This window comes from Engystomops pustulosus, chromosome 2 (assembly GCF_040894005.1).
Source record: "Engystomops pustulosus chromosome 2, aEngPut4.maternal, whole genome shotgun sequence".
Classification (NCBI taxonomy): Eukaryota; Metazoa; Chordata; class Amphibia; order Anura; family Leptodactylidae; genus Engystomops; species Engystomops pustulosus.
In genome coordinates this window covers 2,301,078-2,373,166 of record NC_092412.1, presented here as the reverse complement: position 1 = coordinate 2,373,166, position 72,089 = coordinate 2,301,078, and the positions used below count along the sequence as shown (strand labels likewise).

Below are 72,089 nucleotides of genomic sequence, written 5' to 3'. Positions count from 1 at the left end.
AGTAACCAATAGTCAAGCAGCCACAAGTAACCAATAGTCAAGCAGACACAAGTAGCCAATAGTCAAGCAGCCACAAGTAACCAGTAGTCAAGCAGCCACAAGTAACCAATAGTCAAGCAGCCACAAGTAACCAATAGTCAAGCAGACACAAGTAGCCAATAGTCAAGCAGCCACAAGTAGCCAATAGTCAAGCAGCCGCCATTAGCCAATAGTCAAGCAGCCACAAGTAACCAATATTCAAGCAGCCACAAGTAACCAATAGTCAAGCAGCCACAAGTAGCCAATAGCCAAGCAACCACAAGTAACCAATAGTCAAGCAGACACAAGTAGCCAATAGTCAAGCAGCCACAAGTAGCCAATAGTCAAGCAGCCCCCAGTAGCCAATATTCAAGCAGCCACAAGTAACCAATAGTCAAGCAGCCACAAGTAGCCAATAGTCAAGCAGACACAAGTAGCCAATAGTCAAGCAGCCACAAGTAACCAGTAGTCAAGCAGCCACAAGTAACCAATAGTCAAGCAGCCACAAGTAACCAATAGTCAAGCAGACACAAGTAGCCAATAGTCAAGCAGCCACAAGTAACCAGTAGTCAAGCAGCCACAAGTAACCAATAGTCAAGCAGCCACAAGTAGCCAATAGTCAAGCAGCCGCCATTAGCCAATAGTCAAGCAGCCACAAGTAACCAATATTCAAGCAGCCACAAGTAACCAATAGTCAAGCAGCCACAAGTAGCCAATAGCCAAGCAACCACAAGTAACCAATAGTCAAGCAGACACAAGTAGCCAATAGTCAAGCAGCCACAAGTAGCCAATAGTCAAGCAGACACAAGTAGCCAATAGTCAAGCAGACACAAGTAACCAATAGTCAAGCAGCCACAAGTAACCAATAGTCAAGCAGCCACAAGTGGCCAATAGTCAAGCAGCCTCAAGTAACCAATAGTTAAGCAGCCACAAGTAACCAATAGTCAAGAATCACAAGTAGCCAATAGTCAAGCAGCCACAAGTAGCCAATAGTTAAGCAGCCACATGTAACCAATAGTCAAGCAGCCACAAGAAGCCAATAGTCAAGAATCACAAGTAGCCGATAGTCAAGCAGCCACAAGTAACCAATAGTCAAGCAGCAACAAGTAGCCAATAGTCAAGCAGCCTCAAGTAACCAATAGTCAAGAATCACAAGTAGCCAATAGTCAAGCAGCCACAAGTAGCCAATAGTCAAGCAGCCACAAGTAACCAATAGTCAAGCAGCAACAAGTAGCCAATAGTCAAGCAGCCTCAAGTAACCAATAGTCAAGAATCACAAGTAGCCAATAGTCAAGCAGCCACAAGTAACCAATAGTCAAGCAGCCACAAGTAGCCAATATTCAAGCAGCCACAAGTAACCAATAGTCAAGCAGCAACAAGTAGCCAATAGTCAAGCAGCCTCAAGTAACCAATAGTCAAGAATCACAAGTAGCCAATAGTCAAGCAGCCACAAGTAGCCAATAGTCAAGCAGCCACAAGTAGCCAATAGTCAAGCAGCCACAAGTAACCAATAGTCAAGCAGCAACAAGTAGCCAATAGTCAAGCAGCCTCAAGTAACCAATAGTCAAGAATCACAAGTAGCCAATAGTCAAGCAGCCACAAGTAACCAATAGTCAAGCAGCCACAAGTAGCCAATATTCAAGCAGCCACAAGTAACCAATAGTCAAGCAGCCACAAGTAACCAATAGTCAAGCAGCCACAAGTAACCAATAGTCAAGCAGCCACAAGTAGCCAATAGTCAAGCCGCCACAAGTAACCAATAGTCAAGCAGCCACAAGTAACCAATAGTCAAGCAGCCCCCAGTAGCCAATAGTCAAGCAGCCACAAGTAACCAATAGTCAAGCAGCCACAAGTAACCAATAGTCAAGCAGCCACAAGTAGCCAATAGTCAAGCCGCCACAAGTAACCAATAGTCAAGCAGACACAAGTAGCCAATAGTCAAGCAGCCCCCAGTAGCCAATAGTCAAGCAGCCCCCAGTAGCCAATATTCAAGCAGCCACAAGTAACCAATAGTCAAGCAGCCACAAGTAGCCAATAGTCAAGCAGCCACAAGTAACCAATAGTCAAGCAGACACAAGTAGCCAATAGTCAAGCAGCCACAAGTAACCAATAGTCAAGCAGCCCCCATTTGCCAATAGTCAAGCAGCCACAAGTAACCAATAGTCAAGCAGCCCCCATTTGCCAATATTCAAGCAGCCACAAGTAACCAATAGTCAAGCAGACACAAGTAACCAATATCTCAGAAAAGAAGAAGTGAAGGGGAATTTGTAGGAGAAAGAAAAAGTTGTGAGTGTAATAAATAATTAACTTTTATTATTATGTTAAAATCTAGAGTCTGTACTCTTATTTTATGTAAATAGCCTAACAAGCGTGGCATGAGTATCGTTGCCCCAGCCACAAGTTGTGCAGAATAACTCCTAGGGATGTAGATACAGGTGGGAGTCCCCTTATAATTTCTTTAATCCCTCCTGTGAAATAACTGTATCCCACTTAAATTCAATAGTGGGGGTCTAGGACAGTGCTGTGTGACTCTCTCTTAATGAGAGATCTTAAAGTACCTATATTGCTGCCCAGCGTGACACCGCTGTGTGCATGTGTCAGCTGTCAGGTATGAGGGGACCGCGTCTCCTCTCTTCTAGCACTGCACAGCTTGTCTTGTCTCAGGTAACGTGCATGCATGATACCGAGGCTGACAATAGGTCCTAGTGTGATCCTGAACAGCGATCTCACTGTATGTACGTATCGCTACCGCATCTGTCCCTCTATTAGTCTTTCCCTAGGTTGTAGCTGCGGGCATAGATTGTGTCCCGACACGTGTTTCGCTGAGTCTCCTCCGCTTCTTCTAGGGGCGGGGGCCGCCGGGTTCGGGCGCCTTTTGTTTCCAAATCCAGGAGTGACAGCTTAATTAGCCAATGCAAGACCACTGTCAATCTAGTGGGATGCAACATTGTATCGAGAGTGTGTTTGTACTGTTAGAACATAGTAATTCATGTGTTTTATTTGTGTTTGCAACAAAACCTGGTCGGTGTTGCTAGAATAATAAACAATAAGGAAAATTTACATCCTACATTTTTAGGAACGACAAAATTGGCCAGTTATTTATCACAAACATATATTGTTTATAAAGTTAGATGTTTCTTTATTTAGAGTATGATGGTTAGTCATTACTACTATTCTTTGTGAGAACGTCAGTAGTTAGAGAATGGATAAATAATTATGCTAGTAATATCAGGTAATCATGAAAAATATTTGAATAGAACAGGTTTTGTTCCGTAAAGATAATTAAGGAAGTAAAGATTCCTCTGTTGCATTATTAATGTCATTCTTACAGGATGGTGGGAGATCCCAGTTAAACTTCATTATAGCATGTGCTAGGATCTGAGTCCCCCGAGGTACCAATTTTGGACATGGGGTGTGTAAAAAAAAAATCTGCGAGAATCGCAGTAAGAATTGCCATGGTAACTTCTATAGAAAGCACCCAGATCCAAAATTGTCATTCAGATCTCTGGGCTTAAGGCTTCCCATTCTATATATCCATAAGCTCTCTTTTTGGAGAAGCATGTTGTCTAGGTCTCCGCCCCTGATTCCCAATGTTATCCGGGTAATCGCCCAGCCTTTCAAACCTTTAGGATTGCAGTTATGACATTGTTTAAAATATTCTGCAATGGGTGTTGGCTGGAATGGTTTGTTTTGTTTTAGAGCTTCTCTCTGCATCCTGTCAAAATTTCTGATTGAATATAGATGTTCTCTCACCCTAGTTCTCATTTCTCGAATAGTTTTCCCCACATACAGTAGGTTACAGGGACATTGGAGAACGTAAATCACTCCTGGGGAGGAACAGGTGATATGTTCCTGGATATTGTGTCTGTGACCATCTTTATCATCAAACGTCGTCTTTCTCACTAGCACTTGGCATGCCATACATAGACCGCAAGGATAAAAGCCTGCGTATTTGTGGCACCCATCCTTCTTCACTTTACAGAAATGACTCTGTACCAGTATATTTCCTATCGAGGAACCCTTCCTATACCCACATGATATTTTGTTGCCTACAATTTCGGCTAAATCTGGATCTAGAGCAAGGATCCCCAAGTGGCGGTTCATGATGTTGTTCATTTCACCCCATTTATCGTGCAGGGTGGTGATGAACCTGATTTGAGAATCTGCCATCTTGGTCTTAACCTGTAATAGAGATGATCTATCAGTATGTAGTGCGGCGTTGTAAGCCCTCTTTATGGAGCGTCCCGAGTACTGTCTCTGTCGTAGGCGCTCTTTTAGGGCTACTGCCCCTTCCTTAAATCTCTCAAGGGTAGAGCAATTCCTTTGCAGCCTGAGGAATTCTCCCTTTGGGATTCCCTTGATGGTACAGGGCAAATGTGCACTTTCAGCATGTAAAAGACTATTAGTGGCCGTCTCTTTACGATATATTCTCGTTTGGACTGACCCGTCTTCTTCAACTTCGATTTTGATGTCGAGGAAGGGAATCGAGACTTTGCTGTGCATGAGGGTAAGTTTGATGTTACAGTCATTTTTGTTAAGATGTAAACTAAAATTTTTCATGGTTTCCTCTGGTCCATTCCAGATGAATACCACATCATCGATGTATCTTTTCCATAATACAACTCATTATAACGTTCCAGGAAATACTTTACAGCATTGCAGCCCACCTGATGTCGTATACTTGTGTATAGACTTTCAACGTCTACTGTCACAAGTATCTCCTCTTGTTCTAGGCGTATCCCATCCAGGTCTTTAAGAATCTGCATAGTGTCCCTTGTGAACGAAGACAGATTGAGAACATAGTGTCTTAGTTCATTATCCAACCATCGACTCAGTTTCTCGGTCAGACACCCAATGCCAGACACAATGGGCCTCCCTGGTGGCACATGAAGGTCCTTGTGAACTTTTGGCAACATATAGAATGTTGCCACTCTTGGGTGCCTGACCGAGAGAAAGTCCCTCTCCTGAGAAGAAATGGCTCTGCTTTCCCACCCTTTAGTCAGTAGGTTTTGGTATTTTATTAAGAAATCCTTTGTGGGATCACTCCATAGATGTTTATAACATTGTTTATTAAGCAGTTGCCTTTTCGCTTCTTTAATGTAGGCTTCCTGTGGCCAAATCACTATGTTACCCCCTTTGTCCGATTGTTTAAATATGACGTCATCCCATTTTTTTAGTTCCTCTAGGGCTTGACGTTCTTTGTTGGTGATATTAGAATCATAACTGCGGTTATCCAGTCGCTCTATGTCCCTAGAGACCATTTCAACAAAGATTTTTATTGGGGGGCATGACTCAAAGGAGGGCATTGTCTTGGATTTGGATTTCAATTTAGGGTTTGGGGTATTCCTAATTTTCTGTAGTTCAACAGAGGGTTCCACCCCAATGGTGGTAATGTCATCCCCTGCCAATTCTTCAAGGATGCAAACAATTTCCTCATCTTGTATAGAGTTAGGGGGGTGGATATGGGTCTCCAAATTATGTTCTGTGTCCTTATTCTCCGTCACAATTATTTTATTTTGATGCCCGCTTCTACCTCCAGACCCAAGGAACGGCGATGGGCACCGCCAACCTTCGCCAATCTGTTCCTTGGGTGGTGGGAGGAGGAGCGGGTGTTCTGTGACGATTTGGAGAACTTTACACATCATAGTATCATAGTATATAAGGCTGGAAGGAGACGCAAGTCCATCAAGTCCAACCTTCAAGAATTAAATAAATGTTTTATCCCCATAACCCGTGATATTTTTTCTCTCCAGAAAGGCATCCAGGCCTCTCTTGAACATGTACATAGAGTCGGCCATAACAACCTCCTGCGGCAGAGAGTTCCATAGTCTCACTGCTCTTACAGTAAAGAACCTTTGTCTATGGTGATGGTAAAATCGCCTCTCCTCTAGGCGTAGAGGATGCCCCCTGTCTATGGTGATGGTAGAACCTCCTCTCCTCTAGGTGTAGAGGATGCCTCCTGTCTATGGTGATGGTAGAACCTCCTCTCCTCTAGGTGTAGAGGATGCCCCCTTGTCCTGGTCACAGGCCGAGGTATAAAAAGATCTTTGGAGAGGTCCTTGTACTGTCCGTTCAGGTATTTGTACATTGTAATGAGGTCTCCCCTCAGTCGTCTTTTTTCTAAACTGAATAATCCCAAATTTTGTAATCTGTCATTGTATTCTAGTCCCCCCATTCCCCTAATAATCCTGGTTGCTCTCCTCTGCACCCGTTCCAGCTCTATTATATCCTTTTTATACACTGGTGCCCAAAACTGTACACAATATTCCATGTGTGGTCTGACCAGGGATTTGTATAAGGGCAGAATTATGTCTTTATCATGAGAATCTATTCCTCTCTTGATACATCCCATTATTTTATTTGCTTTAGCAGCAGCCGCCTGGCTCTGGTCACTAAAATTAAGTTTACCATCCACCAATACGCCCAAGTCCTTTTCAGCTTCAGTTTTACTAAGTAATTGACCGTTTAGAACATAATTATACTTTTTGTTTCCATGGCCCAAGTGCATAACTTTACATTTATCTACATTAAACCTCATCAACCATTTCTCTGCCCATCCCTCAAGCTTCCACAAATCCCTCTGTAATGCTAAACTATCGACCTCAGTATTTATTACTTTACACAGCTTAGTATCATCTGCAAATATTGAAACTTGACTGTGTAAACCCACTACAAGGTCATTAATAAAAATATTAAAAAGAAGTGGCCCCAATACTGACCCCTGTGGCACTCCACTGGTAACATCAACCCAATCTGAGAATGTGCCATTAATGACCACCCTCTGTTTTCTATCACTAAGCCAATTACTTACCCAGATACACAGATTTTCCCCTAGTCCCAGCAGTCTCATTTTATATACCAACCTTTTATGTGGCACGGTGTCAAATGCCTTTGAAAAGTCCAGATATACAACATCCACAGCGTCCCCCAGATCCAGTCTTAAACTTACCTCCTCGTAGAAACCAATCAGATTAGTCTGACAGGACCGATCTCTCATAAACCCATGCTGACGCTGGGGTATAAGGTTGTGCACAGTGAGATACTCCAGGATAGCATCTCTAATAAACCCCTCAAATATTTTCCCCACCACAGCAGTTAGACTTACGGGTCTGTAGTTTCCAGGATCGCTATTTGATCCTTTTTTGTATATTGGTACCACATTTGCTATGCGCCAGTCCTGTGGAACATAACCAGTCCTCAGGGAATCTTCAAATATTAAAAATAACGGTCTGTCTATCACCGTACATAATTCATGCAGAACCCGGGGGTGTATGCCATCTGGCCCAGGTGATTTATCTATCTTAGTGGTTGCGAGGCGGCGCCGTACCTCTTCCTGGGTTAAACTGTTGACATTATAAAAAGAATTTACATTATTCCTCATTGTGTCTTCCACCAGGGGATTTTCCTGGGTAAAGACAGTTGAGAAGGCGACATTCAGTAGATTGGCCCTTTCCTCATCTCCTTCCACCATGACCCCCATGTTATTTCTAAGGGGACCCACACTCTCTGTTTTTAGTTTCTTATCATTTATATACTTGAAAAATAATTTGGGATTATTTTTGCTCTCCCTGGCAATATTTCTTGCCATTGTATTATGGAAAAGATACATCGATGATGTGGTATTCATCTGGAATGGACCAGAGGAAACCATGAAAAATTTTAGTTTACATCTTAACAAAAATGACTGTAACATCAAACTTACCCTCATGCACAGCAAAGTCTCGATTCCCTTCCTCGACATCAAAATCGAAGTTGAAGAAGACGGGTCAGTCCAAACGAGAATATATCGTAAAGAGACGGCCACTAATAGTCTTTTACATGCTGAAAGTGCACATTTGCCCTGTACCATCAAGGGAATCCCAAAGGGAGAATTCCTCAGGCTGCAAAGGAATTGCTCTACCCTTGAGAGATTTAAGGAAGGGGCAGTAGCCCTAAAAGAGCGCCTACGACAGAGACAGTACTCGGGACGCTCCATAAAGAGGGCTTACAACGCCGCACTACATACTGATAGATCATCTCTATTACAGGTTAAGACCAAGATGGCAGATTCTCAAATCAGGTTCATCACCACCCTGCACGATAAATGGGGTGAAATGAACAACATCATGAACCGCCACTTGGGGATCCTTGCTCTAGATCCAGATTTAGCCGAAATTGTAGGCAACAAAATATCATGTGGGTATAGGAAGGGTTCCTCGATAGGAAATATACTGGTACAGAGTCATTTCTGTAAAGTGAAGAAGGATGGGTGCCACAAATACGCAGGCTTTTATCCTTGCGGTCTATGTATGGCATGCCAAGTGCTAGTGAGAAAGACGACGTTTGATGATAAAGATGGTCACAGACACAATATCCAGGAACATATCACCTGTTCCTCCCCAGGAGTGATTTACGTTCTCCAATGTCCCTGTAACCTACTGTATGTGGGGAAAACTATTCGAGAAATGAGAACTAGGGTGAGAGAACATCTATATTCAATCAGAAATTTTGACAGGATGCAGAGAGAAGCTCTAAAACAAAACAAACCATTCCAGCCAACACCCATTGCAGAATATTTTAAACAATGTCATAACTGCAATCCTAAAGGTTTGAAAGGCTGGGCGATTACCCGGATAACATTGGGAATCAGGGGCGGAGACCTAGACAACATGCTTCTCCAAAAAGAGAGCTTATGGATATATAGAATGGGAAGCCTTAAGCCCAGAGATCTGAATGACAATTTTGGATCTGGGTGCTTTCTATAGAAGTTACCATGGCAATTCTTACTGCGATTCTCGCAGATTTTTTTTTTTTTCACACCCCATGTCCAAAATTGGTACCTCGGGGGACTCAGATCCTAGCACATGCTATAATGAAGTTTAACTGGGATCTCCCACCATCCTGTAAGAATGACATTAATAATGCAACAGAGGAATCTTTACTTCCTTAATTATCTTTACGGAACAAAACCTGTTCTATTCAAATATTTTTCATGATTACCTGATATTACTAGCATAATTATTTATCCATTCTCTAACTACTGACGTTCTCACAAAGAATAGTAGTAATGACTAACCATCATACTCTAAATAAAGAAACATCTAACTTTATAAACAATATATGTTTGTGATAAATAACTGGCCAATTTTGTCGTTCCTAAAAATGTAGGATGTAAATTTTCCTTATTGTTTATTATTCTAGCAACACCGACCAGGTTTTGTTGCAAACACAAATAAAACACATGAATTACTATGTTCTAACAGTACAAACACACTCTCGATACAATGTTGCATCCCACTAGATTGACAGTGGTCTTGCATTGGCTAATTAAGCTGTCACTCCTGGATTTGGAAACAAAAGGCGCCCGAACCCGGCGGCCCCCGCCCCTAGAAGAAGCCGAGGAGACTCAGCGAAACACGTGTCGGGACACAATCTATGCCCGCAGCTACAACCTAGGGAAAGACTAATAGAGGGACAGATGCGGTAGCGATACGTACATACAGTGAGATCGCTGTTCAGGATCACACTAGGACCTACTGTCAGCCTCGGTATCATGCATGCACGTTACCTGAGACAAGACAAGCTGTGCAGTGCTAGAAGAGAGGAGACGCGGTCCCCTCATACCTGACAGCTGACACATGCACACAGCGGTGTCACGCTGGGCAGCAATATAGGTACTTTAAGATCTCTCATTAAGAGAGAGTCACACAGCACTGTCCTAGACCCCCACTATTGAATTTAAGTGGGATACAGTTATTTCACAGGAGGGATTAAAGAAATTATAAGGGGACTCCCACCTGTATCTACATCCCTAGGAGTTATTCTGCACAACTTGTGGCTGGGGCAACGATACTCATGCCACGCTTGTTAGGCTATTTACATAAAATAAGAGTACAGACTCTAGATTTTAACATAATAATAAAAGTTAATTATTTATTACACTCACAACTTTTTCTTTCTCCTACAAATTCCCCTTCCCTTCTTCTTTTCTATGGTCATAGGTGGTGCACACCGTGAGTGTTTTATCATTTGAACACACCACGTGTATTCCCATGTAGCCAATAGTGAAGCAGCCACAAGTAGCCAATAGTCAAGCAGCCCCAAGTAACCAATAGTCAAGCAGCCCCAAGTAGCCAATAGTCAAGCAGCCACAAGTAGCCAATAGTCAAGCAGCCCCAAGTAGCCAATAGTCAAGCAGCCCCCAGTAGCCAATAGTGAAGCAGCCACAAGTAACCAATAGTCAAGCAGCCCCAAGTAACCAATAGTCAAGCAGCCCCAAGTAGCCAATAGTCAAGCAGCCACAAGTAGCCAATAGTCAAGCAGCCACAAGTAGCCAATAGTCAAGCAGCCACAAGTAGCCAATAGTCAAGCAACCCCCAGTAGCCAATAGTCAAGCGGCCACAAGTAGCCAATAGTCAAGCAGCCACAAGTAGCCAATAGTCAAGCAGCCACAAGTAGCCAATAGTCAAGCAGCCACAAGTAGCCAATAGTCACATAGCCACCTCTTTTTTAATGAGCAGAATCGTTATTTTGGTTCATTTTTAGATATTTTAGTAAATATTTAGTAAATAAGAAGTGTCTAATAGCAGAATTGTTCTAGCTGCTTGTGGCAAACAAGCCAAGTTCCACTTTTTTTCCCACAGCAGTTTATAGAATAAAAGCTGATCTCTGATTGATTGTCATGGTCAACGTGAACGTTTTGCTCTCAGACACTTCTGGGGTTGTGCTGCATTTCGACCTCTCCTTTGCACCATATATATTCAATCTTCTGCTCATTCCAGTCTTATTCATCTCAGAAACATCTCCAGATACCTGCTGGAGGTGTCGGAAAGAGGTCAGATCTCTGCTCTACATTTGGTGGTTCTGCCCACAGCCTGGGGAGTTCTGGAAGACAATACTGCACTGGAAATAATTGACCATCTGGGTAATAATGTTATACTATTGGGAAAGCCCAGCCCAAATTTCTCCCATCAGAAAGATGATCTGCGCTAATCACTAATCACTAAGCTGTTAGTACCTGGAAGGTGAACTTGGTCCCTACCCTCTCCCAGTGAGAAGATAAGGTACAGGAGATATATAGATGGGAAGAAATGGCTCATTGGGAGATCAAGATCTAAGTTCTAAGAATATGGAGGTCTTGGTTGTAATATAAACTGTACAATGTTACGTTTCTGTACAGATGATGCACGATATTGGTCATAAAGTTTAGCAAGTTAATTAATAAGGAAGGGGGGGCGCTGTGTATTTATAAAGGTCATCAGGTTCCTATATTAATGAATATCCTATCCATAAGCCCTCAAATTAAAGAGAAGACAAGTTTCTGAAATATACTCAGGATAATATCACATTCTCTAGTTCACTGTTCACTACAAACACATCATATCATGAGGAGAGCTGCAAGCTACAGGCAGATAAGTTCTTTATCTGGGAGGGAGGCACAGCAGATCTGATAGTATGTTGTGGCAGAGCAGAGATGTAACAGTGCTGACACTGTGTCATTGTGTGTAATATACATCTCGAGGATCTCATCATCTCAACTCTGATCTGTCTCATCTCTCCCTTTCTTTGTGTCAGATACTAGTACAATGTTGAGAAGCTAAATGAAAGTGTATTTAAACCTGTACCCTGATAATCCAAGCACATTGTCAGCACACAGCATCTCACAGCACAGAGGGATCATGAAGTGTCTGCTCAGACAGAAGCTAAAACAACAATAAAACTAAGTAAGACTGTAAAGTAAGGGGTTAAGCATGATCTTTATTGTGTAAACATCACAAGCCCCCTTATTAAATACTGCCCACCACCCCTTATTATATACTGCACAACTGCACCCCTTATTATGATAGTTACGTCTCTGGGAGGAATATTGAACCCCAATATACTGGAGTTCTGTGAAAAATTAGGAACTATCAGATTATGTACAGTACTTTGCAGGGACTATGGTGGAAGTAACCCTCAAAAATTGTCTGATATACAAAAAATATAAGGTACCAGATAATAGGGCACCAAGGCACTGGACAAACAACCCAGGAGAAGGAAGATAAATACAGCACCAAAGTCAAGAGTCATAAATACAGCTCAAAAATAAGTTCTATGCATAAATACAGCACAAGCCCAGTAATTACAATAAAACAGCACCAAAACCAAGTTTCTACATATTTACAACACCATACTTCCATCTAATAGCCAATTTGAATACTGTCTGCTTCCTCAATAGTCACAGTGTCTGCCTCTAATAGCCAGTTGTCTCAGTGCTTCCTCCACTAGCCCAAAGTCACAATGCTTGCCCCAGTAGCTAAGTCACAGTGCTTTCCCCTAGTTCTAATAGGCAAAAGTGCCTGACTCCACTAGCAAGTAGTGACAGTACTTGCCCCCAGTAGTCAGTAGTCGAAGCCGCTGCCCCAATAAGCAGTAATCGAGTGTTTGTCCCAGTAGACAATAGTCACAGTTCTTGATGCCAGTAGAAAATAGTCACAGTACTTTCCCCACAGATGATGACTCACATATAATAACATTGGGATTTTCTACTCTCCAGATCAGCTACGGGGCCATGGATCCCATCTTTTCAGATCGTGTACAATTTCCACATGTTTACCGGACGGTTCCCAATCAGAATTATCAGCATCGGGCCGTGGTCCAATTATTGAGACATTTTGGATGGACTTGGGTGGGAATCTTGAGTGCAGATGATGACAGCAGCGAGAGGGGAAGCCGAGACCTGAAGAATCTCATCCTGAGCAGCGGAGGTTGTGTGGCGTTTATGTACATGGTATCTGGACCGATGGAAAAAGAAAGAGTGACAGAAAAAATTCAGTCGTCATCGGCAAAAGTTGTGATTGTCAACAGTGATATTGAATTGATGATCAGTATAATACGTGAATTAAATGGAAAGAAAGGTGCAAAAGTCTGGATCTTTCTGTCAGGTCTGACCTTTTTCCAATTATCTGAAGTAGCATACACCCCAGACGTGCTAAACGGGTCGCTGACCTTCCTCATCCATAAGGGGAACATCCCTGGCCTGAGGGAGTTTATATACAATTATACCCCCTATGGTCACCAAGAGGACTCTCTATTAAAATCCATATGGATTGTTTTGTTTGGCTGCTATCCGGTGTTGGCCAATATCAATGGGACTGTTCCGGCCCTTGATCCTTGTTCTGGTGATGAGACGTTGGAGTCCATATCACTTCAATTCTATGATGTGGTCAATTTCAGAATCGTGTACAGCATTTACACCGCCGTCTACATTGTGGCCTATTCTCTTCATGAGATGCGGATACACAAATCCCATGGAATCATCATGGACCCTTCCATCCTGGGGAGACCTCTTCAGGTGTGGAAGGTTTTCTACTACCTTTTATGTCCAAGTTATCTCTTGCATGTTGCTTGAAACAGAAGATTTTTGCTTGCTATAACAAGGCTTTCTGGTTACCGGTACACCCAGAAATAAAGAAGCTTTGTGGTTGTTGTAAACTGTTCATAGGAGTATCCCCCGCTGGCAGTCCGGCACCCATATCTACTAAGAAGCTCCAGCCTATTAGTAAATATGGAAGCAAAGCCAGTTCAGACCTGTAGACCAGGTATGAGCTGTCGGAGTTTTTTGCTATAATCTCTGACGAAAAACCGTAAATCTGGTGGGCCAGACGTTCACTTCCCTGTCCACCCCCGCCCCCCTCTCGCACCCATCCAACTCCCTGACATAGTCAACACAAGCAATTAGTACTCAACACTAATGGACTTATGGACTAAGATGAGTACCCTAAAGTTTTTGCCATATTTTGCTGATCACATGTTGAAAATGCTTTATGGAAAGTTTTTGTACAAAATGAAAGTATTTACTTGTGGATAGCAGAGAAAATGTTGAGTCAGTGGTACTAATTGCTTGTGTTGACTGTGGGTTTGCGAGATCGGGAGGTGACTTGCTTTTGTGCCCTGACATAAAGTTTACCATACGTTGTGAAACACATACTGATATATTTTATCAACTCCCTGCCATGACATGCTCTCATAAAACTGTCTGAGATGGTATGGAAACTCCCCCAGTAACTTAACACTTGTCAGGATCAGAGGTGGTGGACCCAATTAACCACCGTGAGCGTTGACGTAAGCCAACACCTGGGAGCGGAGTCTAAGTGGCACCTGGCATTCACCAGAGCCCACTGCAATGCGGGTTGGACTTACCAGGTCACTCCACAGACACAACTTTGCATGTGGTAGTGGCTACGGTGAGGTACCGAATTGGCAAGCAAAGTGGCACAGGATCGGGGACGTGGACGGGGAGTCAAGGCACAAAGATTCGGCAAGGGTCACAGGAAGAGGCTGGCTACTTATCAGGTCAGGCGACCAGCAGCACCAATTAACGCCGAGCTGGTCCTTTTAATTTCACAAAGCTGGCACATTAGGACCACAGGAGGCGCCACTGGAGCGCGGACACACGGGTGCGCCTGTGACATGAGACATGGGTCGCAGAGGAATCCATGACAGTCCCCCCCCTTTGGTCTCCACTTCTTCTTGTCCTGAAGGAACCTTCGAAGAACACCGTGGCCCAGAATGATGACTTCAGGCTCCCAGGATCTCTATTCTTGTCCGAACCCCTTCCAGTTCTCCTTTGCCTCAAAGCCATAGGTGGAATCAGCCTCAATAGAAGGAGGAGGTACTTGCTGAGAGAAGTGATTCAGGATTACCAGCTTTAGAAGGAAGACATGGAAGGAGTACGGAAAGCGGATGGTGGGCGGAAGATGAGGCTTAGAGGCCAAAGGGTTAATGCGCTTCAGCACCTCAAAAGGACCCAGGAAACCAAGGACCAAGTTTGTAGCTGGGAATATTCAGCCGCAGGTATCTGGAAGATAGCCACACTTTATCACCCAGAGAGAAGACTGGAGGAGACCTGCGTTTCTTGTCAGCCTGGGTTTTGGTGTGGGCGGATGCCCGAAGTAGAGACTGAAGAGTTTGTTCCCAGATGGACTTGAGGTCTTGTACCAGCTTTTCCACGGCAGGAACATCAGAAGGCACGGACAGAGGGAGAGGTGGGCGTGGATGTCGTCCAAAAGCAATAAAGGAGGGAGCGGCATTGGCGGATTCAGAGTCCAGAGAGTTATAGGAGAATTCCGACCCAAGGTATCAGGGTTGACCAGTCGTCCCGTCAAGCGGAAACAAAGTAACGTAGATAGAAGCCCCGAGTCTGGTTGACTCTCTCTACTTAACTGTTTGCCTGCGAATGATAGGCAGCGTAAGTCCAGCTTAACTTGCAGTTGGTTGCACAAGGAGCGGAAGAACCTGGAAACAAAGTGGACCCTTCGGTCTGAAACAATGTGCTGTGGAAGTTCATGAAGCCAGAAGATGTGGAGAAAGAACAAGCTGGCAAGACGAGGAACTGACTCAGCAGTGGAATGAAGTGGGACATTTTAAAGAAGCGGTCCGTGACCACCCAGATGACGGTATTACCGGACGGTATTAGAAGAGTCCACGGGAAGCTGGGTATAGGTAGTAGCAGTAGCAGACCTGCTGGCTTGAGATGAGATGACTTATTTCTCACAAAGTCTTGTATATCCTTGACCAGACCTGGCCACCAGTAGAAACAATAGGTAAGCTACAGATTGCTGCACTGCAGTGTGCACAGCCACATAAGATCAAAGTCTCCAAATTAATATCCTCTTCCAAAGAGCAGGTTGGACATAGTTCTTGCCAGGAGGAATCTGCCATAGATCCACAGGAACGGCAACAACAAGCCATTCAGGAGTAATTATATATAGAGGTGCTGGTTCTTCCCCAATAACATAGGAGGCGCGATAGAAGGCATCAGCTTGGACGGAAATGGATCAGAAAATTAAAACAAAAAGAAGAGGGTCCAATGAGCCTGTCATGGCTTACGCTGAGCAGTCTGGAGATATAGGAGTTTCTTGTGATCAATATAGATACAGACCATATGGTGAGCTCCTTCCAGAAGATAGGGCCACTCTTCCAAGGCAAGCTTCATGGCCAGAAGCTCCGGATCACCCATGGAATAATTCCTCTCTGCGGCTGAGAAGAAGAAGCGCCATGTGAGAGTTCGGCCCTTGAAACCTTTCCGGGTGAGAACGGCTCCAGCTCCAACTGAGGAGATGTCAACCTCTAGCAGGAATGGTTTCTCTGTATCAGGCTGAGTGAGAACAGGAGCAGAGGCAAAGGCAGACTTCAGTTTGGAGAAAGCTACTTTAGCTGCCAGGGGCCAAGCTTAGGGTCAGAATTTTTCTCGGTCAGAGCCAGAATTGGAGATACGAGGGAGGAAAAGTGTGGTATGAACTGCCAGTAGAAATTAGTGAAGCCCAGGAATCTCTGGATGGACTGAAGTTCCACTGGGCGAGGCGACTGAAGAACCACAGATAATTTCTTGGGATGCATCTTTAGTCCTTTATCAAAGATGATATACCCGAGGAAAGGAAGATTCTTTTGATGGAGTAGGCACTTCTCGAGCTTGGCATACAGGCAATTGGCCCTTAAGCCCCTTAGTACTAGTTGTACCTGTGCCTGATGGAACTCGAGGTCCGCAGAGAATGCAGGATATTGTCAAGGTAAACCACGACACAAGTATATAGCAAGTCTCTGAAAATGTTGTTGACGAACTCCTGGAACACGGCTGGTGTGTCCAAACAGCATGACGAGATACTCAAAGTGTCCATATTGAAGAGAGTCTTCCATTTGTCGCCTTCGCAGATGAGGTTATACGCCCCATGTAGGTCTAATTTGGTAAAGACTATGACTCCACGTAGGCTGTCAAGGAGTTCCTTGATCAGAGGCACGGTAATTTTGTTTAGACCGCGATAGTCTATGCAGGGACATAGTGAACCATCCGTTTTGACTAGATATGAGCGAACAGCTTTTGTCGAGCTGGCGAAATACTCGTCCGAGCAGCATCAAGCTCGGACGAGTATTTCGCCAGCTCGACAAAATGGCATCTCCCGCCGTTTTGATTTTTGGCGGCCAGAAACAGAGCCAATCACAAGCCAGGAGACTCTGCACTCCACCCAGCATGACGTGGTACCCTTACACGTCGATAGCAGTGGTTGGCTGGCCTGATCAGGTGACCCTGGAATAGACTAGCCCCTGCCCGCGCTGCTCGCATCATTCTCTGTCTGGATGCCGTTAGGGAGAGAGCTGCTGCTGCTGCAGGGATAGCGTTAGGGTGCTATATTAGATTAGTGTTAGGCAGGAGTGATTCTACAAGAACCCAACAGCCCTTCTTAGGGCTAGAATAGCGTTATATGTATATATATTTCTTTTGTTTGCTTGTGGCTGGGCTTGCTGGCATTAGTAGTGCAGCTAGTACCATATTGTGAGCAATTTGCAGGGAGACTTGCGACCGTTGTGTTTAGCTCTTAGTATCACACATATCCACCTCAAACACCGAAGTGGGACAATTTATTAGGGGTTTGATTTGAATTAGGCACAGTCTGCTGATTTACTTTTCTTTACGTTTATTTACTTTTATAACTCAAAGTCATCAGGCACAGCACAAAATCCAGTTGTGTGCTGTCAGTGTAGGTTTGAAACTAGCCATAGCAATAGGATAGCATCGTTTTGTTTAAAGAGGAAAAAAAAAACCCACAAAAAAACAAAAAACGAGGGCGTGAACGGGGGTGTCCAACTACTGCAGAGGTCAGAGGCTGTGGTCCTGGGCGGGGTGAGACACCACCTGCTGATGAGGGAGCAGGGGAACGCCGCAGAGCTACACTCCCTAGGTTCATCATGTCTCAAGTTACTGGGACTCGTGGTAGAGCACTGTTGAGGCCAGAACAGTGCGATCAGGTGATGTCGTGGATTGCGGACAATGCTTCTAGCCATTTGTCCACCAGTCAGTCTTCCACGCAGTCCACCCATGTCACCGAAATCAGCACTCCTCCAGCTCCTCCACCTCAGTCTGCCCCCTCCCAGGAAAATTTGGCATTTGAACCGGCATACTCTGGGGAACTGTTTTCTGGACCCTTCCCAGAGTCACAAACCATTTGTCCGATTGCTGCTGAGCTCTTTTCCGATGCCCAGGTTTTCCACCGGTCGCAGTCTGTGGGTGATGATGACATTATTGACATAGTGAAAGAAGTGTGTAAAGAGGTGTCGGACGATGAGGAGACACGGTTGTCAGACAGTGGTGAAGTTGTTGTCAGGGCAGGAGGTCCGAGGGGGGAGCAGACTGAGGGATCGGAGGATGATGAGGTGACAGACCCAAGCTGGGTTGATAGGTCGGGTGAACACAGTGCTTCTGAGATGGAGGCGAGTCCTATACCAGAACAGGTTGTAAGAGGCAGTGGTGGGGCCAGACGGAGAGGCAGGGCCAGAGCTGGTGCATCAGTGCCAAATGTTGCCCGTAGTCGACGGACTGTGGTGCGCAACCTGTGCCAAACCAGGATCAGCAGGGGTTCCACCACTACTAGCTTAACTACCACCAGTATAAGCAGGCATATGAATGCTAAACACCCCACTCAATGGCACCAAGCCCGTTCACCTCCTGCCGGGCACACCACTGCTCCTTCTCCTGTGTCATCTGCTAGTCAGCCCCCTGCCAGGACCACGGCCCAAACACCTCCCGTGCGAAAACCCTATCTTCGCCTCCATGATCCTCCACAGCATCCACCAGCGTTCAGTTCTCCATACCCCAGACACTGGAGCGCAAAAGGAAGTATAGTGCAACCCACCCACACGCCCAAGCCCTCAACGTCCACATCTCCAGATTACTTAGCCTGGAGATGCTGCCCTATAGGCTGGTAGAGACCGAGGCCTTTCGCAACCTCATGGCGGCGGCCGCCCCTCGGTAATCGGTCCCCAGCCGCCACTTCTTTTCCCGATGTGCCGTCCCAGCCCTGCACAAGCACGTGTCAGACAACATCATCCGTGCCCTGACAAACGTCGTTTCTGACAAGGTCCACCTGACCACGGACACGTGGACGAGTGCTGCCGGGCAGGGCCGCTATATAATGCTGACAGTACATTGGGTTAACTTGGTGGAGGCTGGGACCGAGTCTGACCCTGCAGCTGGTCATATACTGCTAATGCCGAGGATTGCGGGGCCTACCTCGGTCCAGGTCTCTCAGGCCTACTATGCCTCCTCCTTCTCCCACCCCTCCTCCACCTCCTCCTCTGAATTACCATCCGTGGGCATGGCGCCATCAGTCGGTAGCTCTAAGCACAGCAGCAGTGCTGTCGCTAAGCGACAGCAGGCGGTGCTCAAACTGCCGGGCCTAGGCGATAAAAGGCACACCGCCCGAGAGCTATTACAGGGCATCACGGCGCAGACTGATCTGTGGCTGGCACCGCTGAACCTGAAGCCAGGCATGGTTGTGTGTGACAACGGCCGTAACCTGGTGGCGGCTCTACAACTCGGCGGACTGACACATGTGCCATGCCTGGCCCATGTATTAAATCTCATAGTTCAGCGGTTCCTCAAGACATACCCCAATCTGTCTGATTTGCTCACGAAGGTGCGCCGCATCTGTGCGCATTTCAGGAAGTCCAGCACAGATGCTGCCACTCTCAGGGCAGCGCAGCGCCGCCTCCAACTGCCCGCTCACCGACTGTTGTGCGACGTGCCTACGAGGTGGAATTCAACATTAACCATGTTATCCAGAGTTTACCAGCAGCGCCGAGCGATTGTAGACTGCCAGATGTCAACTTCCACCACAACTGGTAGTCAGGTCTGTCAGCTTCCTCAAGTCTACAATGAGGAGTGGACGTGGATGTCTGATATCTGTCAGGTGCTGAGTAACTTTGAGGAGTCAACCCAGATGGTCAGTGGCGATGCCGCCATCATCAGCCTCACCATCCCGCTGCTTGGCCTGTTGAAAAGAGGAGTTGGAGGAGGAGGAATTGGAGAGTCAGGCCAGTGAGGGGAGTGAATTCTTGCGCGTTGGGACTCTGGCGCATATGGCAGATTTCATGCTAGGCTGCCTATCCCGTGACCCTCGCGTTCAAAGAATTTATTCCAGCACCGATTACTGGGTATTCACTCTCCTGGACCCACGGTACAAGCAAAATCTTTCCACTCTCATCCCTGGAGAGGAAAGGAGTGTGAGAATGCATGAATACCAGCAGGCCCTGGTGCACAAGCTGAAACACTATTTCCCTTCTGACAGCGCTAGCGGCAGAGGGCGTACTTCTGCGGGACAAGTAGCGAGGGAGAGTAAGCGAGCAGGCAGCTTGTCCAGCACTGGCAGGGGTACGCTTTACAAGGCCTTTGCCAGTTTTATGTCACCCCAGCAAGACACTGTCACCTGTCCCCAGTCTCGGCAGAGTAGGGCTGATCTTTACAGAAAGATGGTGAGGGAGTACGTAGCTGACCATACCTTCGTCCTAAATGATCACACAGCTCCCTACAACTACTGGGTTTCAAAGCTGGACATGTGGCATGAACTGGCGCTGTACGCCTTGGAGGTTCTTGCCTGCCCTGCCGCTAGCGTGTTGTCTGAGTGGGTTTTCAGTGCAGGTGGTGGCATCATCACTGATAAGCGTACACGCCTGTCGACTGACAGCGCTGACAGGCTGATGCTTATCAAGATGAGTAAAGCCTGGATTTCTCCGGATTTCCATTCTCAACCAGGTGAAGGAAGCTCAACCTGAATAATTTATGCACTCCTCCTCCTCATTGTCCTCCTTCTCCTCCTCTTTGTACACTAAAGCAGAGGAAACTGGCTATTTTTTGCCAGGGCCAACTGGCTCTAGCTATAGTACTCTATGTATTTAATTTTTCTGGAGGGCCACCTACCAGGTCCTCTGTTTTAAACAATTTTTGTGAGTGCCACATAAAGGCACTCAATCTATTTAATTTTTCTGGAGGACCACCTAGCTGCTCCTCTGGTTTGAAAACTTTTTTGGACTGCCACATAAAGGCACCATCCAAATTAAATTGTCTCCATAGCAGCCTCCACACGTCGTCTCTTTACCTGCCTCCACACATTGTCTCCATTGCTACCTCCACACGTCATCTCCATAGCTGCCTCCAAAAGTCGTCCATATAGCTGCCTCCATACATCGTTCCCTTAGCAAATGAGCTGTGTCAGGCAGAATTTTGGGTTGTTTTCATGGCTTCCACATCAAACTTGTTAACTTTGTCGCCACCCTGCTGTGTTATTCACAAAATATACTGTCAAACTTTTATCATTTACCGATATTATTTCCACCCTTCTTGCGCATCTGTTTACATTCCCCTCACCCGCCATAACCCAAACTTATAAGAACGCTACTACACTTGATCTTATACAAAAGGTTCTTAGAAGTGCTGTTTGGGGAGTAGCCAAGAGACAGGGGCTTGGATAGGCGAAAGCTCGCCTGGCAGCGGAGCGCCAGCTCCATCTCAAGATCCAACTAACATAGTTTTAACTGCAGCACCTTTAATCTACTACTAGTTCACTGCCTCCATACAAGGTCCCCTTATCAAACGAGCTGTGTCAGGCAGAATTTTCAGGTGTTTCACCAGATACATAGTGGAACTCGGCCCATCTGTCGCCTCCATGCTGGAGACCTGAAGTTGCAATCATAGCAGCGCAATATGGATGCCCCATACTGTCGCTCTTAATCATGGAAGTCGTCTCCATTGCTGCCTCCACATGTCGTCCTATTATCAAACGAGCTGTGTCAGGCTCATTTTTCGGGTGTTTCACCAGATACGTTATGGAGCTTGGTCACTATGTCGCCACCATGCTGTGTTATCGACTAAATATACTGTCAACCTTTTGTTCACATAGGAAATCATTTCAGCGCTTCTTGCTCACCTCCTTTGGTTCCTCTCTGCCACCCATTGGTTTGAAGCCTGAGTCCATTTAGGGTATGTCGCCATGCCACTCTCTAGCCTGCTGCTGCTGCCGCTGCCTCTGCATGCCGTCTTCTATAGTGTCAGGGTCAATTATTGGATGTTTAGATGTTATCTAGCCTCATTCGGTCACTCTGTCATGGCCATGCTGTTGCCCATAATTTTGGCATAATGGTACGATTAAGCAGCCTCAGAGGCATCCATGCATGCTGCCCCTGCTGTTTCCTGTCCATTTCCGTGGTGTTTCCATCATTTTCTGAGGTTCCCAGGTGTTTGGCCAAGCTTCCTGTGCAGACCTTTGGTCCCCTTGAAAAATGCTTGAGTCTCCCATTGACTTCAATGGGGCTCGTTATTCGAATCGAGCACTCGAGCATCGGGAAAAGTTCGTCTCGAATAACGAGCACCCGAGCATTTTAGTGCTCGCTCATCTCTAGTTTTGACCACGAAGAAGAAACCAGCAGTGTCAGGAGAAGACGACTTGCATATGAAATCCTTCTGCAGATTCTCCTTCACATATGCTGTCATACTCGCGGTTTCAGGCACAGACAGTGGGCACACCTGACCCCGTGGAGGATATTTGCCCTGCAGCAGCTCAATAGGGCAGTCGTAGGGATGGTGCAGTGGCAGAGTCTCTGCTTGCTTCTCTGAGAAGACGTTAGCAAAATCCATATAAGAAGCGGGAAGACCCACCAGAGGCTTGGAGGACATTGGAGAAGACATGGTGGAAACAGGATGAAGTGCGTGACTGGCATTTCGGTTCCCATCAAAAAACTTCCCCGATCTGAAAATGTAGACCTGGGTAGCACAAAAAAATGACAGTCTCTCTTTGTGCAATGCCCCAACTTGCAGACAGAGGCTCGGTGTGGTACCAGATCGCAGAGAATCTGCCCACTGATGGCCGAGATGACCAGCGGTTTCTTAAGATGGACCACAGGAAGATGATGCTGGGAGACCAGGGCAGCATCCATGAAGTTTCCTGCACAGGAAGGCAGAAGCTAGACATTGGCTACCTGTCCCAGAGCTTAGTAGGACCGGGATATTCAGACATGGAGAAGCTTTGCTCTCAACTAGGGGCACTTCTCCTAGAAACCTAGGTGCGTGCGTTTCCCGAAGGCTGTGGACAAAGTGGACAAGTCCTGAGAAAGTGCTCCGGGCTGGCACAATAGAGAAACAGATTTTCCTGTCGACGTCTGGAGTGCTCTTGGGGTGTTATCCACCTGCATGGCCTCCTTTATAGTAGACAACGAGGGTGTTTGTGGTGGTCTTTGAAAGACAAGGGCAAAACGGGGCAATTGGTGGACCCTGGTCTGTGCTTGAATGAGCTGCTGCTCCTCCAGACTCTCTGCAAAGCGGATGTCAATCTGAGTGGCCAGGGCGATGAGGTCACTCATGAGGAGCCTGGAGGAGAGGATGAGTATACAGGACAGGAGGAAGATACAAGACAGGAGGAGGCTGGAGGACAGGAGGAGGCTGGAAGGCAGGCGGAGGATATAGGATACGAGGCTGCTGGTGGACAGGAGGAGGAGGCTGGAGGAAGACTAGAGGAGCCTGGAAGATAGAGGACAGGAGGAGGATGCTGGAGAACAGGAGGAGGCTGTAGGACAGGAGGAGGATACAGGACAAGAGGAGGAAACAGGACAGGAGGAGGCTGGAAGGCAGGCGGTGGATATAGGATAGGAGGCTGCTGGAGGACAGGAGGAGGCTGTAGGAGGAGGGTGTAGGACAGGAGGAAGCTGTAGGACAGGAGGAGGATACAGGACAGGAGGAGGCTGGAGGACAGGAGGAGACTGCTGGTGGAGGGCAGAGGGTGAAGGACGAGTGGAGGAAGCTGTAGGAGGACAGGAGGAGGCTGCAGGACAGGAGTAGGATAGAGGTCAGGAGGCTTCTGGAGGACAGGAGTAGGATAGAGGTCAGGAGGCTTCTGGAGGACATGGGGAGGCTGAAGGACAGGAGGAGGAGGCTGGAGAAGCACAAAAGGACCATGGAGGACAGGAGATTGCTGGAGGACAGGAGGAGCAGGCTTGAGGAGGGCAGAAGTAGGCTAGAGGACAGGAGAAGGATATAGGACATGAGCAGCCTGGAGGAAAGAAGGAGTATACAGGACAGGAGGCAGATGCAGGACAGGAGGAGGCTGGAGGACAGGGGGAGGCTGGAAGACAGGAGGAGGATAGAGGACAGGATGCTGCTGGAGGACAGGAGGAGAAGGCTGGAGGATAGAAGACAGAAGAAGGATAGAGGACAGGAGGAGACTGGAGGACTGGATGAGGGGGCTGGAGGACAGGAGGAGGAAACAGAACAGGAGGCTGCTGGAGGACAGGAGGCTGCCGGAGGATAGGCAGTGGAGGCTGTAGGAGGACAGGAGGAGATTGGAGGAAAAGAGAAGGATAGAGGACAGGAGGCTGTTGGAGGACAGGAGGAGGCTAAAGGACAGAAGGAGGAGGCTGGAGGACAGAAGGAGGAGGTCGGAGGAGGATAAGAGGAGGCTAGAGGACAAGAAGAGGTTAGAGAAGGACAGGAGGAGGATACAGGACAGGAGGCTGATGGAGGACAACAGGCTGCTGGAGGACAGAAGGATACAGGACAGGAGGAGGCTGGAGGACAGAAGGAGAATGCTGGAGCACAGGAGGCTGCTGGAGAAGAGCAGGAGGAGGCTGGAGGGCAGGAGGAGGCCAGGAGGAGGATGCTGGAGAACAGGAGGAGGCTGTAGGACAGGAGGAGGATACAGGTCAAGAGGAGGAAACAGGACAGGAGGAGGCTGGAAGGCAGGCGGTGGATATAGGATAGGAGGCTGCTGGAGGACAGGAGGAGGCTGTAGGAGGAGGGTGTAGGACAGGAGGAAGCTGTAGGACAGGAGGAGGATACAGGACAGGAGGAGGCTGGAGGACAGGAGGAGACTGCTGGTGGAGGGCAGAGGGTGAAGGACGAGTGGAGGAAGCTGTAGGAGGACAGGAGGAGGCTGCAGGACAGGAGTAGGATAGAGGTCAGGAGGCTTCTGGAGGACAGGAGTAGGATAGAGGTCAGGAGGCTTCTGGAGGACATGGGGAGGCTGAAGGACAGGAGGAGGAGGCTGGAGCAGCACAAAAGGACCATGGAGGACAGGAGATTGCTGGAGGACAGGAGGAGCAGGCTTGAGGAGGGCAGAAGTAGGCTAGAGGACAGGAGAAGGATATAGGACATGAGCAGCCTGGAGGAAAGAAGGAGTATACAGGACAGGAGGCAGATGCAGGACAGGAGGAGGCTGGAGGACAGGGGGAGGCTGGAAGACAGGAGGAGGATAGAGGACAGGATGCTGCTGGAGGACAGGAGGAGAAGGCTGGAGGATAGAAGACAGAAGAAGGATAGAGGACAGGAGGAGACTGGAGGACTGGATGAGGGGGCTGGAGGACAGGAGGAGGAAACAGAACAGGAGGCTGCTGGAGGACAGGAGGCTGCCGGAGGATAGGCAGTGGAGGCTGTAGGAGGACAGGAGGAGATTGGAGGAAAAGAGAAGGATAGAGGACAGGAGGCTGTTGGAGGACAGGAGGAGGCTAAAGGACAGAAGGAGGAGGCTGGAGGACAGAAGGAGGAGGTCGGAGGAGGATAAGAGGAGGCTAGAGGACAAGAAGAGGTTAGAGAAGGACAGGAGGAGGATACAGGACAGGAGGCTGATGGAGGACAACAGGCTGCTGGAGGACAGAAGGATACAGGACAGGAGGAGGCTGGAGGACAGAAGGAGAATGCTGGAGCACAGGAGGCTGCTGGAGAAGAGCAGGAGGAGGCTGGAGGCCAGGAGGAGGCCAGGAGGATGCTGTAGGACAGGAGTAGGATAGAGGTCAGGAGGCTGCTGGAGGACAGAAGTAGGATAGAGGTCAGGAGGCTGCTGGAGGACAGGGGAAGGCTGGAGGAGGCTGGAGGGCAGGAGGAGGAGGCTGGAAGAGGACAAGAAAATTCCGGAGGACAAGAAGACACTGGAGGACAGGAGGCTTCTGGAGGACAGGAGGAGGAGGCTGGAGGAGGACAGGAGTAGGCCGGAGGACAGGAGGTGACTGCAGGACAGGAGGAGGCTGGAGGACAGGAGGAGGCTGGAAGACAGGAGGTGGATATAGAGGATAGAGGCTAGAGGATATGAGAAGGCTGGAGGACTGGAGGATAGAAGGAGGAGGCAGGAGGAGGACAGGAGGGGGTAGAGGACAGGAGGAGGCTGGAGGGCAGGAGGGGCCAGGAGGAGGATACAGGGCAGGAGGAGACTGGATGAGAGGAGAAGTCTGGAGGACAGGAGGCTGCTGGAGTACAGGAGGGGGAAGCTGGAGGAGGTCAGGAAGAAGCTGGAGTATAGAGGACAGGAGGAGGATACAGGACAGGAGGATGATATAGGACAGGAGGACGCTGGTAGACAGGAGGAGTATATACAACCGGAGGCTGCTGGAGGACAGGAGGAGGAAGCTGTAAGAGGACAGGTGGAGGAAACAGGACAGGAGGCTGCTGGAAGACAGGAGGAGGCTGGAAGACAGGAGGTGGATATAGGACAGAAGGCTGCTGGAGGACAGGAGGAGGAGGCTGGAGGAGGAAAGTAAGAGGCTGGAGGATAGAGGACAAGAGGAGGATAGAGGACAGGAGGAGGATGCTGAAGGACAGACGGAGGCTGGAGGACAGGAGGAGGAGGCTGCTGGACAGGAGAAGGCTGGAGGACAGGAGGAGCAAAGAGGACAGGATGCTGCAGGATGACAGGAAGAGGCTGGAGAATTGAAGAAGGCTAGAGGATAGGAGAAGGCTGGAGGACAGGAGGCTGGAGGAGGACAGGAGGGGATAGGGGACAGGAGGATGATATAGGACAGGAGGAGGCTGGTAGACAGGTGGAGAATATATACGACAGGAGTCTGCTGGAGGACAGGAGGAGATAGCTGGAGGAGGACAGGAGGAGGATAGGGGACAGGAGGCTGCTGGAGGACAGGGGGAGGTTAGAGGACAGAAGGAGGAGGCTGGAGAACAGGAGGAGGAGGATGTAGGGGGAAAGTAGGAAGCTGGAGGACATGAAGAGGCTGGAGGAGTACAGGAGGCTGCTGGTGGACAGGAGGAGGAATCTGGAGGTGGACAGGAGGAGGATAGAGGACAGGAGGAGTATAGAGGACAAGAGGATGTTGGAAGCTGCTGGAGGACAGCAGGCTGCTGGAGGAGAGGAGGAGGAGGACAGAAGGAGGAGGACAGGAGGAGGAGGACAGGAGGAGGATACAGGACAGGAGGAGGCTGGAGGACAGGAGGAGGATACAGGACAGGAGGAGGCTGGAGGACAGGAGGAGACAGCTGGAGGGCAGGAGGCTAGTGGAGGAGAGGAGGAGGCCAGAGGATAGGAGAAGGAAATAGGACAGAAGGAGGTTATAGGACAGGAGGAGGCTCTGGAAGACAGGGAGAGGCTGGAGAACAAGAGGAGGATACAGGACAGGAGGCTGCTGGGGGGGTTCCATGGGGGGCGGGTTGGCCAAAGTAATGGGGCATTATACTATTTAGGGGCCATTAAGGTTCATATTACACTATGCTTTCGCATACTTGCTTCTTCCAGGAGTGTAGTGATGAGAGTGTAATGTCCCACTGGACCGACCTTTACTAAATTCAGGACCCAGTTAACCTCCTTTGGTTGTGGCTGGAAAGGTACTGCAGACATCTCCAGGTAACCTTTAATTTTATAGAACTTTTAAGGCTGGGTCAATCTCTTTATGAATCATTTATGACCTGTGCAGCTACTCGATTTATCAGTACATTGCTGTCACCCATGATCCAGGGAGAGTATTTCAAACCGTGTCTGCCACTTAGGTGTGAAATCTCTATGTAACCTGCCAGCTCCATGTGGGTTACCAGACTAATGATTGCCTGGAACCCTAGAAAGTTCCTGGTGAGAGAGTTTACACATCTTCTGTCTGTCTTAGGACTTATTTATGTATCTCTATGTGCTGCTACCATAGAGATTGCTACTGCTGCAGCAGAGCCCACCTGGCTCCATAGAAGATTATTCCCAGTGATGCTGGCCATTTCACACTGGTATTTCTGTAAACAGCAGTCGCTGGGCACCAGAAATCCTGAATCTGGCGCCCTCTGCACACCACACAGGACGCTGCTCTGATTTTGATGAATGTGGGCCGACGTGTGAAGTGTAGGGATTGAGTGATCTGGTTCCACTCTCACCACTACATTCGTGGAAGAAGTATGTGAAGTGCATTGGAGTTCAGTGTTGCAGAGATCTGAGCGAGACCTTCACACTATGTCAGGTGACTGATGGTTCTGTGTAATACTGAGGTTTTGCATAAGGAAGGAATTTTCCGTGCTTTGGGCAAATAACAATTGATTCGATGATAAGGGTGATACGATATAAGTGTGATACGATGATAAGGGTGATACGATATAAGTGTGATACGATGTAAAGGTGATACGATGTAAGGGCGATATGATATAAGTGTGATACAATATAAGGGTGATACGATGTAAGGGTGATATGATATAAGGGTGATACCATGTAAGGGTGATACGATGATAAGGGTGATACCATGTAAGCATTCAAAGGAGAAGCGAAAAGTAGGCAACTGCGCCCTCTGCATAAGTAATACACTGTTGAAGTATACAGTCCGTATTCAGACCCCGATAGAGAATTGCCACGGTGGTGCACTCCTATTGTCGAAAATCAGTAGATATAATATCCAACAGATAAAGAAGGAAACAGTAAGCGGGTCACTCACCGAAGATGCAATCTTTTTATTCACGCCAGCAGGATAACAGAGAGAGGTGCCAGGCACGCCACAAACAACAGGCTGTTTCGCGCGTAACGCGCTTTCTCAAGTCTGTCACAGACTTGAGAAAGCGCGTTACGCGCGAAACAGCCTGTTGTTTGTGGCGTGCCCGGCACCTCTCTTTGTTATCCTGCTGGCGTGAATAAAAAGATTGCATCTTCGGTGAGTGACCCGCTTACTGTTTCCTTCTTTATCTGTTGGATATGATACCATGTAAGGGTGATACGATGATAAGGGTGATACCATGTAAGGGTGATACGATGTAAGGGTGATACGATGATAAGGGTGATACCATGTAAGGGTGATACCATGTAAGGGTGATACGACATGTAAAGGTGATACGATGTAAGGGTGATATAATATAAGGGTGATACGATGTAAGGGTGATATAAGGGTGATATGATATAAGGGTGATATGATATAAGGGTGATACAATGTATGAATCATACGATATAAGGATGATATGATGTAAGGGTGATAGAATGTAAGGATGATAGCATGTAAGGGTAATACGATATAAGGTTGATACAATGTAAGGGTGATACGATGTAAGGGTGATACCATGTAAGGGTGATACGATATAAGGGTGATACCATGTAAGGGTGATACGATATAAGGGTGATATCATGTAAGGGTGATTTGATATAAGGGTGATACCATGTAAGGGTGAAACGATATAAGGGTGATGCGATGTAAGGGTGATACGATGTAAGGGTGATACGATGTAAGGGTGATACGATATAAGGGTGATACCATGTAAGGATGATACCATGTAAGGATGATACGATATAAGGGCGATACGATGTAAGGGTGATACGATGTAAGGGTGATACGATGTAAGGGTGATACGATGTAAGGGTGATACCATGATAAGGGTGAAGAGATATAAGGGTGAAGAGACATAAGGGGGATGCGATACATATGGAGGATGCGATGTAAGGGTGATACGATATAAGGCTGATACGATGTAAGGGTGATACGATGTAAGGGTGATATGATGTAAGGGTGATACGATGTAAGGGTGATACGATGTAAGGGGGATACGATATAAGGGTGATACGATGTAAGGGTGATATGATATAAGGGTGATACCATGTAAGGGTGATACGATGTAAGGGTGATACGATATAAGGGTGATACCATGTAAGGGTGATATGATGCAAGGGTGATACGATATAAGGGTGATACGATATAAGGGTGATACCATGTAAGGGTGATATGATATAAGGGTGATACGATATAAGGGTGATATGATAAAAGGGTGATACGATATAAGGGTGATACAATATAAGGGTGATACGATGTAAGGGTGATACGATGTAAGGGTGATACGATGTAAGGGTGATATGATATAAGGGTGATACAATGTAAGGGTGATATGATATAAGGGTGATACCATGTAAGGGTGATACGATATAAGGATGATACGATGTAAGGGTGATACGATGTAAGGGTGATATGATATAAGGGTGATACAATGTAAGGGTGATACCATGTAAGGATGATACGATGTAAGGGTGATACGATGTAAGGGTGATACGATGTAAGGGTGATACGATATAAGGGTGATACGATAAAAGGGTGATACGATATAAGGGTGATACGATATAAGGGTGATACGATGCAAGGGTGATACGATGTAAGGACCCTTTGATGGGCCATGAAATTGAAGGAATAGAGCATCATCTTTCCTGAAAGTAGCAGAAATATAGTCCATCCCCGCTCTCCTTACAGCTAATGAGTGTAGGGCCCTTTGATGCTTTTGTCCTGGAAAAAAGTTGGCAAACATATCTCCTGATTAGAGATGAGCGAACATACTCGTCCGAGCTGGATGCTCGTTCGAGTATTAAGGTACTCGAAACGGCTCGTTGCTCGGACGAGTATTTCCCCTGCTCGAGATCGAGCATTTAATTAAAAAAACACAGTGAAGAACAATGAAGAATAGAATAAAAACAGTGAACACAGGATCATTTAAGTGAAAAAGACAGTGAAGAACACAGTGAAGAATAAATTACAGATGTTCGGCACATCTGCTTACTTGTCGGAAGATATGCGCGCGGAGCGGCAGCAGGGAGACATCAAGCAGCAGGGAGACAGACATCGGGCAGCACGGGGGAGACAGACATCGGGCAGCACGGGGGACACAGACATCGGGCAGCACGGGGGACACAGACATCGGGCAGCACGGGGGACACAGACATCGGGCAGCACGGGGGACACAGACATCGGGCAGCACGGGGGACACAGACATCGGGCAGCACGGGGGACACAGACATCGGGCAGCACGGGGGACACAGACATCGGGCAGCACGGGGGAGACAGACATCGGGCAGCACGGGGGAGACAGACATCGGGCAGCACGGGGGAGACAGACATCGGGCAGCACGGGGGAGACAGACATCGGGCAGCACGGGGGAGACAGACATCGGGCAGCACGGGGGAGACAGACATCGGGCAGCACGGGGGACACAGACATCCAGCAGCACGGGGGAGACAGACATCGGGCAGCACGGGGGACACAGACATCGGGCAGCACGGGGGACACAGACATCGGGCAGCACGGGGGACACAGACATCGGGCGGCAGCACGGGGGACACAGACATCGGGCAGCACGGGGGACACAGACATCGGGCAGCACGGGGGACACAGACATCGGGCAGCACGGGGGACACAGACATCGGGCAGCACGGGGGAGACAGACATCGGGCAGCACGGGGGACACAGACGTCGGGCAGCACGGGGGACACAGACATCTGGCAGCACGGGGGAGACAGACATCCGGCAGCACGGGGGACACAGACATCGGGCAGCACGGGGGACACAGACATCGGTCAGCACGGGGGACACAGACATCGGTCAGCACGGGGGACACAGACATCGGGCAGCACGGGGGACACAGACATCCGGCAGCACGGGGGACACAGACATCGGGCAGCACGGGGGACACAGACATCGGGCAGCACGGGGGACACAGACATCCGGCAGCACGGGGGACACAGACATCGGGCAGCACGGGGAACACAGACATCGGGCAGCACGGGGGAGACAGACATCGGGCAGCACGGGGGACACAGACATCGGGCGGCAGCACGGGGGACACAGACATCCGGCAGCACGGGGGACACAGACATCGGGCGGCAGCACGGGGGACACAGACATCCGGCAGCACGGGGGACACAGACATCGGGCAGCACGGGGGACACAGACATCGGGCAGCACGGGGGACACAGACATCGGGCAGCACGGGGGACACAGACATCGGGCAGCACGGGGGACACAGACATCGGGCAGCACGGGGGAGACAGACATCGGGCAGCACGGGGGACACAGACATCGGGCAGCACGGGGGACACAGACATCGGTCAGCACGGGGGACACAGACATCCAGCAGCACAGGGGACACAGACATCGGGCGGCAGCACGGGGGACACAGACATCGGGCAGCCCGGGGGACACAGACATCGGGCAGCACGGGGGACACAGACATCGGGCAGCACGGGGGACACAGACATCGGGCAGCACGGGGGACACAGACATCGGGCAGCACGGGGGACACAGACATCGGGCAGCACGGGGGACACAGACATCGGGCAGCACGGGGACACAGACATCGGGCAGCACGGGGGACACAGACATCGGGCAGCACGGGGGACACAGACATCGGGCAGCACGGGGGAGACTTCAGTGGAAGAAGAGGAGCGGATACCGGGACAGCGTATCACCCCGACAAGTAAGCAGATGTGCAGAACATCTGTAATCTATTCTTCACTGTGTTTTTCACTGCGTTTTTCACTTAAATGATCCTGTGTTCACTGTTTTTATTCTATTCTTCACTGTTCTTCACATCTGTTAACTTGTCGGTAGATAATATACGCGCAGAACAGTGAAGAATAGATTGCAGATGTTTGCATACATCTAATAACTTATCAGAAGACATTGTTTTTCAATTAAATAACACATTTTATTCCCGAACCATGGTCCCTTTGAAAAATGCTCGGGTCTCCCATTGACTTCAATGGGGCTCGTTATTCGAGACGAGCACTCGAGCATCAGGAAAAGTTTGTCTCGAATAACGAGCACCCGAGCATTTTAGTGCTCGCTCATCTCTAGTCCTGATGAATGTTGGTAACAGAGGAAACTTTGGGCACGAAACTCGGATTCATTTGTAAATTAATGCAGTCCAGTACCATCCGTAGATAAGGGTCTATAGGGGACAGCGCCTGCAGCTCGCTGATTCTTTTTGCTGAAGTTACTGCGACAAGGAATAGAGCTTTATTGGTGGACCCCTCAACATTTGGAGTACTAGAGTCAAGACCCATAAAGTGACGGGCACGTGGACGGATGGTTTCAGGATTCTAATCCCATTCCAACTGAGCATTGAGAGCCGTAAAATGGACTTTCAGCGTGTTATAGGACAAGCCCTTGTTAAACTGGAAGGATAGATGGTAAGATCTATTGGCAGCTTAGATGAATAACGCCATTTTCTGTAAATTGACCAAATTCTGTTGTAAACAGATACAGTAGTTGGTAGTTCCTGGCTGACCACCGAGTCCGATAGCCCGGCTTGTGCTAGGCTCTTCCTAGACTCATTTGAAGGAGAAGATCTGGATGAAGAGGTAGTCTCCTTTTGAACAGAATAGAAGTAGGGAAAACCATACCCAGCGGGGACAGTATGGGATAATTGCTATGGCTTCCGCTCTCTCTTTCAATATTTTACAAAGCACCCTCGGAATTAAGGATAAGTGTAGAAATACGTAAATCAGTCCCAAAGCCCAACTGATTGACAGCCCATCTATCGCCTCGGGGTGTCCTAGGGGTGAGAGGGAACAGAATCTGGACGTTTTCTTGTTGTCTAGAGAGGCCATGACCTCCATGAAGGGTTGGCCCATCTTTTATGTTATTTGACTGAAAACATCCGGATTTAACTCCCACTCTCCCGGGCGTATTTGACTCAATGGGGCTCATTTACTAAGGGTCCGAACGGCGCACTTTCGTCGGGTTTCCTGTATATTTCCGATTTCGCTGAATTGCCCTGTGAATTTGGTGCAAGCGATCGGATTGTGTCACATCGGCACCGGCTTTCACGCGACAAAAATGGGGGGGGGGGGGATGTTGCCGTCGGACAACCTGACGGATTCGGAATATACACGGAATTTAAAAAAGAATTTGTGTCGCAAGAAGGTGAACTCCGGCGGACCTCGGCGCAGCAGCGACACATGCAGGATATTGGGCGCACGATCTTAGTGAATCCCGGAAGACTCAAATCAGCGTCAGACAATGCGCCACGGGATTGCGACTGGACCGGGTAAGTAAATGTGCCCCAATATATCTGCTACGCAGTTGTGAATGCCACGTATATGGACTGCCGAGATGTGTCGCAGGTTCACCTCCGCCCAGGCCATTATCTTCCTTGGCTAGGAAGAGGCAGCGGGCGCCGCCCTGTTGGTTTAGATAATACATAGAGACTATGTTGTCTGACTGCACTAAGACACTCGGATGTTGTATAAGTGAGTGAAAATGAAGCAGCGCCAGTCTCACAGCCCTCAATTCTTTTTAATTTGATGAGGGATTCTTTTCTTGACAAGACCATGGATGTCGTATCCACTGACTGTTCACATGGGCACCCCAGCCCCAGGAAGAGGCATCCGTCATGAGGACTACCTGTTGATGATGTATCAGAGTCCTTCCCATACTTAGCCGGTTGTTCTGGATCCACCAAACTAGGTCTGCTTTGGAGCTGGGAGAAAGAGTCTTCAGAGAATCCAGATGTTGAGGATTCCTGTTCCGTGATGAGAGGAGGCATCTTGTATGAGCTCTCGCCCAGGGAACGGCTTCCAATGTCAAGTGACCAAGCACTTTCATCACATAAGGGACAAGATTCCCGCCCTGAGTTTCTGTCTCCTGACCTCCGACAATTTCAGTGTCATTGAATGTGAATTGATTATAAAGCCCAAGAAATGTCTCTCCTGTACTGGATATAATTGGGATTTCTCCAGATTCACCATGAAACCATGTTCTTCCAGTGTCACCATTTGGAGATGACAAGAAAGTATTCTCTTGGATTGGGCTACAATAAGCAAGTGGTCTGGGTATGGCCCTACTGTCACTCCTTGAAGACGCAGGGCACGTCAGTACCTCTATGACCTTTGTGAACAGACTCGGGGCTGAAGCTATCCCGAATGGGAGGCACCTGAACTGAAAGTGGTGGATTCCTGCTTATGGAAAGCTATCCTGGGAAACCTTCTGTGTGACGGCAGAATAGGAATATGTAGATAAGCGTCTGACAGGTCCACAGACGCCATGAAATGATCCTTCTGTAATAGTGTCAGGTCTATCACTAGACGCCATTTGTTGTCTGGCTTTGGGACCAAAAAAACATTTGAATAAACTCCTGTGTTGTGTTGGGAGGCTGGGACTTCTTCCCCAGGAAGTCCAAAATATGGGACCAGAGATTTTTGTCGCAACGGTTGACAATGTATCTGTCCGGGGGAGGGACTTGAATTCCAGGGCGTAGCCTGAACCCACATGTCTGAGGAAATCCTTAACCAGGCTGCAGAGAATAGACCTAGTCTGTGACCGGATTCTGGTGGCATAATTCTGAGGGCTTAGGATTGACTGGCTTCTTCTTGTAGAAGTTGCCTCCCTGTCGGGTTTGAAATTTTTTCTGTTTTGAAATTGATTGTTCTTTCTAAACCTCGGTGATCTTTTTCCTTGAAAACAAAAGGATTTGAAAGATTTGAAAGTTATTCTCTGAGAGGGAATCCAGGATCCCTGACAACTGGGTCCTGAAAAGGCTCTCCGACTGGAATGGAAGATTACAGAAATGTAGCTTTGCCAGGAGATCTCCTTTCCACAATTTTATCCACATTGCTCTTCTCGCTGAGCTGCACATGACCATCGCTCTAGAAGTATTGTTGATGACATCCACTGGTCTATCACAGAGGTAGTCTGAAGCATTTTTGAGTAACGGCAGGGATTGGAGGATCTCTTCTCTTGGAACATTGATGCACATTTGCTAAGGGCCCTGCGGCCGTGATTCCATTGGGTTTTCCCAAATATTTCCAATTTGCGCCGTTTTGCTCTGAATTGCTCCGGGATTTTGGCGCACGCGATCGGATTGTGGTGCATCGATGCCGGCTTGCATGCAACAGAAATTGGGGGGCGTTTCCGGATTAGGAAAAAACTCGGAATTTAAAAACGGGATTGTGTTGCAAGATCAAGCACTCACATGCACCAGGAAGAAGAAGGTGAACTCCGGCGGACCTCGGCACAGCAGCGACACCTGCTGGATATCGGGCGAACGACCTTAGTGAATCCCGGCAGACACAAATCCTTGTCGGACAATGCATCGCAGGGTCGTGACTAAACCCGGGTGAGTAAATCTGCCCCATTATCTTTGAGATCCTGAGTGAGTTGGCTGAGCCAGATCCTAGTACCCTAGCCACCAGTACAGAGGCCAGTGCTACCTTACAGGCTGCTGAGGCAGGCGCAAATGTTTTCCTCAAAAACGCTTCTGCCCTTCTGTCCTTCTGCCTCTTCAGAGGGAAAAAACAACCTTTTTGAAAGCTTAAACACTGGTAGTCCAGAACTGATTCCCATTCTGAACTGAATTGGGGATCCAATTTGTAGGACAAATTGAATTTGTCACCTGGAACCAGATGCTTAGACTGGGTGCCCTGGCGATCCTCTATCCCTCAGAGGATTCTATAGTCGCCTTCACTGCCTCCTCCACCGCCGGAGGAGATAGAGATCCTCATCATCATCCAACTCTTCATCCGAGTATACATATCCCTAACATAGGGACTCATTAGAGGATGGGGAGGATGATGGGAATAATACAGGTGTATTCTTAGACTGTTTCCTGCTGTGCTGACATCTCCTCTCCCCCCCTCTGATCTGCTTTTGGATCACTTTATCCTTTGTTGTCTATTTGAGCTATTGTACCCATCTATATATTACTTCTAAAGGATTGGTCTACATTTTCTGATTTTTCTGGGGGTTATCAGAGGGTTTTTGATGTTGGGGTGTGCGTGGTCCCTGGGATAGGGACTTGGTTCCCTTCCCCTTTGGGGGATCATGTAGCTCATTGGGGCACTTTTTAGGGATTTTATACTGTATGGGGCATATTTATCAGGACCTCTGCGCACCGGCAGTGGCGCAGAGGCCCTGAAATAATCGCAAATGCAGGCTTATTGCTAGCTTTTGCGATTATTTTCCCCAATCCGCCACCTTCACGCCAGTGGGGTGTGAAGGGGCGTGAAGGGGGGGGCGCGCCCGGCCGGGAGTGGGCCGGCGCGGGGCGTTACTATCCCCGCGCCTGCGCACTCGCTGCTGCCGGCGACTTTTCATACGTCAAAAGTCACCAGCTGCGTTTTTTTTTACGCCAGGCCCTGCAGATGCCTCTTGATGTATCGGGTTGCATATTTGCAGCGGCGGGGCGATCATACGCACGAGCGCCAGCGTATGATAAATATAAATAAACTTGTTGAGTTAAATACCCGTGGTCTGGGACAAATATTTGCATCACTTTTTCTTAAGTATTTGTTTGGATGCATCTGGCCTTTGTGTTCCTCCCTTTCTGTTTATCACCCTCATATGATATCGCCCTCATAGCTCTACAATACTACGGGTATAATAAAGTCTAACTTGTTAGAAAGATGCTCATGTTCCATGTGAGTGGATTCCCAATAAGTATTAGATAATCATGAGCGCTCCCTTACTCGCCTGCCCTGGCCTGTGCTATCAGAGCAATGCAAGCGTTTTCACCATGAGCTCCGGATGTGATGCTGGGGGGAGGGGTCATTAGGACGGGAGCCCCTCCCATCGATATCGTATGCTGGCACGTGCTGTGCTTGTGATTCTGGGGGAGGGGTCATTAGGACGGGAGCCCCTCCCATCGATATCGTATGCTGGCACGTGCTGTGCTTGTGATTCTGGGGGAGGGGTCATTAGGACGGGAGCCCCTCCCATCGATATCGTATGCTGGCACGTGCAGTGCTTGTGATGCTGGGGGGAGGGGTCATTAGGACGGGAGCCTCTGCCATCGAAATTGTGTTCTGGCACGTGCTGTGCTTGTGATGCTGGGGGGAGGGGTCATTAGGACGGGAGCCCCTCCCATCGATATCGTATGCTGGCACGTTCTGTGCTTGTGATGCTGGGGGGAGGGGTCATTAGGACGGGAGCCCCTCCCTTCGATATTGTGTTCTGGCACGTGCAGTGCTTGTGATGCTGGGGGGAGGGGTCATTAGGACGGGAGCCCCTCCCATCGATATTGTGTTCTGGCACGTGCTGTGCTTGTGATTCTGGGGGAGGGGTCATTAGGATGGGAGCCCCTCCCATCGTTACGTATGCTGGCACGTGCAGTGCTTGTGATGCTGGGGGAGGGGTCATTAGGACGGGAGCCCCTCCCTTCGATATTGTGTTCGGGCACGTGCAGTGCTTGTGATGCTGGGGGGAGGGGTCATTAGGACGGGAGCCCCTCCCATCGATATTGTGTTCTGGCACGTGCAGTGCTTGTGATGCTGGGGGGAGGGGTCATTAGGACGGGAGCCCCTCCCATCGATATCGGGTTCTGGCACGTGCTGTGCTTGTGATGCTGGGGGGAGGGGTCATTAGGACGGGAGCCCCTCCCATCGATATCGTATGCTGGCACGTGCTGTGCTTGTGATGTGCCGACCATTGTCTTTTTTCATTTTACCTGCCATTAAAAGTCCCATTTTTGGGCGCCATTTGTACCACTGCTATTCTTTATGTAGGAATGTTATGTACTGATTGATAAACACGGTACATTACCTACAGAACATAAAAGGAACCTACACACGATGCACAATGGTTTTCTCTTCTCTTTGCGTATCTTATAGATGAAATAAAGTTTATTTAGATCTTATTGTATTATGGACCCCACTGGTGATTCTAAACCAAGTCTTCAAGACCAGGGCTCTCAGCTGGAGAAATGACTCAAGTTCATGAATATTACATTTGCTCCCCTCTACTCTAAGACTACTATAGCCCCAGCTCCATCACCGGCTGCAGCACCTCCTGCATCTCAGCCTGTATAGTGCCCCCAGGATGGAAGCTCTGGCTTCTTCTACCGTTTCGGCAATACAAGAAGCCCATTGTCCATCAGATCCCCTCTGAGCAGGATTCTCTGCAGTTCTCTACTGAATGAGTTATATACTGATTGTCCTGGGAACAAGGCAGTAGGAAACCTTTGTGTATGATGATATTCTGACTGATAATGTGCTATTTTATCTCATACCATGGTATATATATATATACACTTTACTCTTGTGTTTGGTGTCTTTACTATCAGCTCAATAGATATCTGAAGAGGCTCCATTTTACTTCTGGCTCCGGGGATGACATTTATTTTAATAAAGACGGAGAGGTCCCCAGAGATCTTCAGCTCCAGAACTGGTTCATTTTGTCTAGTGACTGGAGAGAGGAAATTCCCACTACTGTAGAAGATGCTCAGGCTCTTGCTGTTGATGTGGGAACCTACAACCTCTCAGCTCCTGAGGACCAGCGGCTGGTCATCAATGACAGTCAGATCTCCTGGCACCAGAGCTTTACCGGGGTGAGTTACCTTCTCTTCTGTTTATGAAGGACAGGCCACCGCTCGTAATTTGCAGTTTGATTCTTCTTCTGGGTCCATCTTGCTTTTTTCTACAACTCTGGTGGCCCCGAGATCAGCAGAAGCCTTTCTTATGATGTTCCAGACTTTGCTTTTTATAAGCCGGAGACTCACACACTTTGTGGAGGATATTAGCTGCGTCTTCAATAGAGCAGGAGGCACCTACCCCCATTTCCATAGCACCACAAGTGTAGGCGGCCATTTTCCTGTCTGTGATTAACTATTGGCAGAACAGAAGATGAAAATCCAGCATGGCACCACAATGTAAAGTAGGAGAGGTTTACTGTCACGGGTGCCCCTGCGACCCATATCCCGCGTGCCTTACTGTGCCCCCAGAGCCTGCCTGAAGTTGACTCACCTCCCCGCGGTCCAGCGCACGCACTCCCTTGTCCTGGGGCACGCGTACTCCGGCTCTGTAAGATTTAAATGGCCAGCGTCCCGATTATTGGCGCTGGCTGCCTGCCTAGATAAATTCCCAGACCCTTCCTGTGTAGAATCACAAAGATCCATGCCTAAGAGAAAGTTTGTTCCATGCTTGTGGCAATTATCCTGATTTCCCGTTTTGACCTTGATTCCGGACTCCGATCCCGTGCTACCTGTCCTGACCTACCGCTACGTCGCCGCCTCCAATCCTGTGCTGCCTGTCCTGGTCTACCACTACGTCCCCGACTCTGATCCTGTGCTGCCTGTCCTGACCTACCGCTACGTCCCCGACTCTGATCCTGTGTTGCCTGTCCTGACCTACCGCAACGTCCACGTCTCCAATCCTGTGCTGCCTGTCCTGACCTACCGCTACGTCCCCGACTCTGATCCGGTGCTGCCTGTCCTGACCTACCGCTACGTCCCCGACTCTGATCCTGTGCTGCCTGTCCTAACCTAACGCTACGTCCCCGACTCTGATCCGGTGCTGCCTGTCCTGACCTACCGCTACGTCCCCGCCTCCAATCCTGTGCTGCCTGTCCTGACCTACCGCTACGTCTCCGACTCTGATCCTGTGCTGTCTGTCCTGACCTTCTGCTATGTCCCCGATGCTAATCCTGTGCTGCCTGTCCTGACCTACCACCACGTCCCCGCCTGCAATCCTGTGGTGTCTGTCCTGACCTACCGCTACATCCCCACCTCCAATCCTGTGCTGCCTGTCCTGACCTACCACCATGTCCCCGTCTCTGATCCGGTGCTGCCTCCGGTCTTGACCTCCTGCCTGTCCCCAACCGTGAGTTTGCCTTACGATTCTGTACTACGCCTTGGCAGCCAAAAGACAAGGTCGCGCTGTTGGAACAGAAGATAGGAGAAAAAAGGCACGTAGGGGACGGCGCCTCGGGTGATAACGTTTAAACCAATCTGGATGGAGTATTTAACAGATGATATGCTCACCTTATTAACACTTGGTTTGATGCATATAGGAGCCCAACCTGGGGTCCGGTGTAAATCCAGCAGATGGTAGAGGTCCAGAGTTAGGGGTTGGTCCGAGATGATGGTCCAATACAGTATAGCAGAAAGACACTAGTCTCTCAGGCGTTTGGTAGGCAGCTCCCAAAGCTCAAAAGTAACCGGTCACCGGGGTGATGCCGGTAAAGTAAAGTAAATATACAGAAAAAAATGAGCTTAGCGGGGCGCTCAGGCAACAACCCAGAGAGGCAAAAAATTGTGTCCAACTGGTAAGTATTGTGGTCACTCGTGATACATGACGTGCGACCGCGCATGCGCAGTAGTTGCTACAAAGCGTGTCTGTTACTATGGTGATCCCAACGGACCGAAAGAGGAAACAGATAAGTAATTGAAAGATACATGAGTATAGGGATCTCTTCTATTAAAATTAATAATTGTCTAATGGTCAGACCGGTATAGAATGTTAATCGGGCATAATCAACTGAATAAATTAAATAAAATAAAAATAAGTATAAATTAACTAATCCGATAATTACTGTATAAAATATAATACCATAAGCTCGACATATAATTTACATGAATTTAAAGGATCGAATAAGACGTTATGCACACATAATTGAATAAAATAAATAGATGAAAATGAATAAATACTGTACACAGGATCTGGCGTAAAGGACATTATAAAGTGAAATACTATACAAATAAATAAATAAAAACATGATTAATATACATTCTCCAAACTCTCGTTTAAACCTGTAGGGTTGAGGCTTTGTAACTTGTAAATCCAGAACATTTCCTTGAGTTTGAGGTAATTAAATCTTTTGGCCTTGGCAGCCACAAGACAAGGTCGCGCCTGTGGGACAACCTGGTGGTACCATGCTGCAACAAGTCTAACCCACTTTGCGGCGGGCTCTGGTGAAAACCGGGTACCAGTTAGACTCCGGTCCCAGGTGATGGCTTACGTCATTGCCATGGTGGTCCAGTGGGTCCACTACCCCTGATTCCTGACATTTACATCTATCTACATAAATCCCTCAACAACACTAAATATACATAACCCAATTAGTTACACAACTCCTCAAAATTATTATCATTATCTCTATCCCTAAAAAACTTAAGGTCTTTAAAGAGGTCCTGTCACCCTAAAAAGCGCCCAGGAGCTGCTTACTAAAGCACTGGGCCATTATTAGCAGTAACCCTCCGATAACGCTAGCAAACACGCCACTGCCATAGCCCTCAGAACACCGGACATGATTTAGTAAGAAGCTCCTAGTACGCTTTTTTCTACCACCAGGATGAATTATTGTAAACCAAGCACACTGACATACAGGTGTGTGCAGGATCTGCTCTTCTTTTAGCTTCTTATGTCCTTATTTTAAAGAAAAAAAATGGCTTTAAAAATTATGCAAATTAGCCTGAGGTACTCCTGGCTCAATAGATGTCAATGAAGCCTGGAGCCCCTCAGACTCATTTGCATACTTTTTAAAAACTTTTCTTGGCTTAATGGCTTAAAAAGCTAAAAGAAGAGCAGATCCTGCCAGAGGGGGACACACCAGTATGTCAGTGTGCTGGGTGTACGATCCTTCATCCTGGTGGTAGATTTCCTTTAAGTCTACAAGCAGAGTCCTATAAGGCTTTAAAAGATTTAATACAATGATGTGCATTGCAGACACAAGACAAACAGTTTTCAGATTAAATATTTTTAAAAAATTGGTAAGAAGGGCATATATACAATAATATACAAAAAGGTATAAAGAACAGGATAAAAACAAATAGTGTCACTAGTAAATAGTCCGAAGTTACTTGCGGATTTTGACATCCTTTCTAGGTGATAATGGACTCACTAGTGGGGGGTTTCTTGGACAATAAGTTTTTTTTTTTTGCAGAGGTATTTCATTCAATTCCATATCTTTTGACCGGCAGATGTCATAATTGCACAATTGAATAAACTGGGTGTGTTTCCACCTCTCACCCCACATGTGGGGCTTATGTCCAGGACTTTGCGTGTTGATAGCGCTGCCCCCTGACCTCCCCCTGTGCATGGAAGCTCCTAATTATAGTCTGTCCATATGATTTGATGATTTTCTTTTGTTTGAATGTTGGATCCTTTGTCCTAGTTTTGGAGGGATCAGCCCAGGACATGCTCTCTCACATACTGACTAGCACCCCACCGCCTAGAGGGGGTAGACTGTAGTCATAAGCTGTATTAGGAAGCATCAGTTCCTTCATCAAGTTCAAAGCTACACAGATGCCTATACCACGTACAATATAAGTAACATCATTGCTAGAACCAAGCGCTGGCCAGATCTTCCAGTATAACATGCCTGCCTATAACCAATGGGAAAGAAAGGGTGAGGGGTAAAGGACCATGAATGGCGGGATTGGGGGGTAAGGGTAAAGGGGGGGTAGCCCATGTGCCTATTCGGGGGCTTATGTTGGATGCACAGAATAATAGAAAGCAAGTCCTGAGTTGCATGCGGAGAGCTTCCATTTATCTAGTTGTATCACGTCCGCTAAGATTGTCTGACCCCAAGTTCTCAGTGCAGTGATCATAGATTGTCTTAGTCAGTATGGCGTCCATATCTATTCAAGCCTACGTTTTTTTCAAGGGTCCCATGCTTTTTCCAACCTACCTCTAAGGAAGCCACAGCTCACTTTCCATGAACAAACTGCTATCTCTCTAATCATTCCAGGTCCCTCGATCATCGTGTAGTGAGAGTTGTGAACCCGGATACCGGAAGAGGACTGAGAGCTTCCACATTTGTTGCTACAGTTGTGTCGTATGTTCTGAGGGGGAGATCTCCAACACCTCAGGTGAGGAGCTAGATGCGTCTGTGTAGATCCCATAATGCAGGCTAGTAGAAGTGTATATAAATATCAACACAAAGACCCCAATTACCATGTATTCAGATCTACAAATCCACAGATCCACAAATTGTAGACCTAATAGGTGTTCTATTTTGTCAAAAATGTTACATTCCTGTGTTGGATGATGTTGCAAATGTGAAAATAACACCCAACCTGTAATTCAGGGTAAGCAGTAGACGACAACTGGTCGACAATCCTTTCCCGATCCAAAGTGCCAACATCAACACACAACACACACTGAAGGTCAGCTCATCTGTTTTCAATGGATGCCGTTTCACTAACATGAGAGGTCCTGGGCTGCGGGTAGTCAAGGAAGAAGAACAATAAAGGACTCCAGGAACCAGGATTATAAAAATACAAATCTTCCAGCTTAATAAAATATACACATACGTGAAGGCAAAGGATCAAGTGTGTAAGACTGTTACAAGCCAAGTGCAAACATGAAGACAAAGAAAGAGCAATAATTGCCAAATAAGGCAGTACAAAATCACAAGGCAGAATGATAGTCAGAGAATCAAGCAAACGTCCAAAACTATGGAAGAGAGAACAAGCAGTAGCTGCCTCAGTACAATACTATCATGTGCAGAGACTAGTAGTAAATAAAGCCTTTATGAGATGCCAGAACCCCAGTCTATAAGATGATTGGATCAGTTCTCTGACATCAGACAGACAGCGACGATTCTGTCCATCACACCAGGTCAACTGTTAGTAAACCAGTTCAGAGTCCACAGGAGACAGATGAGTGTGGTAAAAAACAATCTAAGCTGCCATAAAAGGAGTAAACCAGTGTTCAAAGTAGTAAGGACAGAATGTTTTCTGCATATGTAGTTTCCTTTGTCTTCAATTACTTTTCTCATAACTTTACACTTGTACAAACAAGGTCCAACCTGTGCCACCACCTAACCCGTCCCTGCAGGTCCCATCCACAGACTGAATACCAAACTGCCGATCATTGCTACTCTTCTTCTTTTTGTCTTTATCCCTTTTGTTCTGTCATTGTTTGTCCTGCACTCTCTGTATTCTCTCTTCTACTGTAATGCTGTGAATTTCACTTCTGTGGGACTAATAAAGGATTATCTTATCTTATATTGTAGACGCAGATGAATGTGTGAAGTGTCCTGAAGATCACTACTCCAATGAGATGAGAACTTCCTGCCTCCTGAAGACCACTGAATTCCTCTCCTATGATGATGGACTGGGAATGTGTTTGGCTCTTCTCTCCATTATCCTTTGTATGATGACTTGTGCTGTGCTGGGGATCTTCTGGAAATATCACCAGACTCCGGTAGTGAAGGCCAATAACCAGAAGATCAGCTATGTCCTCCTGGTGTCTCTACTCTTCTCCTTCCTCTGCTCCTTATTATTCATTGGACGTCCCATGGCAGTTACCTGTTTGCTGAGACAATCCGTCTTTGGGATCTTTTTCACAGTGTCTGTATCTTGTGTTCTGGCTAAATCCTTCTTGGTTGTGTTGGCCTTCAAGGCCACCAAGCCTGGGAGCAAGTTAAAAGATTGGGTGGGGTCTGGTGTGTCCATCAGTGTAGTTGTCCTCTGCTCGGTGGGACAAATCATCATATCCATGGTCTGGCTGATCTCCTCTCCACCATTTCCAGACTATGACCTGCAATCGGACAGTAAGAAGATGATACTACGCTGTAATGAAGGTTCTGCAGTGGCTTTCTACATTCTGATTGGTTACATGGGATTATTGTCCTTATTCAGTTTCCTTGTGGCTTTCCTGGTGAGGAAGTTACCGGCCAGCTACAATGAGGCCCAGCTCATCACATTCAGCATGCTGCTGGTCTGCAGTGTGTGGATCTCCTTCATCCCGGCATATCTCAGCACCAAGGGCAAATACATGGTGGCGGTGGAGGTATTTGCCATCCTGACCTCTAGTGCAGGGCTGCTGGGCTGTATCTTCATCCCCAAGTGTTACATCATCCTGGTCACTCCGGAGATGAACACCAGGCAGAGGCTCATCGGGAAGCAATGAGGACCTTAAGCGGAGTAGACCCGGGTGATTCAGCCATATCTGCCTGGGAGAGATTTAGGGCTAGTAAGTAGAAGAATTGGATATTGTTGGTACTAGGTTGGGAATTTTAACAAAGGATAGTTGTAGTCAGGGACAAGAGTCAACTGGACAGTGAAGATTTCTAGTGTTAGGTTACAACTCATCAGTGCCGGTAGGTAATTGGAAAAGAGGAAAGTGCTTCCATTTACCAGAAACTCTTCCAGTTATCCAGAAAACTTAGATGGATTTGCGTCTGGGGATCCTTAGTAAATGTGCCCACTGTGTTCTCTTAGGCACAAAGCCATGTACAGGCCAAAAAAACTATTTCAGTTTATTTTGTAATTGCTGCCATTTGAGATACTATTACACATTGGGGCTCTTTTACTAATGGTCCAAATCGCGCACTTTCATTGGGTTTCCCAACGATTTCCGATTTGCCCTGAATTGCCCCGGGATTTTGGCGCACGCGATCAGATTTTTGCGCATCAGCGCTGGCTTTCACGTGACAAAAAATTGGGGGCAGTCCCGAATCAGCATTGGACAACATGCTGCGGGATGGCATGTAAGTGCATTGTCCGTGTATAATGTGCTGTGCGGGGAGTCACTAAGATCCTGCACCCGATATCCTGCATGTGTCTCTTCCCCGCTCAGGTCCCCGGAGTTCACTTCCTTCTTCCTGGTGCATGTAAGTGCATTGTCTGTGTATAATGCCCTGTGTGGGGAGTCACTAAGATCGTGCGCCCGATATCCTGCATGTGTCACTTCCCTGCTCAGGTCCCCGGAGTTCACCTTCCTCTTCCTGGTGCATGTAAGTGCATTGTCCGTGTATAATGCGCTGTGCGGGGAGTCACTAAGATCCTGCGCCCGATATCCTGCATGTGTCACTTCCCTGCTCAGGTCCCCGGAGTTCACCTTCTTCTTCCTGGTGCATGTAAGTGCATTGTCTGTGTATAATGCCCTGTGCGGGGAGTCACTAAGATCCTGTGCCCGATATCCTGCATGTGTCGCTTCCCCGCTCAGGTCCATGGAGTTCACCTTCTTCTTCCAGGTGCATGTAAGTGCATTGTCCGTGTATAATGTGCTGTGCAGGGAGTCACTAAGATCCTGCACCCGATATCCTGCATGTGTCGCTTCCCCGCTCAGGTCCCTGGAGTTCACCTTCTTCTTCCTGGTGCATGTAAGTGCATTGTCCGTGTATAATGTGCTGTGCAGGGAGTCACTAAGATCCTGCACCCGATATCCTGCATGTGTCGCTTCCCCGCTCAGGTCCATGGAGTTCACCTTCTTCTTCCAGGTGCATGTAAGTGCATTGTACGTGTATAATGCACTGTGCGGGGAGTCACTAAGATCCTGCTTCTGATATCCTGCATGTGTCACTTCCCCGCTCAGGTCCCCAGAGTTCACCTTCTTCTTCCTGGTGCATGTAAGTGCATTGTCCGTGTATAATGCGCTGTGCGGGGAGTCACTAAGATCCTGCACCCGATATCCTGCATGTGTCACTTCCCCGCTCAGGTCCCCGGAGTTCACCTTCTTCTTCCTGGTGCATGTAAGTGCATTGTCCGTGTATAATGTGCTGTGTGGGGAGTCACTAAGATCCTGCGCCCGATATCCTGCATGTGTCGCTTCCCCGCTCAGGTCCCCGGAGTTCACCTTCTTCTTCCTGGTGCATGTAAGGGCATTGTCCGTGTATAATGCGCTGTGCGGGGAGTCACTAAGATCCTGCGCCCGATATCCTGCATGTGTCTCTTCCCCGCTCAGGTCCCTGGAGTTCACCTTCTTCTTCCTGGTGCATGTTAGTGTATTGTCCGTGTATAATGCGCTGTGCGGGGAGTCACTGAGATCCTGCGCCCGATATCCTGCATGTGTCGCTTCCCCGCTCAGGTCCCAGGAGTTTTCCTTCTTCTTCCTGGTGCATGTAAGTGCATTGTCTGTGTTTAGTGTTCTGTGTGGGGAGTCACTAAGACTGTGCACCTGATATCCTGCATGTGTCGCTTCCCCGCTCAGGTCCCAGGAGTTTTCCTTCTTCTTCCTGGTGCATGTAAGTGCATTGTCTGTGTATAGTGTTCTGTGTGGGGAGTCACTAAGACCGTGCACCTGATATCCTGCATGAGTTCTTCTTCCTGGTGTATGTAAGTGCATGGTCTTGCGACACAATTTGAAAGTTAAATCCTGCACTCTGTCCGAATCAGTCGGATGGTCTGATGCCACGCCCCATAAATTGTGTCCCGTGGAAGCCAAAAAAAAAGGGTCGCGTGTGACACAATCACATTACACCAGCTACTCAAATACCTGTGTAAGCCATTTTCCCCTTGAAAATAGGGCACATCACAAAGAGGCACTAGATATGTACTAGATATGTACTAGATATAAGGGACTATGAGGAAAAACCTGATAAGTAAAGTCTATGAACATGGTATAATGAGACCCAAAAAACAATGACATAGGAGACCATAGGGGTGACAGATGGGCATAAAACAGTAAAATGATGAGACAAATTAGTACATCAAAGTAATCTGGAGTGCAAGACAAGACATCAGGGAGTATCTCATACTGGGCCCAGGAGAAGGCGTATCGGAGCACTGCTGGTTTAGGAAGCGAGAAGGAATGAGTGTAAGGAAGAAGGGAACTCGGTGCCTAACAAAAACGCCACATGTGTGGCTGTAGCCAGGGCCGCATCTGCCATAAAGCAGGATGAAAATCTTGTTTCAGGCGGCGGATATCAGAGGCGGCAGAATGGCAGCCCCCCCCCCCAAGTGATTGCTGTGACTGGTCAGTTAGTACAGACAGACAAATCCCAGCAGAAAGCAGCACTCCCTGGCTGAACTCACCTTATCAGTATCTGATCTCCTCATTCTCCTTCACAGAGGAAGGAGATCAGATGCCAACAGTGACCCTCCACACCATAAATCACACCACACCATATTCAATTAACCCCTTCACTGCCCAGCTGCAGACCTCTCCCATCTGTGCTCTCCTCTACATTTTGATTTAAAGGAGTATTCTCGTCTGGGCACTCACATTCAGTTTCATTAATCTTCCATTTATAAACATTTCTTCAATTGGATGTTATTAAAAAAAATGTTCCTGTGAGAAGATAATTTCTTATAAATGTAGTCATTCTGTCCCTTAGAAACGAGATGGCTTCCTCGGATACGACCACGTCACACTCTGGCAGCGGTGGCCAGACATGCGCTAGTGAGTCCTGTCTGAACTTCTGGATTCAGCAATCATTGCCACAGGACGGCTGTAGGACATGCAGTAACTCCCGGACATTTCATATACAAAAACCTTTTGTTTCTTTGTGCAATCCCTCCAGCAGACGTGGCCGTATCCGAGGAAGCTATCTTATTTCTAAGGGACAAAATGACTACATTTATGAGAAATTATCTTCACACAGGAACATTTTTTTTAATAACATCTAATTTAAGAAATGTTTATATATGGCAGATTTATCAAACTGAATGTGAATGCCCAGACGAGAATACCCCTTTAACTTTGAAGAAAACCTAAACGGTTAATAAAGCTCCTTAAAGACATTTTGAATAATTTAAGGGGTGTAGTTTCTTAAATTGTGTAATTTATGTGTTTTCTGTTGTTAACGTCCATTAAAATCACTTGAGAAATGAAATTGCCCTTAATAAAATGAATTTGGACATTTTCTTAAAAATATCTACTAAACTTCAAAGCCTTCTACCTTCCTACAGATACAAAAGAATTTAAAAAAATATTTCCAGCACAAAGCAGACATACGGCGAATGTTATTTATTAAGTCATTTTTGTCTTATGAGCATTGGTTCAAAAATTTTAAGAGTTCAAAAGTTTAAAACAGAGCACAACTTTTTCCTATTTTTCAGTTTTTTCATAAATAAATTCAAAATATATCACTCAAATGTTTCAAATAACATGAAGTTCAGTGTGTCACAAAAAACTCAACTCTCAAATCTCAACATCAACTTGGTATATTAAAGTGTTCCAACGTTATTACAATTTAAATTGACCCGTCAGATTGGAAAAATCTGGCTGTGTCCAAAAGGTCAAAGTAGGCTTAGTCTTAAAGGGGTTAACTGGCAAAAGAAGGTCATGTGACCTTCTCCTCTCCCGAGTGAAAGAGAAGAGCTTTCAGCAGTATCTAGCCCTGTGTGATAGCAGGAGCTAGGCAGGGGCTTATTTATACTCTATAGACCACTGGGGGAAAAGTGAGGACAAATAGCTGGCACTTATTCTGCCCCTGTTCATACTCTGTTCAGAGCCCTCCTCCCCCTCCATGTTAATGCAGGATATTACTGCAGGTTAGAGAAGAAGGGGGAGCAGGGTGATGGTGGCTGTGCGGCACCTCGGGTCTTAGAGTGAGCTTAATCCTCCACCTCCCAGAGAGGGAGAAACTACTGACCTCAGGAGGTAAACAATTGATAAATATGGGTTTGTGTGTGAGTGATTGTCTACATACAAAGAGTGTGGAAATAAACATTTAAATAGGCCTGCGTATACCACATTGGGGGGGGGGGGGGGGGCGTCATTTGAATTTTCCCCTCAAGCTGCAAAAAGGTTAGAATCAACCCTGGCTTTAGCACAGTGATAAAAAGGGAAAGATCCACTCATTATGGGTGGAATGGAATGGCAGTCCTGGACGTCATGTTCCAAAAAAAGCCATAGAGGCAAATCATGGGGTGTACAGTGACGAGCTGGATGTGACGTTCTTGCCATCCAAAAAGGCAAACCAGGGGGTGTACAGTGACGAGCTGGAAGTGACGTTCCGGCCATCCAGAGAGGCAAATCATGGGGTGTACAATGAGGAGCTGGTAGTGATGTTCTGGCCATCCAGAGAGGTAAATCATGGGGTGTCCGGTGATGAGCTGGTAGTGACTATGCAGCCATCCAGAGAAGGAAATCATGGGGTGTCCAGTGAAAAGCTGGAAGTGACGTTCAGGCCACCCAGAGAGGAAAATCACCACCAGGTCGTTTCACAGGCACGACTTGTTCGCGGTGGCAGCCAAGGTTGATGTACAGGAACGGCAGGCAATCTCATAGTTGGGGACAGGCAGGAGGTCAAGACGGGCGGCACAGGGTCAGAGTCGGGAACATAGCAACAGGTCAGGGCAGGCGGCAGAGGAGCTTAATCACGAATGGAACCGGGGTCACAACGGGAAATCTCAAAAACAGCCCAAGGAATCATACACAGCTTTCTCTAAGGCACGCAAATCCATCAGGGTGTGCAGGAAGAGGCAGGCTTATATGCAATTCTGAAAACCCTTCAAATCTAGAGAAGCCGGCGCATGGTGGATGGAGCTGAGACAAGTAAGATGCGCGGGCGCCGCAATATGGGTCGTGAGACCACCTGTAACAGTACCCCTCCCTTCGGCCTCCCCCTCTTCTTGGGCTGGAAGAATCTCTGCGGGAGATCACGGTCCAGGATATTGTCCTCTGTCTCCAAAGACCTCTCCAACGGCCTGAACCCCTTCAAGTCAACCAAGAAGAATCGCTTCCCCCTCAACGTCTTCAAGTCAAGGATCTCCTTTACCTCATAGGTGTCGGTGGAGTCAGTCACAGGAGCGGGAGGAGGTATTTGCCGAGAGAAGCGGTTCAGGATGACAGGCTTGAGCATGGAGACATGTAAGGACTTCGGGATGCGCATGGTGGCAGGAAGGCGCAGCTTTTAGGACACCAGATTGATGCGAGTCAGGACCTCGAAAGGACCCAAGAATCATGGCCCAAGCTTGTACCCGGGAATCTTCAGCCGGATGTACCTGGAGGACAACCAGACCTTGTCCCCAGGAGAGAAAATAGGAGGAGGCCTGCTTCTCTTGTCAGCCTGGAGCTTGATACAGGCAGAAGCCTGTAACAACGAAAGGTAAGTCTGCCCCCAGATGGCCTACAGATCTCGTACCAACTGGTACATCTGAGGAACATCTGAGGATACAGGCAGAGGAAGAGGAGGGCATGGATGCTGTCCATTGACAATGAAGAAGGGAGCAGAGCCAGAAGATTCAGAATCCAGGGAATTATAGGAGTATTGCCTGAGGAAGAGGGAAGGGCCGTGACAAACTCCATAGCCACGTGTGACCACGGGCGACTGGGTATCGGTAATGGAAGCAAGAGACCAGCTGGTTTCAGGTGGGAAGGATTATTATTGGCACAGGAGGTGTAGGATCCCACAAGTCAGGCCACCAGTAGTAGTGGGAGATGAGGGCCACAGAGTGTTGCACTCCAGGATGCCCACCCAGACACGAAGAATGTCCCCAAAACAAAATCCTCTTTGGCAGTGTCTTGCCTTGGGGGAATCTGCCAAAGATCCACCGGAGCGGCAGAAACTAATTGTTCTGGAGATATAATATGCTGAGGAACCGGCTTTTCCCCAACGACATCGGAGGCACGGGAAAAGGCATCCGCTTTGATATTTTTGTCCGCAGATTGAAAGTGGATTATCAGGTTAAAGCAGGAGAAGAAGAGTGACCAACGGGCTTGCCTGGGATTAAGACGTTGGGCTGTCTGGAGATACGAGAGGTTTTTATGATATGTGTATACGGAGACTGGATGGCAGAAAAGTTCTCTGTGTGAGAAAAGGTTTTAGAAAAGAACCTGCACATGAGCCTTCGGCCCTTCGGCCCTTTCTGGGTGAGAAATGTGGGATAAACTGCCAGTAATAGTTTGTGAAGCCTAGGAACCTCTCGATGGCTCGTAGACCTTCAGGACATGGCCACTGCAGAACTGCTGACAGTTTGGCTGGATCCATCTGGAGACATTTGTCTAAGACTATGTAACCGAGGAAAGGAAGGCTTCGTTGGTAGACACTTCTCTAGCTTGGTGAAGAGACGATTAGTCCGTAAGCGGCCAAGAACTTGCCGTACGTGAGACTGGTGGGTCTCAAGGTCTGGGGAGAAGACCAATATGTCATTTAGGTAGACCACAACACGCATATGCAGCAAATCTCGGAAGATGTCATTGTCGAATTCCTGGAAGACAGCTTGAGCATTACAGAGTCCAAATGGCATCACAAGATACTCGAAATGTCCATCTCGGGTGTAAAAGGCTGTCTTCCATTTGTCACCCTTGCGGATCCTGATGAGATTGTAGGGCCCACGTAGGTCCAGCTTGAAGAAAATCTTGGCAACGGCAGAGGGTAGTGGTTCTTAACCGTGATCCTGTTAAGTCCACGATAATCAATGAAAGGACGAAGGGAGCCATCCTTCTGGGTCAAGAAAAAGAAGCCTGCTCCAGCCAGAGAGGAGGTTCTCTTTGATATACTCTGACATGGCTGCCGTCTCAGGAAAGGAGAGAGGGTACACCCGACCTCAGGGAGAAGAGGTACCCAACAACAAATCAATAGGGTAGTCCTACGGGATGGTGTGGCTGCAAAGTCTCTGCCTGCTTTTTGGAGAACACGTCAGCGAAGTCCTGGTTACACGTTGGTAGGCCTTCCAAGGACTTGGGAGACAACGAGGAGGCCAAGATGGGTACAGGTAGAGGCGCCTCCATACAGCGGGGCTGGCACTCTGAACCCCAATGAAGAATTTCCACCGTCATCCAGTTGAGGACAGGTGCAGGGAACTGCAGCCACGGAAGGTCCAATAGGAGGGGCGAGGTAGAGCATGGCAGCACGAAAAAGTACAGTCTCTCCCTATGCAGAGCACCGACTTGCATGGAAATTGGCTCAGTATGGTACTGGACCAGATCTGAGAGGATTTTTCTGCTGACCTAGGATAGGATCAAAGGCTTTTTGAGAGGGACCACGGGGATGTGATGCCGGGAGACCAGAGCGGCATCCACAAAGTTCCCCGCAGAACCGGAGTCCAAGAAATCTGAGCCCTGGATCTGGATGTAGGTGCCAATGCTGAGGAGCACAGGAATAGTCAACCGTGGAGAAGCATTGATCAAACCTAGGGACGGTTCTCCCAAGAACCCTAGGTGCTGGCGTTTCCGGGACGTTGGGGATGTACAGGGCAAGTCCCAATGAAGTGCTTTGGGCTGCCGCAGTGCAGACAGAGGTTCTCCTGACGTAGTCTGGAATGTTCCTGCAGGGAGAGTCTGGTTCTGTCCACCTGCATAGGTTCCTCATCAGACGATACAGGCGGGGGCTGGAGTGGCTTTTGGAAGGCAGGTGCCAAGAGAGGAAAACGTCTAACACTGGCTTAAGGTTGCTCGCAGCGTTGACTGGAATTCCACCAGAAATGCCATGATGGTCTCTGTCCCAAAGAGGAGAGGATAGAAGACTGAAGATAAACACCACCTCTGTGACCAAATGAGTCGGCATGAGTTCAATGTGCAGGGAACACTGGGTAATGAAGCCCCCGCACAGCTTAGGATCCCCATCATATTTATCGGGCATAGACAGTTGCAGCATAGGTTCAGCGGCAGGAAAACAAGCCAGGGTAGCAGGAGACACCGCAAGAGCAGTCTCAGGAACCTGATGCTGAGTGGCTAGCAACTGTTGCAGCGTGTCGATGACTTGTCCCAGCTGTTTACATTGTGCGGCAACCTGCCAGGACTCCTGGACCACGATGGTGGCAAGATCTGGCCAAATTGGAAGTGGAACCTCGGCGGGATCCATGGCCGGATCTTACTGTCAGGCTCTGAGGTAGTGGATCTTCTGAACCACTGCGGACGATGACACAAGCCGACACCTGGGACCGGAGTATAAGTGGTATCCGGTTTTCACCAAAGCCTGCCGCAAAGTGCGTTGGACTTGCTGCACCATGGTACAGGAACGGCAGGCAATCTTATAGTTGGGGACAGGCAGGCAGCCAAGACGGGTGGCACAGGGTCAGTTGGAAACATAGGTGAACAGGTCAAGGAAGGCAGCAACTGGAAATCTCAAAAACAGCACAATGCTTCAGACACAGCTTTCTCTAAGGCACGAGGAACGAAGATCCGGCAGGGTGTGCATGAAGAGGCAGGCTTATATGGAATTCTAAAAATGGCCAGCGCCAATTAATGGTGCACTGGCCCTTGAAATCTAGAGAAGCCGGCGCGTGCACGGCGGATGGAGCCGAGACAGATGCTGGGACAGGTAAGATGCTTGGGCGCCGCGCCAACGGGAGCAGAGGGGCATGGGTAAGCAGAGGGGGTTAAATATTGATTTCCAAGTAAAGCCTAGTGCCAAATTAATAATTTCTCTTATGGAATTGATTGGATATAACTGACACTCCACATTGTAGACGCTGGAAGGTCTCTGTTGTATTGGCCTTAGAGAAAAGAAATCAGGAGATAACTTTTTGAGTCTATATTGACTATATTGGAAGGTAAGTTTTTGAGATCACCACTTCTCTTGGTCAGATATGATGTTCTGTCTTACTGAGGACTTAATACAGACCTTTACATTTACCATGTGATGAGGATACATGATGGTGATGGAAGTCCCAGACCGGCTGCCTCCATGAGAAGGAGCCGCAGGGGGTCACATTTGTAGAGGTGGATTGTGATATAATTCAGAGCAGAACGTTCTCTCTATCAGTAATAATTGTGATGTCTCGGAGCTGTGTCACCTCTACTGTCATCATGTATCAGGGTGTAGGTGACATTACATAGACTTAGACCCGGGGGACGGGATTGTAGAACATCTGTACAGAGAAGGATATCAAGTCTCCATGTCATTAACACCTGAGGAGACGAACATAAAGTCTCACCGTATGGAGGAGGCGGACGCTGGGGGCCTCATTACACAATGGAGACAGATTATGGCGCCACAAGGACAATGGAGGCAAAGTACAAATTGTGATTAGAGACCTAAAACTTGACTTTTATTCTGAACTTGAGATATAGGACATAAAAACCAAAGCTGGGATCTGAGTTTATGAGAGGAAGAGTTGTGCTGAAGACCTGCTGCTCCGAAGAGTCCAAAGTGTTTTCTTCATAAACATAAACTGGACTCTACAATAACAGGTGTAACAATTCCTAAATGCTGATAGATTCTGCTTGATTTTTCATGGTTTTCTGGCTCCCAGCCTCCCCACCCTTAAGACTCCCAACACTCAGCTGGCAGGGAGCCAGGTAATGTGAATTATACTTATATAAACTAAAGAAATGATTCAGAATACTGAATCTTTAAAATCAGCACAGCAGAGGCTATTGGAACCCCGCAGTAGCTAAAAATCCCATCCCTGCTGACAGGTTTGCTATTTTAATAAATAAATGAATACGAATAAAATAAAAGTGGGAGGAGTATGAGGTGGCAGTGGTAGTGGAAGAGTCGGAGGAGGAAGTGTTGACTGATAGAGATGTGCCAACTGAATTTGGCGGATTTGGAACCCATGAATCCAGACACCCAACAAGAGCTACTGTTGGGGATCTGAGACTGTATTCGAGAAAAATCAAGCTGTTGATTGAGCGCTGACCAGCCAATCAAGCAGCTTACAGATCCCTTAGCGACCTCTGTAGGCATGCCTGTGATTGGCTGGGCTAGACATGTGACTCTGCAGTTTAAGAACAGGGTCACATGTCCTGAAAGCATTGCACATAGCAGATAGCGCTAGAGAAAGGTCGCTACTTGTCATAGGGTAATTCAGATAAGCAGGACTTCTAAAAAAAACAGCAATTGCCCTGTTTAGGGCACATTAGAGTATAGAAGAGGCTCCTGTTATTAGTGAAAGATGGACATTTGAAATAATTGCCCTTATAAAGGCACTCTAAAGAACTGCATTAGGCTAGTGAATAATGTGCAGTAATATGTGGGCATTAAAAGTGCTCTTCTCAGTAAATCTTTGGTATTCACACCCTGTTGCAGCCTGCCTATCTGTACTGCAGAGGAACTTTGGCCTGGCCCCTCAACACCTCATATGTGATGTACCAACTAGATGAAATTCCACTTACATACAGGAAAGGGTATGTTAGCAGCAGCAGGTACTTGTGGAATTCCAGCTCCAGAACGCCCAAGTAACTTGAAGTAGTGGCCAGCAACACATCACCACCAATGACCAAGCCTCTGTGAGGAACATTTGTTCAGCGCTGCACTGCTTCCAATATTGTACCAACATGGTCAGCACAGATGACATCATCTGCTCTACCATCCCCTTCTTTTGCTTGCTTGAAAAAGCTCTTCAGGCCATGACAGAGGATATAGTGATGGCAGATGAAGAGGAGGAACAGGTGCCAGGTTAGTCCACACAAGGCTTGCAACGTGGATTCCCAGACAGCTAGTGCACTGTCCAGCCAGGGAACTGTTTTGGAGCAGGAAGAGGAAGAAGAGGAGGATTTAAGTGACACCCAGAGCAGCTCACTGGCATCGCTGAAGTGTGTCTGGGGAGAGGCAAAGAAGGAAGAGACAGCTAGTCCTTGCCTCTAGGCAGCCCTGCCAACATTTGCCACTACATGCTCTGTTGCATATGTACTGACACCCATTGCCCAGATACCTGCCAGTTCCATGCTAAAAGGATAACTTAACATCCTTCATTCCAAAACTTGAGTGTGAGACTTTAGGAAATACAAGCACGCTATGATGCAGGCACTACTAGTGGAGTTCCCATCTGACATTGAGAGCTCAGTGGTAGCACGAGGAGTGGGAGTTAGTCGCCGATACAGCAGGGGCACCATTAACAAACTCACTAGGGAGACTTACCATGGCCACAATGTGAACACCATCTTCACTGCTCCTCAACCTCCACCATCGGATTGGACTAGTAGCACAAAGAGGCAGACTATGACTGACATTGTGGAGGATTTTCTATCCACATGTCTCCCGTTACTAAAGGATATGTCCTCCATGTTTAATTTTATGGGTGTGAAAATTGGACAAGTGGCCAGAGCTTACCCTTTATGCCTAGCATGTGCTGCTTTCCCCACTGGCTAGTGTGCTGTCAGAGTGTGTATTCAGTGGTGCCATCACCAACAATAGGATCCGCCTTTCTGCAGCCAACATGGAGACCCTTACGTTCATCATGATGAACCAGGCATGGATCCCATGCAACTTGGTTTTTCCAGTGTCTGTATGAATTTTCAGAGATTCAACTGATCCATGTAACGAATCACGGGCCCACCTGTGCCTCTCTCCATGGCGCAGCCCCGGTCCCCGCTCGACAATCACCTCTCCACGCTCCTGCTCCCGTCCGGCCTTGCACTTCAAGGGAGTGGGGCCACACGCGTGCCGGCACTTGAAGATATAAAGGGCCAGCGCACAGCTGTTTCCTTATAAGCTGGCTGTTCCCAGGATTCCCTGCCAGATCTTTGAATTATGGTGAGAAGAGAAAGCTTCCTTTGCCCTACGTTTTTTCCTATCCCGTTCCTTGCTCCCGTCTCTGCTGATATCCTGTTGCTGATCCCGGGCTTATACTTTGACCTTGTATCTCTGCCGCCTACCCTGACTATGTGTCTGTATTCTACAAGAGACTGCCCGCTGTATCTGTACCTCTACCTTGGCTGCCGCCACAGGCTAGTCCCACCTGTGGAACGACCTGGTGGAACCATGCTGCAGCAAGTCCATCCCTCTTTGCGGCGGGCTATGGAGAAGACCCGTTACCACTTAGATTCCGGTCCCAGGTGTCGGCTAGTACCACGGTGGTCCAGAGGGTCCACTGACCCTGAATCCTGACAGTAAGATCCAGCCATGGACCCCGCCACGGTGCCGCTTAGGATTCTGGCTGATATTTCCAGGGTTGCTGCCCAGCAGTCCCTGCAGATTGCTTCACATGGAGAGCTCCGTCACTACCGCACTGCAACAGCTGTTTACCTCTGTGCACCAGCATCTGTATCCAGTGACTACTCCTGTGGCAGTTCCTGAGACCTCTCCAGTTATGCCGGCGACAGAACCAAGACTCAATCTTTGTATGCCTGACAAGTATGATGGTGATTGTCAGGGAGAAATTACCATAAGGGTCTTTTGATTCACGAGGCTTTAACCATCCTCGTCCACGTTGCAAAAGTGAGTTCCGAATTAAATGAGTCTGTGTCCAGCGCTGGAATTTGACTAACTTGAAAGAAAAGACAAACCTGTCCTTGCAGAAAGTTAGCTCACAACAAGACTGATAAGTTTATTGAGGGACCGACATTTATAGAAAACCATAAGGCACTTTGCATAAGGCGTGTAATTAGGAAAGCAGCAACTATAATTGGGTGTTCTCACCCAGGGAATGTAATACTATTGGATGTAAGCACACAAAGGAATGTAGAACCATTGGCTGTCTTCACATAAACAAAATGCCCAGATGTTCACCTGGATACTTTCCTCTAGGTGGTGCTAGCGAGCACTAAGTCGTTGTGTGCTGAGGGACAAACACCACCCAAACTTTAGTTATCACTACACAAAGTTATGTGAAATGAATACTGAATCTTTAAAATGTCCGACAATATGTAAAATGGCATTCAAGACCAGTGTGATATCCTTAACAGTGATCCCAAGCTGTGCAGGGGCTTCGTTACACAGTGCTCGATGCACATAGAGCTGATGCCATCCCAGTTTATCACTGAATGCTCCAAGGTGGCATTCATTGTCAGTTTACTCTCCGGGAAAACCCTGGCCTGGGCTACCCCTCTATGGGACAGAGGCGATCCAGTCACGGCTACCCATACTGCATTCCTGGCTGAATTCCGATCCGAATTTGAGGAACCTGCACGAGCTTTGTCAGCTGAAATGGGGCTGCTGAACTTAAGTCAAGGGATCTCGTCCGTAGGCGAATATGCTGTCAAGTTCCGTACCTTAACTTCCAAGCTCTCTCTCTATTCAAAAAGGGACTGTCAAAGACGCATTGGCCGCCCGTGACCTGCCGGCTACTCTGAGTGGTCTCATCACCTTGGCCACTCCAGTAGACGTGCGGTTAATGGAGCATGCTGAGGAATTGCATCACAAGTAGAGATGGGTGAATCTATTCAAACTAACTGGAATTTGTTACAGATTTTAGGAAAACTTCGGTTCGGCACGAATCGGAAGTTGTCGGTGATTTGTGGGAACTATTTTTTTTTTACCCTTTATTAGCAAAATGGCCACGAGCATAAAGTGTTACATGGGGCTGAGAACACCCTTGATTACATGTGCAGAGATGTAAGCCAATCAGCAACCTACTTATGTGATGTCACAGCCCTAGAACAACAGATGGACATTTGCAATTTCGTCATTTCATTCAAGTCCTTATTGAGCAGCTTCCTTAGCGAGGAGCAGCTTCCGCGAAGTGAGAAGGGTAGCCGCCAGCAGCAGGACATGGAGCAAACCCTGCACCAGCCGGTGGCGGCCTACTTGGACACCACTCTATCGCCCCAGGTAGAGGATCCCCTGGACTACTGGGCAGCCAAACTTGATGTGTGGCCACAACTTGCGGAGTTTGCAGTAGAGAAACTCCAAGGAGAACCCGCTTGTCCACCTGTAAAGTGGAGACTGACCTTTGTCAAGATGAATCAGATGTTGAATGGCCAGGATTTCAACTCACCAATGCCTTATTCATCAGATTAGATCAGCCATGACGCCTCCTCCAAACGTTGAGAAATGAGTCGGGGTTCTAACTACCTGCCTCAGCCGCTATTCTGATGCTGCCACCCGCCTGATGCCACACATCTTCTGCCAGTTGCTCCATCTGCCTCCCACCATCTTTACCAGGGACTGGAATTGTCACCCACCTTCACCTGCTGCTGCCGGCACCTTCGCACTGTCATTGTGCCACTCTCTGGCCTCATGCTGCTGCCCACCTACACACACTGTGATTGTGCCACTCTCTGACCTCCTGCTGCTGCAACCTCCGTAGTTTGTCATTGTGCCACTCTGCAGCCTACTCATGCTTCTGCCAACTGACTGTTCCTGGACCTTCCTGGAACACCCTGTGATTTCCATAATGCTGATTTCACCCTCCACCACTCTATGACGTTGCCGCTATGTTTAGTTTTCCCCTTCATTTCATCTGTCAGAAGGAATGAAAAGCTTCAGGATTGATGGCCAAAAGCAGGAGTGGATACAGAACACAGAGGACATGCAAATATCCCATTTACTGGTCATTTCTGTTTTGGATCCACTCCTGTTTGCTTTTGGATTATTGACTGATTGAAAGCAGACACTAACAGATGAAAAGGAGGGCAAAATGATCAGTGACGTCAATGCAGAATTACTGCCGACACCCTCTGCACTCTTTTGGGGGGTTTCTACATATATCCGCGTGTAACAGAACAGGTTCTGTCATAATCTATGGAATCATCATTGTAAAAAGAGTGCACTCTGTGATGTTATAGTGGGATCTTGGCCCTCATCTCAGTCCTTTCAAGCTGGCACAGATGTTACCTTGTCAGGCTGCGTTCCCGCTTCGCTTATTTGGTGAAGTTGGCCTATGTAAGTGCACATGGAAGGGAAGAGTGAAGAAATTCTAAGAGCGGCGGCTGTCATGTGCATGTCATACTAAAACACAGCATTGTCTGAAGACCAAACCACGCTCCCTATGCATATTTGAGCATGGAACAATGTTCTACAACACCCTACAGGCTCTCTGCATCCAGGAAATACCTGGTTTTTAAAGTGATTCGTTATGATTCGATTTGGTTCGAATAGAATTCCGGTGGTTCCTCTCGAGAATCCCCTATCCATATCTTCAGTCGTGCACATCGTGTCTGAACGAGGGGTCCAGTTTGTGTCCAAGTTCTGGCGTTCCTTGTTTAACCAGCTGCAAGTTAATTTTGGGCTGTTACCTCCGCCACATTGTCTCGGCCCGTCAAGATAATTGGGCTGATTTGCTTCCTTGGGCTGAGTTTTCCTATAACTGCTTGGACTCCTTGTTCTTTGTGGCCTACGGACAAATAACTCATCCTCCTCTTCCACTGTCTACTCCTTCCGATGTCCTGGCAGTAGAGGATCTGGTGCAGGACCTTAAGCGTATTTGGGACCAGACACGTCAGTCTCTTCTCCATGCCTCAGACCACACCAAGACCCTGGCTGACAAGAAGCGGTGGCCTCCTCCTGACAAGGTGTGGTTATTTTCCAGATGTGTACGGTTGAAGATACCAAGCAACAAGCTTGTTCCCCGCTTCCTCGGCCCTTTTGAGGTAATTCAGCACATCAATCCAGCGGCTTACAAACTCCGCCTCCCTCCATTCCAAACTCCTTCCATGTCTCCCTCCTGAAGCGCGCCGACGCTTGAATATTTAAAGGGTCCTTACGGGTTTCCTTTTAGAGCGGCTGTTCCCAGGATTCCCTGCCGGATCTTTGAACTATGGTGAGAAACTAAAGCTTCCTTTGCTCTGCATTTGTTCCCATACTGTTCCTTTTTCCCGTTTCTGTTGATCTCCTGTTGCTGACCCCGTTCACGCCCCACTGGCGTGAAGGTGGCGGATTGGGGAAAATAATCGCAAAAGCTAGCAATAAGCTAGGATTTGCGATTATTTCAGGGCCTCTGCGCCACTGGCGGTGTGCAGAGGTCCTGATAAATATGCCCCTTGGTGTTGTTTTTCCAGGCGGCACTACCTCTGAGTGGATGCAGCAATAACTCGATGTGTCTTGATGTATCCACCAGGACAGGGGGTTGTGGCATTAATCATTTGCAGACCCATAGGTGTATGATAAATTCTCCCCCTGGTGGGGTATTTGTCAGGGCTTTTGTGCCACGATATTGGGGCTTATAGCTAGCACTTGTGACTATTTTCCCCTTTTCACTAACTCCATGGCAGGGAGACATAGAGGGGCGTGGAGGACGGGCAAAACTGGCCAAGGGTTGGCCCAGCAGGCGGGGAGTGCTCTGGTTTGGGGCTCTTCTGTTCCCGCACCTGCACACTCGCTGCAGCCAGTGACTTTTCATACGTCAAAGGCCGGAGCACCTTGATGTCCCCGCTGCTTGACTAGACTATCATACACAGGTGCACGAAAACCGGCATATGATAAATTACCCCCTATGTGTTTGTCACTGGTTTTACCACTTCTCAGTCTTATCCTCACACCAGACCTAGGAGCGGTCCGGTTATCTTCATGTGTAGATATAATGTAACCAGAACGTGGGCTACAGATTCCCGGCAGTTCTATTGTGGGCACTTCTCCCTGGGGTTTTCGTGTCCACATATACAATACAGAATAAGAGGAAGGTCTTGTGTGCTCCGAATATCCGAGAGCCCCAGGACACGGGGGCAGTTTATAGATCCTGTATTACATCCTGAGGCTTATATAAGGTGGAGAACTTTACTGCTCGCTCTCATCCTGCAGGTGGGGGTCACCGGTGTCCCTCTCCCTGTACAGCGGAGCCTCAGTGTCTGGATGCTGCACCCTAAGCCCTGGACCATTGTTCTGCTTCTGATCCTGTGTCTGGGTGCCAGCTCCACCGGTGTCCACCTCCTCATCTCATGGACAGTCCTCTACTGCCGAGCTCCACTACTCCAGACCTTGACTTTCCTTCTCCTGCTTCTCCCTCTGACTGACCTCACCACCGACACCAGATGCAACCTGAGAACCCGCTACACAAACGACCGATATCAGCGGACGGGGGACGTCACCCTGGGGGGCATCCTGCAGCTGGAGCCCACACGCTCCGTGGATCTGAAGGACTTTACAGAAGAACCCAGAGAAATACTTTTTTACCTGTAAGGGTTAACTCCATCCTATGTACAGAGATAAATGTGTAGCATTAAACATATGAAGTGGAAGGTTTATCTGCAGTCCTATGTAACAGGTAGTCTCTGACCTGTCCCCTACAGTATATCTCATAGTACAGATAATGCAGCAGCTCACTGCAGTCCTATGTAACAGGTAGACCCTGACCTGTCCCCTACAGTATATCTCATAGTACAGATAATGCAGCAGCTGCTCCCTGCAGTCCTATGTAACAGGTAGTCTCTGACCTGTCCCCCTACAGTATATCTCATAGTACAGATAATGCAGCTGCTGCCTGCAGTCCTATGTAACAGGTAGACTCTGACCTGTCCCCTACAGTATATCTCATAGTACAGATAATGCAGCAGCTGCTCCCTGCAGTCCTATGTAACAGGTAGACTCTGACCTGTCCCCCTACAGTATATCTCATAGTACAGATAATGCAGCAGCTGCTCCCTGCAGTCCTATGTAACAGGTAGTCTCTGACCTGTCCCCTACAGTATATCTCATAGTACAGATAATGCAGCAGCTGCTCCCTGCAGTCCTATGTAACAGGTAGACTCTGACCTGTCCCCTACAGTATATCTCATAGTACAGATAATGTAGCAGCTGCTCCCTGCAGTCCTATGTAACAGGTAGTCTCTGACCTGTCCCCTACAGTATATCTCATAGTACAGATAATACAGCAGCTCCCTGCAGTCCTATGTAACAGGTAGACTCTGACCTGTCCCCTACAGTATATCTCATAGTACAGATAATACAGCAGCTGCTCCCTGCAGTCCTATGTAACAGGTAGACTCTGACCTGTCCCCTACAGTATATCTCATAGTACAGATAATGTAGCAGCTGCTCCCTGCAGTCCTATGTAACAGGTAGTCTCTGACCTGTCCCCTACAGTATATCTCATAATACAGATAATGCAGCAGCTGCTCCCTGCAGTCCTATGTAACAGGTAGACTCTGACCTGTCCCCTACAGTATATATCATAGTACAGATAATACAGCAGCTGCTCCTGCAGTCCTATGTAACAGGTAGACTCTGACCTGTTCCCTACAGTATATCTCATAGTACAGATAATGCAGCAGCTGCTCCCTGCAGTCCTATGTAACAGGTAGTCTCTGACCTGTCCCCTACAGTATATCTCATAGTACAGATAATGCAGCAGCTGCTCCCTGCAGTCCTATGTAACAGGTAGACTCTGACCTGTCCCCTACAGTATATCTCATAGTACAGATAATGCAGCAGCTGCTCCCTGCAGTCCTATGTAACAGGTAGACTCTGACCTGTCCCCTACAGTATATCTCATAGTACAGATAATACAGCTGCTCCCTGCAGTCCTATGTAACAGGTAGACTCTGACCTGTCCCCTACAGTATATCTCATAGTACAGATAATGCAGCAGCTCACTGCAGTCCTATGTAACAGGTAGTCTCTGACCTGTCCCCCTACAGTATATCTCATAGTACAGATAATGCAGCTGCTGCCTGCAGTCCTATGTAACAGGTAGACTCTGACCTGTCCCCTACAGTATATCTCATAGTACAGATAATGCAGCAGCTGCTCCCTGCAGTCCTATGTAACAGGTAGACTCTGACCTGTCCCCCTACAGTATATCTCATAGTACAGATAATGCAGCAGCTGCTCCCTGCAGTCCTATGTAACAGGTAGTCTCTGACCTGTCCCCTACAGTATATCTCATAGTACAGATAATGCAGCAGCTGCTCCCTGCAGTCCTATGTAACAGGTAGACTCTGACCTGTCCCCTACAGTATATCTCATAGTACAGATAATGTAGCAGCTGCTCCCTGCAGTCCTATGTAACAGGTAGTCTCTGACCTGTCCCCTACAGTATATCTCATAGTACAGATAATGCAGCAGCTGCTCCCTGCAGTCCTATGTAACAGGTAGTCTCTGACCTGTCCCCTACAGTATATCTCATAGTACAGATAATACAGCAGCTCCCTGCAGTCCTATGTAACAGGTAGACTCTGACCTGTCCCCTACAGTATATCTCATAGTACAGATAATACAGCAGCTGCTCCCTGCAGTCCTATGTAACAGGTAGACTCTGACCTGTCCCCTACAGTATATCTCATAGTACAGATAATGCAGCAGCTGCTCCCTGCAGTCCTATGTAACAGGTAGACTCTGACCTGTCCTCTACAGTATATCTCATAGTACAGATAATGCAGCAGCTTCTCCCTGCAGTCCTATGTAACAGGTAGTCTCTGACCTGTCCCCTACAGTATATCTCATAGTACAGATAATGCAGCAGCTGCTCCCTGCAGTCCTATGTAACAGGTAGACTCTGACCTGTCCCCTACAGTATATCTCATAGTACAGATAATACAGCAGCTGCTCCCTGCAGTCCTATGTAACAGGTAGACTCTAACCTGTCCCTACAGTATATCTCATAGTACAGATAATACAGCAGCTGCTCCCTGCAGTCCTATGTAACAGGTAGTCTCTGACCTGTCCCCTACAGTATATCTCATAGTACAGATAATACAGCAGCTGCTCCCTGCAGTCCTATGTAACAGGTAGACTCTGACCTGTCCCCTACAGTATATCTCATAGTACAGATAATGTAGCAGCTGCTCCCTGCAGTCCTATGTAACAGGTAGTCTCTGACCTGTCCCCTACAGTATATCTCATAATACAGATAATGCAGCAGCTGCTCCCTGCAGTCCTATGTAACAGGTAGACTCTGACCTGTCCCCTACAGTATATATCATAGTACAGATAATACAGCAGCTGCTCCTGCAGTCCTATGTAACAGGTAGACTCTGACCTGTCCCCTACAGTATATCTCATAGTACAGATAATGCAGCAGCTGCTCCCTGCAGTCCTATGTAACAGGTAGTCTCTGACCTGTCCCCTACAGTATATCTCATAGTACAGATAATGCAGCAGCTGCTCCCTGCAGTCCTATGTAACAGGTAGACTCTGACCTGTCCCCTACAGTATATCTCATAGTACAGATAATGCAGCAGCTGCTCCCTGCAGTCCTATGTAACAGGTAGACTCTGACCTGTCCCCTACAGTATATCTCATAGTACAGATAATACAGCTGCTCCCTGCAGTCCTATGTAACAGGTAGACTCTGACCTGTCCCCTACAGTATATCTCATAGTACAGATAATACAGCAGCTGCTCCCTGCAGTCCTATGTAACAGGTAGACCCTGACCTGTCCCCTACAGTATATCTCATAGTACAGATAATGCAGCAGCTGCTCCCTGCAGTCCTATGTAACAGGGAGACTCTGACCTGTCCCCTACAGTATATCTCATAGTACAGATAATGCAGCAGCTGCTCCCTGCAGTCCTATGTAACAGGTAGACTCTGACCTGTCCCCTACAGTATATCTCATAGTACAGATAATGCAGCAGCTGCTCCCTGCAGTCCTATGTAACAGGTAGACTCTGACCTGTCCCCTACAGTATATCTCATAGTACAGATAATGCAGCAGCTGCTCCCTGCAGTCCTATGTAACAGGTAGACTCTGACCTGTCCCCTACAGTATATCTCATAGTACAGATAATGCAGCAGCTGCTCCCTGCAGTCCTATGTAACAGGTAGACTCTGACCTGTCCCCTACAGTATATCTCATAGTACAGATAATACAGCAGCTGCTCCCTGCAGTCCTATGTAACAGGTAGACTCTGACCTGTCCCCTACAGTATATCTCATAGTACAGATAATGCAGCAGCTGCTCCCTGCAGTCCTATGTAACAGGTAGACTCTGACCTGTCCCCTACAGTATATCTCATAGTACAGATAATACAGCAGCTGCTCCCTGCAGTCCTATGTAACAGGTAGACTCTGACCTATCCCCCTACAGTATATCTCATAGTACAGATAATACAGCTGCTGCTCCCTGCAGTCCTATGTAACAGGTAGACTCTGACCTGTCCACTACAGTATATCTCATAGTACAGATAATGCAGCAGCTGCTCCCTGCAGTCCTATGTAACAGGTAGACTCTACCCTGTCCCCTACAGTATATCTCATAGTACAGATAATGCAGCAGCTGCTCCCTGCAGTCCTATGTAACAGGTAGATTCTGACCTGTCCCCTACAGTATATCTTATAGTACAGATAATACAGCAGCTGCTCCTTGCAGTCCTATGTAACAGGTAGACTCTGACCTGTCCCCTACAGTATATCTCATAGTACAGATAATGCAGCAGCTGCTCCTTGCAGTCCTATGTAACAGGTAGACTCTGACCTGTCCCCTACAGTATATCTCATAGTACAGATAATACAGCAGCTGCTCCCTGCAGTCCTATGTAACAGGTAGATTCTGACCTGTCCCCTACAGTATATCTTATAGTACAGATAATACAGCAGCTGCTCCCTGCAGTCCTATGTAACAGGTAGACTCTACCCTGTCCCCTACAGTATATCTCATAGTACAGATAATGCAGCAGCTGCTCCCTGCAGTCCTATGTAACAGGTAGACTCTGACCTGTCCCCTACAGTATATCTCATAGTACAGATAATACAGCAGCTGCTCCCTGCAGTCCTATGTAACAGGTAGACTCTGACCTGTCCCCTACAGTATATCTCATAGTACAGATAATGCAGCAGCTGCTCCCTGCAGTCCTATGTAACAGGTAGACTCTGACCTGTCCCCTACAGTATATCTCATAGTACAGATAATACAGCAGCTGCTCCCTGCAGTCCTATGTAACAGGTAGACTCTGACCTGTCCCCTACAGTATATCTCATAGTACAGATAATGCAGCAGCTGCTCCCTGCAGTCCTATGTAACAGGTAGATTCTGACCTGTCCCCTACAGTATATCTTATAGTACAGATAATACAGCAGCTGCTCCCTGCAGTCCTATGTAACAGGTAGACTCTACCCTGTCCCCTACAGTATATCTCATAGTACAGATAATGCAGCAGCTGCTCCCTGCAGTCCTATGTAACAGGTAGACTCTGACCTGTCCCCTACAGTATATCTCATAGTACAGATAATACAGCAGCTGCTCCCTGCAGTCCTATGTAACAGGTAGACTCTGACCTGTCCCCTACAGTATATCTCATAGTACAGATAATGCAGCAGCTGCTCCTTGCAGTCCTATGTAACAGGTAGACTCTGACCTGTCCCCTACAGTATATCTCATAGTACAGATAATACAGCAGCTGCTCCCTGCAGTCCTATGTAACAGGTAGATTCTGACCTGTCCCCTACAGTATATCTTATAGTACAGATAATGCAGCAGCTGCTCCCTGCAGTCCTATGTAACAGGTAGACTCTATCCTGTCCCCTACAGTATATCTCATAGTACAGATAATGCAGCAGCTGCTCCTTGCAGTCCTATGTAACAGGTAGACTCTGACCTGTCCCCTACAGTATATCTCATAGTACAGATAATACAGCAGCTGCTCCCTGCAGTCCTAAGTAACAGGTTGACTCTGACCTGTCCCCCTACAGTATATCTCATAGTACAGATAATGCAGCAGCTGATCACTGCAGTCCTATGTAACAGGTAGATTCTGACCTGTCCCCTACAGTATATCTCATAGTACAGATAATGCAGCAGCTGCTCCCTGCAGTCCTATGTAACAGGTAGACTCTGACCTGTCCCCTACAGTATATCTCATAGTACAGATAATACAGCAGCTGCTCCCTGCAGTCCTATGTAACAGGTAGACTCTGACCTGTCCCCTACAGTATATCTCATAGTACAGATAATGCAGCAGCTGCTCCCTGCAGTCCTATGTAACAGGTAGACTCTGACCTGTCCCCTACAGTATATCTCATAGTACAGATAATGCAGCAGCTGCTCCCTGCAGTCCTATGTAACAGGTAGTCTCTGACCTGTCCCCTACAGTATATCTCATAGTACAGATAATGCAGCAGCTGCTCCCTGCAGTCCTATGTAACAGGTAGACTCTGACCTGTCCCCCTACAGTATATCTCATAGTACAGATAATGCAGCAGCTGCTCCCTGCAGTCCTATGTAACAGGTAGACTCTGACCTGTCCCCTGCAGTATATCTCATAGTACAGATAATACAGCAGCTGCTCCCTGCAGTCCTATGTAACAGGTAGACTCTGACCTGTCTCCTACAGTATATCTCATAGTACAGATAATACAGCAGCTGCTCCCTGCAGTCCTATGTAACAGGTAGTCTCTATACTGTCCCCTACAGTATATCTCATAGTACAGATAATACAGCAGCTGCTCCCTGCAGTCCTATGTAACAGGTAGACTCTGACCTGTCCCCTACAGTATATCTCATAGTACAGATAATACAGCAGCTGCTCCCTGCAGTCCTATGTAACAGGTAGACTCTGACCTGTCCCCTACAGTATATCTCATAGTACAGATAATGCAGCAGCTGCTCCCTGCTGTCCTATCTAACAGGTAGACTCTGACCTATCCCCCTACAGTATATCTCATAGTACAGATAATACAGCAGCTGCTCCCTGCAGTCCTATGTAACAGGTAGACTCTGACCTGTCCCCTACAGTATATCTCATAGTACAGATAATGCAGCAGCTGCTCCTTGCAGTCCTATGTAACAGGTAGACTCTGACCTGTCCCCTACAGTATATCTCATAGTACAGATAATACAGCAGCTGCTCCCTGCAGTCCTATGTAACAGGTAGATTCTGACCTGTCCCCTACAGTATATCTTATAGTACAGATAATGCAGCAGCTGCTCCCTGCAGTCCTATGTAACAGGTAGACTCTACCCTGTCCCCTACAGTATATCTCATAGTACAGATAATGCAGCAGCTGCTCCTTGCAGTCCTATGTAACAGGTAGACTCTGACCTGTCCCCTACAGTATATCTCATAGTACAGATAATACAGCAGCTGCTCCCTGCAGTCCTAAGTAACAGGTTGACTCTGACCTGTCCCCCTACAGTATATCTCATAGTACAGATAATGCAGCAGCTGATCACTGCAGTCCTATGTAACAGGTAGATTCTGACCTGTCCCCTACAGTATATCTCATAGTACAGATAATGCAGCAGCCAATCCCTGCAGTCCTATGTAACAGGTAGACTCTGAGTTCTTGTGTCCCCCCTCATCCTCATAGACTGTAAGCTCTAGTTTCACCCTCTCATCCTCATAGACTGTAAGCTCTTGTGTCCCCCCTCATCCTCATAGACTGTAAGCTCTTGCGTCCCCCCTCATCCTCATAGACTGTAAGCTCTTGTGTCACCCCATCATCCTCATAGACTGTAATCTCTTGTGTGTCCCCCTCATCCTCATAGACTGTAAGCTCTTGTGTCACCCCCTCATCCTCATTGACTGTAAGCTCTTGTGACCCCTCTCATCCTCATAGACTGTAAGCTCTTGTGTCACCCCTCATACTCATAGACTGTAAGCTCTTGTGTCACCCCTCATCCTCATAGACTGTAAGCTCTTGTGTGTCCCCCTCATCCTCATAGACTGTAAGCTCTTGTGTCACCCCCTCATCCTCATAGACTGTAAGCTCTTATGTCCCCCCTCATCTTCATAGACTGTTATATCTTGTGTCCCCCCTCATCCTCATAGACTGTAAGCTCTTGCGTCTCCCCCTCATCCTCATAGACTGTAAGCTCTTGTGTCACCCCCTCATCCTCATAGACTGTAAGCTTTTGTGTCAGCCCCTCATCCTCATAGACTGTAAGCTCTTGTGTCCCCCCTCATCCTCATAGACTGTAAGCTCTTGTGTCCCCCCTCATCCTCATAGACTGTAAGCTCTTGCGTCTCCCCCTCATCCTCATAGACTGTAAGCTTTTGTGTCACCCCCTCATCCTCATAGACTGTAAGCTCTTGTGTCCCCCCTCATCTTCATAGACTGTTATATCTTGTGTCACCCCCTCATCCTCATAAACTGTAAGCTCTTGTTTCACCCTCTCATCCTCATAGACTGTAAGCTCTTGTGTCCCTCCATCCTCGTAGACTGTAAGCTCTTGTGTCACCCCTCATCCTCATAGACTGTAAGCTCTTGTGTCCCCCCTCATCCTCATAGACTGTAAGCTATTGTGTCCTCCCCTCATCCTCATTGACTGTAAGCTATTGTGTCCTCCCCTCATCCTCATAGACTGTAAGCTCTTGTGTCTCCCCCTCATCCTCATAGACTGTAAGCTCTTGTGTCTCCCCCTCATCCTCATAGACTGTAAGCTCTTGTGTCACCCCTCATCCTCATAGACTGTAAGCTCTTGTGTCACCCCCTCATCCTCATAGACTGTAAGCTCTTGTGTCCCCCTCATCCTCATAGACTGTAAGCTCTTGTGTCAACCCCTCATCCTCATAGACTGTAAGATCTTATGTCACCCCTCATCCTCATAGACTGTAAGCTCTTGTGTCACCCCCTCATCCTTATAGACTGTAAGGTCTTGTGTCCTCCTCATCCTCATAGACTGTAAGCTCTTGTGTCACCCCCTCATCCTCATAGACTGTAAGCTCTTGTGTCACCCCCTCATCCTCATAGACGGTAAGCACTTGTGTCCTCACTTCATCCTCATAGACTGTAAGCTCTTGCGTCGTCCCCCCTCATCCTCATAGACTGTAAGCTCTTGTGTCCTCCCCTCATCCTCATAGACTGTAATCTCTTGTGTCCCCCCTCATCTTCATAGACTGTTATATCTTGTGTCCCCCCTCATCCTCATAGACTGTAAGCTCTTGCGTCTCCCCCTCATCCTCATAGACTGTAAGCTTTTGTGTCACCCCCTCATCCTCATAGACTGTAAGCTCTTGTGTCCCCCCTCATCTTCATAGACTGTTATATCTTGTGTCACCCCCTCATCCTCATAAACTGTAAGCTCTTGTTTCACCCTCTCATCCTCATAGACTGTAAGCTCTTGTGTCCCTCCATCCTCGTAGACTGTAAGCTCTTGTGTCACCCCTCATCCTCATAGACTGTAAGCTCTTGTGTCCCCCCTCATCCTCATAGACTGTAAGCTATTGTGTCCTCCCCTCATCCTCATTGACTGTAAGCTATTGTGTCCTCCCCTCATCCTCATAGACTGTAAGCTCTTGTGTCTCCCCCTCATCCTCATAGACTGTAAGCTCTTGTGTCTCCCCCTCATCCTCATAGACTGTAAGCTCTTGTGTCACCCCTCATCCTCATAGACTGTAAGCTCTTGTGTCACCCCCTCATCCTCATAGACTGTAAGCTCTTGTGTCCCCCTCATCCTCATAGACTGTAAGCTCTTGTGTCAATCCCTCATCCTCATAG

General features: G+C 47.8%; 1 protein-coding gene across 1 annotated transcript; it reads left to right on the top strand.

The window, feature by feature from the left end:
• The first annotated feature begins 34,539 nt into the window (after positions 1 to 34,539).
• On the top strand, positions 34,540 to 45,876 carry LOC140116351 (vomeronasal type-2 receptor 26-like). The gene is made up of 4 exons (XM_072132879.1): positions 34,540 to 34,617; positions 38,841 to 39,104; positions 43,244 to 43,364; positions 44,513 to 45,876. The coding sequence occupies exons 1-4, from the start codon at positions 34,540 to 34,542 to the stop codon at positions 45,409 to 45,411; spliced, it is 1,362 nt and encodes a 453-aa protein (XP_071988980.1). The 3' UTR covers positions 45,412 to 45,876.
• Positions 45,877 to 72,089: the final 26,213 nt, after the last annotated feature.

What these genes read in the sequence shown, in the direction of transcription:
- LOC140116351 (XM_072132879.1), top strand. Translation starts at nt 34,540, where the DNA reads ATGTTCTTCCAGTGTCACCATTTGGAGATGACAAGAAAGTATTCTCTT. An exon ending in ACAATAAGCAAGTGGTCTGG is followed by an intron (nt 34,618 to 38,840) that starts GTATGGCCCTAC and finishes CTTTACTATCAG; the next exon opens with CTCAATAGATATCTGAAGAG. An exon ending in GGAGATCTCCAACACCTCAG is followed by an intron (nt 43,365 to 44,512) that starts GTGAGGAGCTAG and finishes CTTATATTGTAG; the next exon opens with ACGCAGATGAATGTGTGAAG.